Raw genomic sequence first — 72089 nt, 5'->3', positions numbered from 1 at the left:
TGCACATAACTATGAGCCTTGCAAGCAATGTGACTAATGAGTTAGTCACGGGATGCTGCATTACGGAACGAGTAAAGAGACTTGCCGGGGACGATGATACCGACGATCGATTCTTGAGCAAGTAACATATTGATGACAAAGGGAACAACATATGTTGTTATGCGGTTTGACCGACAAAGATCTTCGTAGAATATGTAGGATTATGAGGATCTAGGTTCCGCTATTGGTTATTGACCGGAGATGTGTCTCGGTCATGTCTACATAGTTCTCCAACCCGTAGGGTCCGCACGCTTAACATTCGATGACGATTTGTATTATGTTATGTGATTTGATGTACCGAAGTTTGTTCGGAGTCCCGGATGAGATCACGGACATGACGAGGAGTCTCAAAATGGTCGTGACATAAAGATTGATATATTGGACCATGTTATTCGGACACTGAAAGTGTTCGGGATAGTTTCGGGTAAAAACAGAGTGCTGGGGGGGTTACCAGAACCCCCCGGGGGAACTAATGGGCCACCATGGGCCTTGTTGGAGAGAGAGGAGGGCAGCCAGGGCAGGCCGCCCCCCCTTTCCTACTCCCTCTCCTTCTCCTTCCTTCCTCCTCTCTTCCTTTTGGTGGAATCCTACTAGGACTAGGAGTCCTAGTAGGACTCCCCTCTTGGGCGCGCCCTAGGGGCTGGCCGACCCTCCCCTCCTCCCTCCTTTATATACCTGGGGAGGGGGCACCCTAGAACATATAAGTTGATCTTTTAGCCGTGTGCGATGCCCCCCTCCACAGTAACACACCTCGATCATATCGTCGTAGTGCTTAGCCGAAGCCCTGCGTCGGTAACTTCATCATCACCGTCACCACGCCGTCATGCTGACGAAACTCTCCCTCGGACTCAAGTGGATCAAGAGTTCGGGGGACGTCATCGAGATGAACGTGTGCTGATCGCGGAGGTGCCGTGCATTCGGTACTTGGATCGGTTGGATCATGAATACATTCGACTACATCAACCGCATTACTGAACGCTTTCGCTTTCGGTCTACGAGGGTACGCAGACACATTCTCCCCTCTCGTTGCTATGCATATCCTAGATAGATCTTGCGTGATCATAGGATTTTTTTAAATACTACGTTCCCCAACAACCGGTTCCACCGACAAACATGCAACGAGTTTTGCATAAAGGTGGCTGGCGGGTGTATGTTTGTCCAACTTTAGTTGAATCAAATTTGACTGCGGCCGGTCCTTGTTGACAGCAAACTTGATAAATCACCGTTGTGGTTTTGATGCGTAGGTAAGAACGGTTCTTGCTAGAAGCCCGTAGCAGCCACGTAAAACTTGCAACAACAAAGTAGAGGACGTCTAACTTGTTTTTGCAAGGCTTGTTGTGATGTGATATGGTCAAGACATGATACGTTATTGTATGAGATGATCATGTTTTGTAAAAGTTACTGGCAACAGGCAGGAGCCTTATGGTTGTCTCTTTATTGTATGAAATGCAAACGCCATGTAATTGCTTTACTTTATCACTATGCGTTAGCGATAGTTGTAGAAGCAATAGTTGGCGAGATGATCACGATGCCATGATGGAGATCAAGGTGTCAAGCCAGTGACGATGGAGATTATGACGATGCTTTGGAGATGGAGATCAAAAGCACAAGATGATGATGGCCATATCATGTCACATATTTTGATTGCATGTGATGTTTCTCTTTTATGCATCTTATTGTGCTTAGTACGGCGGTAGCATTATAAGATGACCCCTTACTAAAATTTCAAGGTATAAGTGTTCTCCCCGAGTATGCACCACTGCGAAAGTTCTTCGTTTCGAGACGCCACGTGATGATCGGGTGTGATAGACTCTACATTCACATACAATGGGTGCAAGATAGTTTTGCACATGCGAAATACTCAGGTTAAACTTGACGAGCCTAGCATGTACAGACATGGCTTCGGAACACTGGAGACCAAAAGGTCGAACGTGAATCATATAGTAGATATGATCAACATAGAGATGTGCACCATTGAAGACTGCTCCATCTCACGTGATGATCAGACATGGTTTAGTTGATTTGGATCATGTATCATTTAGATGACTTGAGGGATGCCTATCTAAGTGGGAGTTCTTAAGTAATTTGATTAATTGAACTTAATTTATCATGAACTTAGTCCTGATAGTGTTTGCATATCTATGTTGTAGATCAATATCTCGCGTATAGCTCCCCTGTTTTATTTTTGATACGTTCCTAGAAAAAACTAAGTTGAAAGATGATAGTAGCAATGATGTAGACTGGGTCCGTGATATGAGGATTATCCTCATTGATGCACAGAAGAATTATGTCCTTGATGCACCGCTAGGTGACAGACCTATTGCAGGAGCATATACAAACGTTATGAACATTTGACAAGCTAGGTATGATGACTACTTTATAGTTTAGTGCACCATGCTTTACGGCTTAGAACCGGGACTTCAAAAATGTTTTGAATGTCATGGAGCATGTGAGATGTTCCAAGAGCTGAAAATGATATTTCAGACTCATGCCCGTGTTAAGAGGTATGAGACCTCTAACATGTACTTTGCCTACAAGATGGAGGAGAATAGCTCAGCTAGTGAGCATGTGCTCAGAATGTCTGGGTACTACTATCGCTTGAATCAAGTGGGAGTTAATCTTCCAAATAAGATAGTGATTGACAAAGTTCTCTAGTCACTATCGCCAAGTTACTAGAACTTCGTGATAAACTATAATATGCAAGGGATAACGAAAAACGATTCCAAGCTCTTCGCGATGCTGAAATCGATGAAGGTAGAAATCAAGAAATAGCATCAAGTGTTGATGGTTAACAAGACCACTAATTTCAAGAAAAGGGGCAAGGGAAAGAAAGGGAACTTCAAGAAGAATGGCAAGCAAGTTGCCACTCCCATGAAGAAGCCCAAAGCTAGACCCAAACCTTAAACTGAGTGCTTCTACTACAAAGGAAATGGTCACTAGAAGTGGAACTACCCCAAACATTTGGCGGATAAGAAGGATGGCAAAGTGAACAAAGGTATATTTGGTGTACATGTTATTGATGTGTACGTTACTAGTGTTCATAGCAACCCCTGTCTTGGGGATATTACCACTGGAGGTAAACTGGCCTTATGTAGCCGGGTTGACTCTTTGAAGATTAGAAGCCCATGAAGATGTAAAGATGATGGCGCTTTACGGAGCGCCCAAAGGCGGGTTACAATCTGTAAATGTAAACCGGCCTAGTCATGTAACTTGTATAGTAAGATAGAAAGAGAGAGGCCGAACCGGATACGTTTATAAACCGGCTTCGGGACTCTGTAGTCCGGCAGGTGTCATCCTATGTATATAAAGGGACGACCCGGCCGCAGTTTAGGGACAGACAATAACAACTCGAGAGCCAGACAAAGCGGATTCGCTCCCTGGCCTTCGAAACCCTAGCAATACCAATCACAACTAGACGTAGGCTTTTACCTTCATCGAAGGGGCCGAACTAGTATAAACTCCCATGTCCCCTTGTCCGGTTTAACCCCTTTAAGCTAACCCATTGCGATGGCTCCACGACTAAGTCCTTTCATGAGGACATATGCCGTGACAAACCCACGACAGTTGGCGCCCACTGTGGGGCTATCGCACGATGGTTTCGAGTTCTTGAAGGGCAGCATCGATGGACTCAAGGGATACGCTGTGGGCCGGATGATGGAGAGTCGCTGCGGCAAGCTCTACATGGACAACACGGGATGGGGTCCCGAGGCCGATTCAATCGAATACGGGTACCGGGTCCCCTTCGGTGGGATTCAGGTCTTCATCGGCAAGATCGGCGAACCGGCCCCTGAGCCGGACATCTGCACCGACATCATCGAAATGGCTCGGCGTGCAAGTTCTTCGCCGGTTCAGCCCGAGGCAAGGCATGTTTTCATAGGTGTCGTCCATGGATCAGGGTACAAGGATGGACCGGTGTCCGATGGGGAAACCGTAGTCTGCTCTGATGACGAGTCTTCTGGAGAAACCAAATCGCTTTACCAGTTGCAGGATGGCCGGATTGAGGGAGGATCCAAGGGCAACAGTATTCCAGATTCCCCCAGTCTGCCAAACCGGGCCGCCATCTTCATGGCCGGCACACAATCGGCGCCTCATTCATCTACCGCCGCAGCAATGCTCTCCGGTTCAGCGACGGCCACACCAGCAGGGGCAGGAAGTTCGGCGCCACCTCCGGCCCAAGTCTTGTCTGATTTGTTCGACGCTCTGGCAACATTGATGTCCGCGGAGGTAGAGGCAGCAGCCAGGGATTAGCACAATGCAGAGATTGCAAAAGTGAAAGATCAGATAACCCAGGCTAAAGCGGACCTGGCAGCAGAGAACGCCAGGATGGCTATGGAGCGGGCCGAGTTGGAAGCACAGGCTTACCGGATTAGACTGGATCAGAATGCTTCAGAGGAAGTCATGAGAAGAAGGTACCGATCACGTCTCCCGTTGGTTTATGAGCCGCAGAATCTTTTCAACACGCCAAGTGCAGGAGCTGGTAACCAACCCATGCTAAACTGGGCGGGGGCGCCGGGAGCAAGAGCGCCGGTTCAGCCGCGCACGACGGGCCCGCCTCGCCAGAACAACGTTGTACCATCAATGCCGCCCGGGCATTATTCCAACCCGTTGGACAACATTGTGGCCGCCGCTTCACGCCTGGCGGCCCTGCCAACCGATGGTGAGTCATCAGTTGCAGTGGAAGCACGTCGGGCCAGGGATCTCCTTCAGACAGCACTAAATCAACAGCAAGCATATTCACACAGCCGTGAGAGGATTCATTCCACTCCCCGTCCAAGTCGGAGTTATAGCAGACACGTGGAAGACGAACCGGCCGTGTCCACTAGTGCACGCCACCGAAAATTGCCACGAGGGAAGAACCCGGCTGGGGGAGGTGCTAATGCGCAAGATGTTGTGGACCATGGCCGCGCACGTCGAGAGGCCGAGTTGACAGCTCAACACGAAGCACGACAGCATACTCCGGTTCACCCCACCGCCTTCGTGGAGCCAGGGCGATGTTCAGTTCCTTAGGGGTACCGTGTTTAACTGCTGCTTTGCGTAATGTGCGACTACCCAAGGATTTCAAGGGACCTCGTAAGGTACCAAATTATACCGCCGATTTGCAGCCGGAGGCGTGGGTGGAGAGCTATGAGATGGTAATGGAGATCTTAGATGTGGATGAGGCGGTGTGTGCTAAATATTTCACCATGATGTTGGAAGGAACAACTCGCACTTGGTTGAAGAGCTTGCCGACCAGCTCTATTGGATCATGGGCCAAACTGAAGCACCTGTTTATCCAGAACTTCAAGGATACGTGTAAGCAGCCAATGTCAATTATAGATCTGGCCGCTTGTGTCCAAGAGGAAGGGGAGTCCACGACCCATTGGGTCAAACGGGTCTCGGCAATTTTGCATTCATCAGATCGTATCAATGCAGACACCGCAGTGTTAACATTAGAGGGCAATTGCCGTTTCAAACCGTTGAAACAGAAGTTGGGAAGGCTCAAACGTCACTGCAATGACATGTCAACACTCATGGCCGCTTTGGTTAAATATGCCGATTCAGATAATACCAAGGATCCCGATTCATAGGAGGACAAACCGGAGAAGGGTAAGAAGACCGGCAATGCCAAAGGCCAACAACACAATCCGGCAGGCCATGGAAATGCCGGTAAGCGCAAGGCCGACAGTGGTTTGGACTTTGTCGCAAATACTAGCACGCAGGAGAATGGCCAGCGCCGTAAAGGCAAGCATCCCCAGAGGGGTGGAGGTCCAGGCAACAATTTGGAGCATTTGTTAAATCAGCCCTGTCCAAAGCATGGATAGAAGGAGAAACCGGCATCACATCTCTAGAAAGATTGTTATATCATGCGGGATTTCAAGAATTCCAATATGTTCCAATATGAAAACGGCCCGCCAGGCGGTTCGGGAGGAGGTTTCCACGGGCCGGGTTACAGAGGCGGTGGTTCCGGTTCAGGGTTTCCAGGCAATCAAACCGGACACGTCAATCAAGGACACCAAGGCAACCAGGGAGGTTACAACCATCAGGGGAGTCAGCAGCAGCAGCAGCAGTCGGGTTATCAGAGCAATCCCAAACAGCTGAACAGCGGGCAATATCATGTCTTCACTACTAGTTTGTGCAAACGTGATCAGAAGCTTCACAAAAGGGCAGTCAACTCTGTTGAGCTGGCAGTACCTCAGTATTTACGCTGGTCGGAGCAACCTATTTTTTGGAGCAGAGAGGATCACCCGCCCCGGGTTGATAATCCAGGTCATTTGGCCTTGGTGGTAGCCCCTCAAGTTGGGGGATACAAGTTCACTAAAGTGCTCATGGATGGGGGAAGTAGTATCAATATTTTGTATTATGATACATTCCATCGTATGGGGTTGACAGATAAGGATCTAAAACCGTCGAATACGGTATTTCATGGTGTGGTGGCTGGTAAGTCTGCATATCCCGTTGGTAAGATAGCTTTGGAGGTAGCTTTTGGAGATGACTACGATTCAAGGTCAGAAACATTGACATTTGAGGTGGTGAAGATCAAAAGTCCGTACCACGCCTTGTTTGGGTGGCCGGTTTATGCTAAGTTTATGGCAACGCCATGTTATGTTTACCTACAGCTTAAAATGCCAGGTCATAAGGGGACTATCACAGTACATGGAAGTAGAAAGATTGCTTTGGAGTGTGAAGAAGGCGATGCGGCTTATGCTGAGTCGGTTTGTGCCACGCAGGAGTTAAAATTCTATAAGGAGCAAGTTGATCCGGCAGACATGACCTCCTTAAAAAAGCCAACTACGGAACATGATCCAGCATTGAAGTTCAAATCAGCTACAGACACTAAGATGGTTGACTTTGTCCCTAGCGATTCATCCAAATAGTTCAGCATCAGCGCTAACCTGGATCCCAAATAGGAAAGCGCGCTCATCGAGTTCATCCGTGAGAACCGGGACATCTTTGCATGGAAACCTTCTGACATGCCAGGTGTACCGAGAGAACTCGCTGAGCACACACTCAACATTGATCCTAAATTCAAACCGGTCTGACAGTTCCTTCGCCGTTTCAACGAGGAAAGGCGCAAGGCTATAGGTGTAGAGGTCGCCCTTTTGTTGGTTGCTGGGTTTATTGTTGAAGTTTTTCATCCAGAGTGGTTAGCCAATCCGGTGCTGGTTCTTAAGAAAAACGGCACTTGGCGCATGTGTGTGGACTACACAGATTTAAACAAGGCTTGCCCTGCAGACCCCTTTGCTCTCCCTTGCATTGATCAAATAATTGATGCTACGAGAGGTTGTGACTGTTTGTGTTTTTTGGATGCTTACTCTGGTTATCATTAGATCAAAATGGCAGTTAAGGACCAGGAGAAGACAGCCTTTTGGACTCAAGAGTGCCCAGGAAACTTACCAGCGATGTGTTCAGAATTGCCTTCATAAGCAAATTGGGCGCAATGTTCATGCTTATGTGGATGATATTGTGGTCAAATCCAGAAAGGAGGAGACTTTGATAGATGATCTACGGGAAACCTTTGACAATCTCCGGGTTTACAAGATGATGCTCAATCCGGAGAAGTGTGTTTTCGGTGTCCCGGCAGGCAAGCTCTTAGGCTTTCTGGTTTCAAACAGAGGCATTGAGGCTAATCCGGAAAAGATTGCAGCAATTACGTCCTTGGCTAAACCGGCGTGTATTAATGATGCGCAACGTCTGGCCGGCCGGATTACAGCCTTGAGCCAGTTTATCAGCCGCCTTGGAGAGAAGGCCATTCCCTTATATCAGATGCTCAAGAAAATGGATAACTTTGTCTGGAGTGAGGCGGCGGATAAGGTGTTTGAAGATCTGAAGAGGCAGCTCGTGGAACCGCCCGTGCTGGCAGCACCGATCGACAAAGAGCCGTTATTATTATATGTGGCTGCTAATGCCCGGGCTGTCAGTGTAGCCATTGTGGTAGAGCGCAAGGAGCCTGGCAAAGAGTATCCGGTTGAACGGCCGGTTTATTATATCAGTGAGGTGCTCATTGAGTCAAAGCAGAGGTATCCGCATTGGCAGAAACTGGTGTATGGGGTGTTTATGGCAAGCCGGAAGCTCAAACACTATTTTCAGGGCCATCCTATCACAGTGGTCAGTTCAGCTCCTCTGGGCGACATCATTTAGAACAGAGAGGCAACTGGCCGGATTGCCAAGTGGGCCATTGAGCTTGGACCCCACGGGCTCAAATATATACCCCGCACGGCGATCAAGTCCCAGGCACTCGTAGATTTCATCAACGATTGGACGGAGTTACAGGCACCTGAGGAGAAACCAGATAATACATATTGGACTATTCATTTTGATGGGTCCAGACAGTTAGAGGGTTCGGGGGCTGGAGTCGTATTAACTTCCCCATGAGGTGATAAATTTTGTTATGTCCTCCATTTAATGTTCCCTTGTACTAACAATGCAGCTGAATATGAGGCTTTACTCCACGGTCTTCGGATGGCTAAAGAGATGAATTTGAGCCGGGTTAAGTGCTTCAGCGATTCAGATCTAGTGGCTCAGCAAGTGTCTGGCACTTGGGATTCTAAGGACCCACTCATGGCTGCATATCGGCGAGAGGTGGACGTAGTGGCTGGTCACTTTAAAGGTTATCAGGTGGACCATATAGACCGGCGGAAGAATGAAGCGGCGGACGCTTTAAGTCGTCTTGGTTCCCAACGTAAACCGGTTCCGCCCAATGTCTTTCTTGATGTATTGCACAATCCGTCAGTCAAAATACCAACCGAAGAATATTTGGCTATTCCTGATCCGGAGGCTCAGTTGGTGGTAGCTCTGCATGCCATACCGGATTGGACGATCCCATATCTGGATTACATGAACCGGGGCGAGTTACCAGCTGAGGAAACGTTGGCTCGACAGATAATCCGGCGTTCCAAGTCCATGACCATACTCAACGGGGAGTTACATCGTTACATTGTTTCAGGAGCAATTCAGCGATGCGTTTCTCCTCAAGAAGGTTATGAGTTTTTGCGAGAAATTCATGAAGGGGATTGCGGTCACCACGCCGGTTCAAAGTCGTTGGTTGCTAAAGCTTTTCGCCATGGTTTTTACTGGTTGACGGCGCATGCTGATGCGGAGGATTTAGTCAAAAGATGTGATGGATGTCAAAAGTTTTCCCGCCGTGCGCACGTTCCAGCTCAAGAGTTGCGGATGATTCGAATTACATGGCCGTTTGCAACTTGGGGGCTGAATATGGTTGGACCCTTCAAGCACTCCAAAGACAAGAAGACCCATCTGTTAGTAGCAGTTGATAAATTCACTAAATGGGTAGAGGCAGAGCCAGTCAGCAAGTGTGATGCAGCCAAGGCGGTTCAATTCATCAAAAAGGTGATATTCCGGTTTGGCTTTCCACATAGCATTATAACAGATAATGGCACTAACTTGTCAAAAGGAGGGATGGAAGAATTCTGTCAACGTGAGCACATCCGGCTTGATCTAGCATCAGTGGCTCACCCCCAATCTAATGGTCAAGCAGAAAGGGCAAATCAAGAAATTCTACGGGGTATCAAACCAAGGCTTATGGTTCCCTTAAAGCAGACGCCGGATTGTTGGGTCGAGGAGCTACCTTCTGTGTTATGGAGCATCAACACCACACCGAATAGGTCTACGGGTTACACGCCTTTCTTCATGGTTTATGGAGCGGAGGCGGTTCTTCCTAGTGACATCCATCACGATTCGCCCCGTGTGGCAGCTTATGTTGAAGCTGATAATGAGAAGGCACGTCAGGATTCTCTGGACCTATTGGATGAAGAGCGGGATCTTGCAGCAGCACGTTCGGCGATTTATCAACAAGATCTTCGATGTTATCACAGTCGCCGGGTTAAAACTAGAACCTTTCAGAATGTGATTTGGTGCTCCGGCTCATCCAAGATCAGACTGATATGCACAAGTTATCCCCCCCTTGGGAAGGACCCTTTGTGGTCAGCAAAAATCTGCACAATGGATCCTACTACCTCATTGATGTTTGAGAGCATGAAGACTCACGTAAATCGGAGGAGGAGACAAAGCGGCCATGGAACATAGCTCTCCTCCGGCCTTACTATACTTGAAGCCATAGGCTCTTCACCTGTACATATTTATGACAATGTATATACCATATAATAAACCGGAGCCTCCATTATAAGCGGGGTATCTGTTCTTTCTTATATCATGTGTGTGCTTTTCCAAGTTAACGGTCAAAGCAGAGTCTTTGTTAAACCGGCTTTAGCAGCTGCATAAAGATAAGGAAAATCACTAGGGGGCTTGGTCATGTTTGAACCACAGCTACACCTCTTGATAGGCATTTCAGCCACACAAGGAAAAATTTGTGGAGCCAAAGAGAGTATTGTACACAGTACAAACTCAAACATAGGCACACGCTGAGCGTTGCTCACAAAGTTACTTGGGGGCTCTTTTTTGCAAAGCAACAAAGAGTTTGAAAGGACCCTCGTAATTGGCTATCAAGCCACGGCTTGGAAGCCTGGTGTATTCACCTAAAACCCCGGGTTAACCTGCCTTCATCAAGTAAGCCACTCCTATCCAGGTAATCCTGGCATGACCCATCAAACGTTTGACAAGTCAATATTTTACAGACCCTGAACTTGTCACAGTTAAAACGATGATTGGTTAATTGGAGGCCCATCTTAATAGGCTTTGTTAAATGGTTTAACTCAGAGGCCTGGCAGCCCATGAAAAGCCTCGATTTGGAGCCTGGCAGCTCGTAAAAAGCCTTGCATATTTTCCTATTTGAATTTTGTTTGTTGACAATCATAAGTATTTTTTGATAAACCGGTGTCCTTGACCTGGCTTTCTTTCCAACCACCAGTTGTTGGCACATGATCAATTATAACCCGGTGGTCATTGACCCGGTCTGGTTTGACTAAATCACCAGTGTTATGAAGAAAATCCGGTAGTTATACCGGTCCAGTTTAATAGATAGACCAGCATTATGAAGATGAAATTATCAAACGTATCGGGTTGGTGGTAAACACCTTTGCTGTATACACGTTTGGTCAATCAATGAGGTATGTTATGTACATTATTTTTCGTACAAACACTTGATTACTCAGCTCAAGTACTATATACTTCTTGGATATTATGACATGTTTAGCGGTAAACCGCTAGACACTTTTTAAGTTTTTTGGACCCGGGAAGGCAAGTCATCATAGGCTATGCATACAATATATCCTGAAGGGCGGCACAGATTGTCACAAAGTGTTATGAAACATGCTCGATGGCATGGCAGATAAACAAAGTTTCAGCTATCCTATTACATGAAGCTTCAAAGTGGCTCAAACAATGCCATTGTTTTTCACAATAGCCATGTAAACCGGCGACCAGATCAGGACTCTTCATCACGACGGTTTGACGGTTGCGGATAGGCACTTCTTCATTCCTCCCCAGCCGCTAGAAATCAGTCGTTGACCAATCGATTCCGGTTAAAGCTTGGAACACTGCTTCCTCATGGATAAGATCAGAAGGGTTAATATCAGGGGCATAAGTGTGCTTACGAATCAGAGGCACAAGTTCTTCGACTTCATGGATCTCGGTCGGCTGTCTTCTCCCTTTTGCATCATAAAACGGTTGAAAATGGGACAAATCGGTGTCCTCAGCCAATTTGCTGGCCGCTGGCCGCATCTGCTTGGTCAGCCGTCGAAGATCATCATTGTCAAAGTTTGAACCGTCTTCTTTAACGCCTAGATATCCTTTAATGATATCCTTCGCTTCAAGGTCTGGAATCCAGGCCTTGGCTCGAATAAGGGCGGTTAATGCTCCTGCTCTCACAGCGGCTCTTTTCAACTTGACAATACGCGCCGGTAACATGCTCAGCTTCTCAAGGGTCTCTTTAATCAACGTTGGCGCCGGTTTGTTATAAGCCGCTGTACTAATGGCTTGCTGAGATCCAGAGTATAGCTGCTCAACCAATGTATATGCCGCTTTGAGCTTCATCCGCATATCTGCACCAATATGGGTGATCTGAGTTCCTGCCAAAGATTTTAACAACATTTTGGTCAGTTTTAAGATTCATTGACTGGTGCAACATACATAAGCAGATACTTACCAAAGATAGCAGAGGTCATAGCGTTGATTTGGCGCTTCAAACCGGCTAGTTCTTCAACCAACGGTTTCAGGGCTTCCTCGGCATCTACAGCTCTTTTGGTCAAACCGGCTTTTTCGGTTTCCCATTCAGCACGATCTTGATTAAAGGATTCTTTCAATTTTTCCATTCTGGCCAAGGCCTACGTCAGCTCCTCTTTGGCTTTTGCAGCTTCGGCTTGTTGAGACTTAACATTTTCTTGCAAGTCAGAGTTTTGGGCATCTTTGCTTCTTAGTTCAGCCTGCAACATTGAAGGTATATTCAACAAAACAACATATTTATGCACTAAGTATAAAGCATATAACAAGTTATCCACTTCATACTTGGGGGCTAATGCCTATTTGCTCTCAAATACTACCCTCTATGCAAGTCTCTAAAACAATGCAAGCATTATCCTTGACACTTGGGGGCTAATGTACGTTTGTTCTAAACCGGCGGTGTGGATTAAAAACCGGATTAACTTGCCAAGTTAAACCGGCCTTTGGGGGCTATGCTGCAGAACGTTATCTAATTTTTCAAACATGAGTCTTATCTATGATTGAGGACACGCCTTGGCAAGGATCAATGATGGGATGCTTAAAGTGTTACAAAGACCCGGTTTATGATTGACAATCATAAAACGGCTCTTGGAGGCTACTTGGAATAGTATTTCAGCTATAAATCAATGTGCAAGGGAGAAGCATTTACCTCATATCATTCTTTCATCAAATTCACCAAACCGGCTTCATAATCCCGGTTTGAGTGCAGGCGGTTCAAGAAGCCGGAATGAAGCTCATCAGCGTTAAGATGAGCATAGTTTGATAAGTCACTGCTCCATTTACCTTTATCCCTGGCAATTTGCTCTTCTTTGGCACTATGACGAGCCAAAATGACGGGATGACCAGGAGAGTTGTGGCCTGCTCCAGTAATAATAACGTCATCACCTTGGCCTTCAGGATTTTTGGTGGATGATAATGGAATTTCAATGTCTTTCATTGGATTAGCCCGGTTTGGTTCTGCCGGTTTAGTATCAGGGGCGGCAGGCTCAGCGTCTGTTGGTTCGTCGGTATGTTGGCCGTCAAGGGGCAGATCATCAAAAGTTGTTTCAGGATGGAGGCCTTCCGGTTCACCAGTCTGCTCCGGTTCACCTCTAGGTTCTTCTTCTTCGGCAACAGGGTCTTCTGGCGGATTGGCGACCCGAGCTTTCTTGCTGGGTCTGGCTTTGGCCCTGCAAACAAAATAAAAAAGGATTAATATCATGTTCAAAAGATGTAGGGTGCATTGAAAGGAAAGGTTTTTCATAACTCACCCGGCCGCAGTTTTCAAGGGGGGGGGGGGTTGAGTTGCTGTTGATTCACCAGAAGAGGAAGGAGGTGTCACCTGATAATTTGAATCGGATGGATTAAGAGGCTGTCTGAAATAACCTGCCTTGGGGTAAGAATGGTCAGAAGTAGGAGAGACCTCAGACCGGCGCTTCTGAACCGGAGTATCAGGTAAACCGGTAGAGGTGACCTGTTGGCCACTGTGTCGGGTTGTCCGGCGAGCTTCATGCTGTTGAGTCTTCAAAATAAATGTTGGATCCAAGTGAGCAAGAGGATGAGAAAAGCTTACTTTCCGGATTGTTTGGCGAGTTTTTGTGTTAGCATAGAGTCTGAACCGAAGGAAAGGGTAATTACCTCTACGTCCTCAGCCTGACTAGCTTCTTCCTCCTCCCGAGGAAGATCATTGTTAACAAGATGCATAAAAAGAGAGCCAAGTGAGTCAAGTTCTACCTCAACTTTTGGGTCATCAGTATCATCATCAAGTTCCATAGTAATCCGGTCAGCCGTTTTCCGCTTTGACGTCCGTTTTACGGCTTTGGTCTTCGGGCGGGTTGGTTTGACCACTTTATCTCTAGTTGGCTTTGCCGCTTTCTCTATGGATTTCCGTTTCCAGAAAGGGTCATCACCCTATACATATAAAGAAGAAGGGTTACAACTTGTATAAGTCAAAGATATTAGAGATGAAGAGGAAGTGTAATGCTTACATCAGGCGGTTTGTTCTTAGTGTAGAAGGGATTCAGACCGGTTTGACTACAGACCAGTTCCGATTCATTCAGAATTTTCTTTACCCGTTCAGTAACTTCTTCCTCAGATAATTGGATGTTGCAGTGGCGTTGAGGATCGTCAACTTCACCGGTATATTCGCACATTAAACCGGACACCGGCTTAGCGGCAAGATACTCCAGGATATCCAACAGCGCACAAAATCCACACCTGTTAAACCATTTGCCATAAAGGCCCGGAGCTTGGTGATTTGAGGAGCGTATTTTGCCCTTTCTGAAGAGCTCAAGCGTTGTGGCATTGGGTGAGTATTGGATAATCTATGATCACGGAAGCCAGGGAGGGGATTTTCATCCTCAGGTGAGGTGTCTCTGCAATAGAACCATGTTTGATTCCATTCCTTTGGGTGGCTATGATGTTTGGCATGAGGAAATTCCACTTCTTTCCTCTTTTGAATCGAGACACCACCAAGCTCTGTGTTCGGGCCATTCACAAACTCTGTGTGCCGGTTTAAGTGAAAGAAATCCCGGAACAGTTCTGCAGTTGGTTCTTCTTGTAAATAGACTTCACAAAAGACTTGGAAATTGCATAAGTTGGAGACTGAGTTGGGACCAATATCTTGTGGATGCAGTTGGAAGCTGGCAAGCACATCTCGATAAAATTTTGACCCTGGCAGTTTGAAACCACGGCCTATATGGTCAACAAAGATTACCACTTCGCCTTGTCTTGGGGTTGGAGGATTCTCAGTTCCTGGAACTCGCCATTTGATCTCAGTTTTCTTAGGCAGAGAGCCGATGCTAACCATCTCATTCAGTTGAGCCTCAGTAACCCGGGAACGAGCCTAGTTGCAGGCAGTGAATTGTTTGGCCATTGCAAAGCGAACAAACTGAAAATGAAAGGCCGGTTTACAAATTATGCATGATTATACACAAGAGACAAGGGAGTAAGAAACATACTGATATGATAAATGGTACAACCCGGAGACTAGTATAATGAGAAAGAAAGGTAATGCTAGCAGCAGGATTGATCAGACACTGTTAAACCGGAGCATAATTATGAAGGTAACATGCTCTTCCGGTTTATCAGAGGGCTAATGGCATAGACTATTTATACAATGATAAACCGCTTATATTGGTGCGAGGAGAAACGGATCTCACAGGAACATAGAAACAGATCTCACAGTGATGTATAAAACTTTCGGATCTAAAGATAAGACAGAAAAACAAAAATAATTGGATCTTGAAGGGGTGCAGAACTGAAGCAAATTTTGACAGATTAGATCAGTTCTTTGCGCATAAGGATTTGTGATGACCATGGTAGGTAAGCTACGGCAAGAGATGCATCAAGCATGAAGTGTCCATCTATTAAAAGAAGAACATGGAAGAATAGCACTGATGAACTTCAGAAGAACTGCGAAGAATGTCGAAACCCTAGAACAGATCTATGGTGAAAAAAGCAGAGAACTTACCGGAGCTGGTGAGGAAGCGGAAGGGTGCCGCAGTTTTCTGGTGTGTTCAGGGCGATGCAGCGGCCAAGGTCAGAGCAGAGACAACGGTCGACGGTGGCGGCGGAGTTCCAGAGGCTGAGCGGCGCGAGGAATACGACGCGAAGAGGCACGGGGGGAAACGGTGAAAATGACCCCTCGGTACTATTTATAACACGAAGTGAAAAAATGGCAAGTACGGGAATCGAGGAGCCCAAAAAATGGATAAGTTAATAAAGGTGTCGCCTCGATGACTGGATATATATTAAATGAAGGAAATCTCCGACATCAACGGATGGATGACATCAGGACGGTTTATCGTAATTTTGAAGTATGACGTCACGGCGGTTTACAAGATCAAAAATGAAGATAAGAGAGAAGATTTTTTCTAAAGTGTGGAAGATTGACATGAACAAGTTCGAACCAATCTGGGGCCTAATGTTGGGGATATTACTACTGGAGGTAAACCGGCCTTATGTAGCCGGGTTGACTCTTTGAAGATTAGAAGCCCATGAAGATGTAAAGATGATGGCACTTTACGGAGGGCCCAAAGGCGGGTTACAGTCTGTAAATGTAAACCGGCCTAGTCATGTAACTTGTATAGTAAGATAGAAAGAGAGAGGCCGAACCGGATACGTTTATAAACCGGCTTCGGGACTCTGTAGTCCGGCGGGCGTCGACCTATGTATATAAAGGGATGACCCGGCCACGGTTTACGGACAGACAATAACAACTCGAGAGCCAGACAAAGCGGATTCGCCCCCTGGCCTTCGAAACCCTAGCAATACCAATCACAACTAGACGTAGGCTTTTACCTTCATCGAAGGGGCCGAACTAGTATAAACTCCCGTGTCCCCTTGTCCGGTTTAACCCCTTTAAGCTAAACCGTTGCGATGGCTCCACGACTAAGTCCTTTCACGAGGACATCTGCCGTGACAAACCCACGACACCCTGGGTATTCGATACCAGTTCAGTTGCTAGGATTAGTAACTCGAAACGGGAGTTGCACAATGAACATAGACTAGTTAAGGACGAGGTAACGAGGTGTGTTGGAAGTGATTCCAAGGTTGATACGATCACCATCGCACACTGCCTTTACCTCCGGGATTAGTGTTGGACCTAAATAAATGTTATTTGGTGTTTTGCATTGAGCATGAATATGATTGGATCATGTTTATTGCGATACAGTTATTCATTTAAGTCAGAGAATAATTGTTGTTCTGTTTACATGAATAAAACCTTCTATGGTCATACACCCAATGTAAATGGTTTATTGAATCTGGATCGTAGTAATACACATATTCATAATATTGATAATGATAGTGCAACATATTTGTGGCACTGCCGTTTAGGTCATATTGGTGTAAATCACATGAAGAAACTCCATGCAGATGGGATTTTGGAATCACTTAATTATGAGTCATTTGATACTTGTGAACCATGCCTCATGGGCAAGATAACTAAAACCCCGTTCTCCGGAACAATGGAGCGAGCCAATGACTTACTGGAAATAATACATACTAATGTATGCGGTCCGATGAGTGTTGAGGCTCGCGGCGGGTATCGTTATTTTCTGACCTTCACAGATGATTTGAGCAGATATGGGTATATCTACTTAATGAAACACAAGTCTGAAACATTTGAAAAGTTCAAAGAATTTCAGAGTGAAGTGAAGAATCATTGTCACAAGAAAATAAAGTTTCTATGATCTGATCGCGGGGGCGAATATTTGAGTTACGAGTTTGGCCTTCATTTAAAACAGTGTGGAATAGTTTCACAACTCATGCCACCTGGAACACCATAGCGTAATGGTGTGTCCGAACGTCGTAACCGTACTTTATTAGATATGGTGCGATCTATGATGTCTCTTACCGATTTACCACTATCGTTTTGGGCTTATGCATTAGAGATAGCTACATTCACGTTAAATAGGGCACTGTCTAAATCTGTTGAGATGACACCGTATGAAATGTGGTTTGGCAAGACACCTAAGGTGTCGTTTCTTAAAGTTTGTGGTTGAGACACTTATGTCAAAAGGCTTCAGCCTGATAATCTCAAACCAAAATCAGAGAAGTGCGTCTTCATAGGATACCCAAAACAAACTATTGGGTGCACCTTCTACCACAGATCCGAAGGCAAGATCTTTGTTACTAAGAATGGGTCCTTTCTAGAGAAGGAGTTTCTCTCGAAAGAAATGAGTGGGAGGAAAGTAGAACTTGGTGAGGTAATTGTACCTTCTCTCGAATTGGAAAGTAGCTCATCAGAGAAATCCATTCCCGTGATGCCTACACCAACTAGAGAGGATGCTAATGATGATGATCATGAAACTTTAGATCAAGTTACTACAGGACCTCGTAGGTCAACCAGAGCACATTCCGCACCAAAGTGGTACGGTAATCCTATTCTGGAAGTCATGTTACTAGACCATGACAAACCTATGAACTATGAAGAAGCGATGATGAGCCCAGATTCTGATAAATGGCTTGAGGCCATGAAATCTGAGATAGGATCCATGTATGAGAACAAAGTGTGGACTTTGGTGGACTTGCCCAATGATCAGCAAGCCATTGAGAATAAATGGATCTTCAAGAGGAAGACTGACGCTGATGGTAATGTCACCATCTACAAAGCTCAACTTGTCGCGACAGGTTTTCGACAAGTTCAAGGGTTGGCTACGATGATACCTTCTTCACCTGTACCGATGCTTAAGTCAGTACGAATCATATTAGCAAATGCCGCATTTTATGATTATAAAATTTGGAAAATGGACATCAAAACTGCATTCCTTAATGGATTTCTTAAAGAAGAGTTGTATATGATGCAAGCAGAAGGTTTTGTCGATCCTAAAGGTGCTAACAAAGTGTGCAAACTCCAGCGATCCATCTATGGACTGGTGTAAGCATCTCGGAGTTGGAATATATGCTTTGATGAGGTGATCAAAGCATATGGTTTTATACAGACTTTTAGTGAATCCTGTATTTACAAGAAAGTGAGTGGGAGCTCTGTAGCATTTCTAATATTATATGTAGATGGCATATTGTTGATCTGAAATGATATAGAATTTCTGGATAGCATAAAGGGATACTTGAATAAGAGTTTTTGAATGAAAGACCTCGATGAAGCTATTTATATATTGGGCATCAAGATCTATAGAGATAGATCAAGACGCTTAATAGGATTTTCACAAAGCACATACTGATGTCTGCTAGAACTACGTCGGTATTTCCCTAAAGAGGAAGGGATGATGCAGCAAAGTGATACGTCTCCAACGTATCTATAATTTTTGATTGCTCCATGCTATTATATTATTTGTTTTGGATGTTAATGGGCTTTATTTTACACTTTTATATCATTTTTGGGACTAACCTATTAACCGGAGGCCTAGCCCAAATTGTTGTTTTTTTGCCTATTTCAGTGTTTCACAGAAAAGGAATATCAAACGAAGTCCAAACGGAATGAAACCTTCGGGAACGTGATTTTCTCAACAAACATGATCCAAGAGACTTGGAGTGGGCATCAAGAAACAATCAAGGAGGCCACGAGGCAGGGGGGCGCCTACCCCCCTGGGCGCGCCCTCCACCCTCGTGGGCCCCTTGTTGCTCCACCGACCTACTTCTTCCTCCTATATAAGTCCACATACCCCCCCCAAACATCCAGGAGCACCACGAAAACCTAATTCCACCGCCGCAACCTTATGTACCTGAGAGATCCCATCTTGGGGCCTTTCCGGAGCTCCGTCGGAGGGGGCATTGATCACGGAGGGCCTCTACATCAACTCCATGGCCTCTCTGGTGATATGTGAATAATTTACTTCAGACCTTCGGGTCCATAGTTATTAGCTAGATGGCTTCTTCTCTCTCTTTGGATCTCAATACAAAGTTCTCCTCGATCTTCTTGGAGATCTATTCGATGTAATCTTCTTTTGTGGTGTGTTTGTCGAGATCCGATGAATTGTGGGTTTATGATCCAGTTTATCTATGAACAATATTTGATTCTTCTCTGAATTATTTTATGTATGATTGGTTTATCTTTGCAAGTCTCTTCGAATTATCAGTTTGGTTTGGCCTACTAGATTGATCTTTCTTGCAATGGGAGAAGTGCTTAGCTTTGGGTTCAATCTTGCGGTGTCCTTTCCCAGTGACAGTAGGGGCAGAAAGGCACGTATTGTATTGTTGCCATCGAGGATAAAAAGATGAGGTTTATATCATATTGCATGAGTTTATCCTTCTACATCATGTCATCTTACTTAAAGCATTACTCTGTTCTTATGAACTTAATACTCTAGATGCATGCTGGATAGCGGTCGATGTGTGGAGTAATAGTAGTAGATGCAAAATCATTTTGGTCTACTTGTCACGGACGTGATGCCTATATACATGATCATGCCTAGATATTCTCATAACTATGCTCAATTCTATCAATTGCTCGACAGTAATTCGTTTACCCACCGTAATACTTATGCTATCTTGAGAGAAGCCACTAGTGAAACCTATTCCCCCGGGTCTATCTTCCATCATATTAATCTTCCAACACTTAGCTATTTCTATTTCCGTTTATTTCACTTTGCATCTTTATTTCTCTTTATCATAAAAATACCAAAAATATTACCTTATCATATCTATCAGATCTCACTCTCGTAAGTGACCGTGAAGGGATTGACAACCCCTTTATCGTGTTGGTTGCGAGGTTCTTATTTGTTTGTGTAGGTGCGTGGGACTCGAGCGTGATCTCCTACTAGATTGATACCTTGGTTCTCAAAAACTGAGGGAAATACTTACGCTACTTTACTGCATCACCCTTTCCTCTTCAAGGGAAAACCAACGCAGTGCTCAAGAGGTAGCAAGAAGGATTTCTGGCGCCGTTGCCGGGGAGATTTGCGCCAAGTCAAGTCAAGATTTGACTCCTGACAACGAGCCATTTCTGGCTCCGTTGCCGGGGAGTCTACGCACAAGTCAAGACATACCAAGTACCCGTCACAAACTCGTATCCCTCACATTACATTATTTACCATTTGCCTCTCGTTTTCCTCTCCCCCACTTCACCATTGTCGTTTTATTCGCCCTCTCTTTTCCGCCCACCTTTCTTTCGCCATGTCGGAATCAAAAAGGGTTGGGGGTTCTCTCCCGAGTTTTAGTAGTTTGGACAATCCTTCTATTCTCTCTAAACTCATAAATAATGATGCTATGGAAAGACCTACCAGAGTTATCAATGAGAATCTTAATAATTTTAATGAAGATGATTCCGGAATTTTTCGTTATTTACTCGATGAATCTTTGAAAGATGCTTGGTATAGACTATTAAGGATCTGGGCCAGCTATGTGCCCCAATACCAAATTGAAATTTACTTAAAGAGCTTTTATGTTGCCCTACCTTCTTCGTTTAAGCATGTCTTAGATTCTATATTTGAAGAAGGTTTTCTTGAAGGGGATGTCATAGATACTTATGAAAAGATGAAAACCATATTTGGGCACTGTTGGGGATATTACTACTGGGCGTAAACCGGCCAAGAAAGGCCGGGTTAACTTCATCCGTAGTTGATTATGCTTGAAGCCTATGTAGACAGAAGAGGAAAGGTCCAGGGCCCAGAACCGGTTTAAGGCCCGTAGCCGTGAACCGGCGTTTGTATGAAACTTGTATTGTAAGATAGAAAGAGTGGAGACCGAACCGGACACGTTTATGAGCCGGTCTCGGGACTCAGTAAACCGACGGGCGCCGCCCATGTATATAAGGGGACGACCCGGCTGCGGTTTAGGACAACATACAACAACTTGAGAGCCAAACAAAGCGGATTCGCTCCATGGCCTTCGAAACCCTAGCAATACCAATCACAACTAGATGTAGGCTTTTACCTTCCTCGAAGGGGCCGAACTAGTATAAAATTCCCCGTGTCCCTTTGTCCGGTTTAACCCCTTAAAGCTAACCCGTAGCGATGGCTCCACGACTAAGTCCTTTCACAAGGACATCTGCCGTGACAAACCCACGACAGTTGGCGCCCACCGTGGGGCTATCGCACTATGGTTTTGAGTTCTTGAAGGGCAGCTTTGATGGACTTAAGGGATACGCTGTGGGCCGGATGACAAAGAGTCGTCGCGGCACACTCTACATCGACAACGCAGGATGGGGTCCCGAGGCTGATTCAATCGAATACGGGTACCGGGTCCCCTTTGGTGGGATTCACGTCTTCATCGGCAAGATCGGCGAACCGACCCCTGAGCCGGACATCTACACCGACATCATCGAAACGGCTCAGCGTGCAAGTTCTTCGCCAGTTCAGCCTGAGGCAAGGCATGTTTTCGTGGGTGTCATCCATTGATCGAGGTACGAGGACGGACCGGTGTCCGATGGAGAGACCGTGGTCTGTTCTGATGACGAGTCTTCTGGAGAGACCGAATCACTTTACCAGTTGCAGGACGGCTGGATTGAGGGAGGATCCGAGGGCAACAGTATTCCGGATTCCCCCGATCTACCAAACCGGGCCACCATCTTCATGGACGACACACAATCGGTGCCTCATTCATCTACCGCCGCAGCAATGCTCTCCGATTCAACAACGGCCACACCAGCAGGGGCAGGAAGCTCGGCGCCACCTCCGGCCCAGGTCCTGTCTGATTTGTTCAATGCTTTGGCAACGTTGAGGGCCGTGGAGGTGGATGAAGCAGCCAGGGATCAGCACAATGCGGAGATTGCAAAGGTGAAAGATCAGATAGCCCAGGCTAAAGCGGACCTGGCAACAGAGAATGCTAGGATGGCTACAGAGCGGGCTAAATTGGAAGCACATGCCTACCGGATTAGACTGGATCAGAATGCTTCAGAGGAAGTCATGAGAAGAAGGTATCGATCACATCTCCCGTCGGTTTATGAGCCACAGAATCTCTTCAACACACCAGGAGCAGGAGCTGGTAGCCAACCTGCACTAAACCGGGCGGGGGCGCCGGAAACAGGAGCGCCGGTTCAACCGCGCACGACGGACCCGCCTCGCCAGAACAACGTTGTGCCACAGTATGTACCAACGCCGCCCGGGCATTATTCCAACCCATTGGACAACATTGTGGCCGCCGCTTCACGCCTGGCAGCCCTCCCAACCGACAGCGAGTCACCAGTTGAAGTGGAAGCACCTCGGGCTAGGGATCTCCTTCAAACAGCACTAAATCAACAGCAGGCGTATTCACACAGTCGTGAGAGGATTCATTCCACTCCCCGTCCAAGCCGGAGTTATAGCAGACACGTGGAGGACGAACCGGCGGTGTGCAGTAGTGCATGTCGCCGAAATTCACCACCAGGGAACAACCCGGCCGGGGGAGGCGCTAATGTGCAAGATGTTGTGGACCATGGCCGCGCACGTCGGGAGGCCGAGTTGGTAGTTCGACACGGAGCACGACAGCATACTCCGGTTCACCCCACGGCCTCTATGGAGCCAGGAGTAATGTTCAGTTCCTTAGGGGTGCCGTGTTTAAACCCCGCTTTGCGTAATGTGAGACTGCCCAAGGATTTCAAGGGGCCTTGTAAGGTACCAAATTACACCGCCGATTTGCAACCAGTGGCGTGGGTGGAGAGCTATGAGATGGCAATGGAGATGTTAGATGTGGATGAGGCAGTGTGTGCTAAATATTTCACCATGATGTTGGAAGGAACAGCTCGCACTTGGTTGAAGAGCTTGCCGACAAACTCTGTTGGATCATGGGCCGAATTGAAGCACTGATTTATCCAGAACTTCAAGGATATGTGTAAGCAGCCGATGTCAATCGTAGATCTGGCCGCTTGTGTCCAAGAGGAAGGGGAGCCCACGACCCATTGGGTCAAACGGGTCTCAGCGATTTTGCATTCATCAGATCGTATCAATGCAGACACTGCAGTGTTAACATTAGAGGGCAATTGTCGTTTCAAACCGTTAAAACAGAAGTTGGGAAGGCTCAAACGTCACTGCAATGACATGTCAACACTCATGGCCGCTTTGGTTAAATACGCCGATTCAAATAATACCAAGGATCCGGATTCTGAGGAGGACAAACCGGAGAAAGGTAAGAAGAACGGCAATGCCAAAGGTCAACAACATAATCTGGCAGGCCATGGAAACGGTGGTAAGCGCAAGGCCGGCAGTAGCTTGGACTTTGTTGCAAATACCAACGTGCGGGAGAATGGCCAGCGCCGTAAGGGCAAGCAGCCCCAGAAGGGTGGAGGTTTAGGCAACAATTTGGAGCGCTTGTTAAATCAGCCCTGTCCAAGGCATGGATCGAAGGAGAAGCCGGCATCACATCTTTGGAAGGACTGTTATATCATGCGGGATTTCAAGAATTCCAATATGTTCCAATATGACAACGGCCCGCCCGGCGGTTCAGGAGGAGGTTTCCACGGGCCGGGTTACGGAGGTGGTGGTTCCGGTTCAGGGTTTCCAGGCAACCAAACCGGACACGTCAATCAAGGGCACCAAGGCAACCAGGGAGGATACAACCATCAGGGGAGTCAGCAGCAGCAGCAGTCAGGTTATCAGAGCAATCCCAAACAGCTGAACAGCGGGCAATATCATGTCTTCACTACTAGTTTGTGCAAACGTGATCAGAAGCTTCACAAAAGGGCAGTAAACTCGGTTGAGCCGGCAGTGCCTCAGTATTTACGCTGGTCTGAGCAACCTATTTTGTGGAGTAGAGATGATCACCCACCCCGGGTTGATAATCCGGGTCACTTGGCCCTGGTGGTAGCCCCTCAAGTTGGGGGATACAAGTTTACTAAAGTGCTCATGGATGGGGGAAGTAGTATCAATATTTTGTATTATGATACATTCTGCCGTATGGGGTTGACAGATAAGGATCTTAAACCGTCAAATACGGTCTTTCATGGGGTGGTACCTGGTAAGTCTGCATATCCTGTTGGCAAGATAGCTTTGGAGGTAGCTTTTGGAGATGACTATGATTCAAGGTCAGAAACATTGACATTTGAGGTGGTAAAGATCAAAAGTCCATACCACGCCTTATTTGGGCGGCCGCCTTATGCTAAGTTTATGGCAAGGCCATGTTATGTTTATCTACAGCTTAAAATGCCAGGTCATAAAGGGACTATCACAGTACATGGAAGTAGAAAGATTGCTTTGGAGTGTGAAGAAGGTGATGCGGCTTATGCTGAGATGGTTTGTGCCACGGAGGAGTTGAAATTCTATATGGAGCAAGTTGATCCGGCAAACATGACCTCTTTGAAAAAGCCAACTACAGAGCATGATCCGGCATTGAAGTTCAAATCGGCTACAGACACTAAGATGGTTGACTTTGTTCCGGGCGATTCATCCAAACAGTTCAGCATCAGCGCTAACCTGGATCCCAAATAGGAAAGCGCGCTCATCGAGTTCATCCGTGAGAATCGGGACATCTTTGCATGGAAACCTTCTGACATGCCAGGTGTACCGAGGGAACTCGCTGAGCACACACTCAACATTGATCCTAAGTTTAAACCGGTCCGGCAGTTCCTCCGCCGTTTCAATGAAGAGAGACGTAAGGCTATAGGTGAAGAGGTAGCCCGTCTGTTGGCTGCAGGGTTTATTGTCGAAGTTTTTCATCCAGAGTGGTTAGCCAATCCGGTGCTGGTTCTTAAGAAAAACGGCACTTGGCGCATGTGTGTGGACTACACAGATTTAAACAAGGCTTGCCCTGCAGACCCCTTTGCTCTCCCTCGCATTGATCAGATAATTGATGCTACGGCGGGTTGTGACCGTTTGTGTTTTCTGGATGCTTACTCTGGTTATCATCAGATCAAAATGGCGGTTAAGGACCAGGAGAAGACAGCCTTCATAACTCCCTTTGGAGCCTTCTGCTATGTTTCCATGCCCTTTGGACTCAAGAGTGCCCAGGCGACTTACCAGCGATGTGTTCAGAATTGCCTTCATAAACAAATTGGGCGCAATGTTCATGCATATGTGGATGATATTGTGGTCAAGTCCAGAAAGGAGGAGACATTGATAGATGATCTACGAGAAACCTTTGACAATCTCCGGGTTTACAAGATGATGCTCAATCCGGAGAAGTGTGTCTTCGGTGTCCCGGCAGGCAAGCTCTTAGGCTTTCTGGTATCAAACAGAGGCATTGAGGCTAATCCGGAAAAGATTGCAGCAATTACATCCTTGGCTAAACCGGCGTGTATTAACGATGTTCAACGTCTGGCCGGCCGGATTACAGCCTTGAGCCGGTTTATCAGTCGCCTTGGAGAGAAGGCCATCCCTTTATATCAGATGCTCAAGAAAACAGATAACTTTGTCTGGAGCGAGACAGCTGATAAGGCGTTCGAGGATCTGAAGAGGCAGCTAGCTGAACCGCCCGTGCTTGCAGCACCGATCGATAAAGAGCCGTTATTATTATATGTGGCTGCTAATGCCCGGGCTGTTAGCGTAGCCATTGTGGTAGAGCGCAAGGAGCTTGGCAAGGAATATCCGGTTCAACGGCCGGTTTATTATATCAGCGAGGTGCTCATTGAGTCAAAGCAGAGGTATCCGCATTGGCAGAAGCTGGTGTATGGGGTGTTTATGGCGAGCCGGAAGCTTAAACATTATTTTCAGGGCCATCCTATCACAGTGGTCAGTTCAGCTCCTCTGGGCGACATCATTCAAAACAGAGAAGCAACTGGCCGGATTGCCAAGTGGGCTATTGAGCTTGGACCTCATGGGCTCAAATATATACCCCGCACAGCGATCAAATCCCAGGCACTCGTGGATTTCATCAATGATTGGACGGAGTTACAGGCACCTGAAGAGAAACCAGATAATACATATTGGACTATTCATTTTGATGGATCCAGACAGTTGGAGGGCTCGGGGGCTGGAGTCATACTAACTTCCCCACGAGGTGACAAGTTTTGTTATGTCCTCCGTTTAATGTTCCCTTGCACTAACAATGCAGCTGAATATGAGGCTTTGCTCCACGGTCTTCGGATGGCTAAGGAGATGAATTTGAGCCGGGTTAAGTGCTTCGGCGATTCAGATCTAGTGGCTCAGCAAGTGTCTGGCACTTGGGATTCTAAGGACCCACTCATGGCAGCATATCGGCGAGAGGTGGACGCAATGACTGGTCACTTTAAAGGTTATCAGGTGGACCATATAGACCGGTGGAAGAATGAAGCGGCATATGCTTTAAGTCGTCTTGGTTCCCAACGTAAACCGGTCCCGCCCAATGTCTTTCTTGATGTGTTGCATAATCCGTCAGTCAAAGTACCAACCGAAGAAGATTTGGCTATTCCTGATTCAGAGGCTCAGTTGGTGGCAGCTCTGCATGCCACACCGGATTGGACGATCCCATATCTGGCTTACATGAACCAGGGCGAGTTACGAGATGATGAAACTTTGGCTCGACAGATAATCCGGCGTTCCAAGTCCATGAGCATACTCAATGGGGAGTTACATCATTACAGTGTTTCAGGAGCAATTCAGCGCTGTGTTTCTCCTCAAGAAGGTTGTGAGATTTTGCGAGAAATCCATGAAGGGGATTACGGTCACCACGCCGGTTCAAAGTCGTTGGTTGCCAAAGCTTTTTGCCACGGTTTTTACTGGTTGACGGCACATGCTGATGTGGAGGATTTAGTCAAGAGATGTGATGGATGTCAAAATTTTGCCCGCCGTGCGCACGTTCCGGCTCAAGAGTTGCGGATGATTCCAATTACGTGGCCGTTTGCAACTTGGGGGCTTGATATGGTTGGACCCTTCAAGCGTTCTAAGGACAAAAAGACCCACCTGTTAGTAGCAGTTGATAAATTCACTAAATGGGTGGAGGCAGAGCCAGTCAGCAAGTGTGATGCAGCCACGGCGGTTCAATTCATCAAGAAGGTGATATTCCGGTTTGGTTTTCCACACAGCATTATAACAGATATGGTACTAATCTGTCAAAAGGGGAGATGGAAGAATTCTGTCAACGTGAGCACATCCGGCTTGATCTAGCGTCGGTGGCTCACCCCCAATCTAATGGTCAAGCAGAAAGGGCAAATCAAGAAATTCTACGGGGTATCAAACCAAGGCTTATGGTTCCCTTAAAGCGGACGCCGGGTTGTTGGGTTGAGGAGCTACCTTCTGTGTTATGGAGCATCAACACCACACCCAATAGGTCTACGGGTTACACACCTTTCTTCATGGTTTATGGAGCGGAGGCGGTTCTTCCTAGTGACATCCGTCACGATTCGCCCCGTGTGGCAGCTTATGTTGAAGCTGATAATGAGAAAGCACGTCAGGATTCACTGGACCTGTTGGATGAAGAGCGTGATCTTGCAGCAGCACGATCGGCGATTTATCAACAAGATCTCCGACGTTATCACAGCCGCCGGGTTAAAACCAGAACCTTTCAAGAAGGTGATTTGGTGCTCCGGCTCATCCAGGATCAGACTGATATGCACAAGTTATCCCCACCTTGGGAAGGACCCTTTGTGGTCAGCAAAAATCTGCACAACGGATCTTACTACCTCATTGATGTTCGAGAGCATGAAGACTCACGTCAATCGGAGGAGGAGACCAAGCGGCCATGGAACATAGCTCTCCTTCGGCCTTACTATACTTGAAGCCATAGGCTCTTCATCTGTACATATTTATGACAGTGTATATATCATATAATAAACCGGAGCCTCCGTTATAAGCGGGGTATCTGTTCTTTTTATATCCTGTGTGTGCTTTTACAAGTTAACTGACAAAGCGGAGTTTTTTAATCCGGCTTTAGCAGCTGCATAGATATAAAAAAATCACTAGGGGGCTTGGTCATATTTGAACTACAGCTACACCTCTTGATCGGTTTTTAAACCACGAAGGGATATCACTAGGGGGCTTGGTTGTCCTCACACCATAGCTACACCTCTTGATAGGCATTTAAGCCACAAAGGGAAAATTTGTGGAGCCAAAGAGAGTGTTGTACACAGTACAGACTCAAACATGGGCACACACTGAGCATCGCTCACAAAGTTACTTGGGGGCTCTTTTTGCAAAGCAACAAAGAGTTTGAAAGGACCCTCGTAATTGGCTATCAAGCCACGGCTTGGAAGCCTGGTGTATTCACCTAAAAACCCGGGTTAACCTGCCTTCATCAAGTAAGCCACTCCTGTCCAGGTAATCCTGGTATGACCCATCGAACGTTTGACAAGTCAATCTTTTACAGACCCTGAACTTGTCACAGTTAAAACGATGATTGGTTAATTGGAGGCCCATCTTAAAAGGCTTTGTTAAATGGTTTAACTCAGAGGCCTGGCAGCCCATGAAAAGCCTCGATTTGGAGCCTGGCAGCTCGTAAAAAGCCTTGCATATTTTCCTGTTTGAATTTTGTTTGTTGAAAATCATAAGTATTTTTTGATAAACCGGCGTCCTTGACCCGGCTTGCTTCTCAACTACAAGTTGTGGGCACATGATCAATTATAAACCGGTGTTCATTGACCCGGTCTGGTTTGACTAAATCGCCAGTGTTATAAAGAAAATCTGGTGGTTATCCCGGTCCGGTTTAATATATAGACCGGTATTATGAAGATGGAGTTATCAACGTTCCGGATTGGTATTAACACCTTTGCCGTATACACGTTTGGTCAACCAATGAGGTATGTTCTGTACATTACTTTTTGTACAAACACTTGATTATTCATCTAGGTACTATATACTTCTTGGACATCATGACACGTCTAGCGGTAAACCGCTAGATACTTTTAAGTTGTTGTACCCAGGAATGCAATTCATCATGGGTTATGCATAAATATATCCCAAAGGGCGGCACAGATTGTCACAAAGTATTACGAAACATGCTCGATGGCATGGCAGATAAAGGAGTTTCAGCTATCCTATTACATGAAGCTTCAAAGCGGCTCAAACAGTATCATTGTTTTTCATAGTAGCCATATAAACCGGCGACCGGATCAGGACTCTTCATCGCGACGGTTTGACGGTTGAGGGTCAGTTGGTGTAGGCACTTCTTCATCCCTCCCCAGACGCTGGAAATCAGCCGTTGACCAATCGATTCCAGTTAACGCTTGGAACACTGCTTCCTCATGGATAAGATTGGAAGGGTTAATATCAGGGGCGTAAGTGTGCTTACGAATCGGAGGCACAAGTTCTTCGACTTCATGGATGTCGGCCGGCTGTCTTCTCCCTTCTGCATCATAAAACGGTTGAAAATGGGACAAATCGGTATCATCAGCCAACTTGCTGGCTGCTGGCCGCATCTGTTTGGTCAGCCGCCGAAGATCATCATTGTCGAAGTTTGAACCGTCTTCTTTAACGCCTGGGTATCCTTTGATGATATCCTCCGCTTCAAGGTCTGGAATCCAGGCTTTGGCTCGAATAAGGGTGGTTAAAGCTCCTGCTCTGGCAGCTGCTCTCTTCAACTCGGCAATACGGGCTGGCAACATGCCCAGCTTCTCAAGGGTTTCCTTAATCAAAGTTGGAGCCGGTTTGTTATAAGCTGCCGTGCTAATAACCCGTTGAGACCCAGAGTATAGCTGTTCAACCAATGTATATGCCGCTTTGAGCTTCATCCGCATATCTGTACCAAGATGAGCGATCCGAGTGTGTGCCAACGATTTTATCAACATTTTGGTCAGTTATAAGATTCATCGAATGGCGCAACATACGTAAGCAGACACTTACCAAAGATAGCAGAGGTCATAGCATTGATTTGGCGTTTCAAACCGGCTAGTTCTTCAACCACTGGCTTCAGGGCTGCCTCGGCATCTACAGCTCTTTTGGTTAAACCGGATTTCTCGGTTTCCCATTCAGCACGTTCTTGGTTGAAGGATTCTTTCAGTTTTTCCATTCCGGCCAGGGCCTGGGTCAGCTCCTCTTTGGCTTTTGCAGCCTCGGCTTGTTGTGACTTCACATTTTCTTGCAAGTCAGAATTTCGGGCATCTTTGTTTCTCAGTTCAGCCTGGAACGTTGAAGGTATGTTAAACAAACAACATATATCTGTGCTAAAGTACAAAGCGTATAACAAAGTTATGCACTTCATACTTGGGGGCTAATGCCTATTTGCTCTCAAGTACTACACTTTATACAAGTCTCCAGAACAATGCAAGCATTATCCTTGACACTTGGGGGCTAATGTGCGTCTGTTCTAAAACGGATGTGTGGATTAAAAACCGGATTAACTTGCCAAGTTAAACCGGCCTTTGGGGGCTATGCTGCAGAAAGTTATCTAATTTTTTCAAGATGAGTCTTATCTATTATTAGCGACCTGCCATTGCAAGGATCAATGATGAGATGCTTAAAGTGTTACAAAGACCCGGTTTGTGATTAACAATCATAAAACGGCCCTTGGGGGCTACTTGGGATAGTGTTTCAGCTATAAATCAATATACAAAGGGAGAGGAATTTACCTCATATCGCTCTTTCATCAAGTTCACCAAACCGGCTTCATAATCCCGGTTTGAGTGCAGACGGTTCAAGAAGCCAGAATGAAGCTCATCAGCGTTAAGATGAGCATAGTTTGATAAGTCGCTGCTCCATTTACCTTTATCCCGGGCAGCTTGCTCTTCTTTGGCACTATGCTGAGCTAAAATGACGGGATGGCCAGGAGAGCTGTGGCCTATTCCAGTAATAATAACATCGTCACCTTGGCCTTCAGGATTTTTGGTGGATGATGCTGGAATTTCAGTGTCTTTCACCGGACTAGCCCGGATTGGCTCTGCCGGTTCAGTATCGGGTGCGGCAGGCTCAGCATCTGTTGGTTCATCGGTATGTTGGCCTTCAAGGGGTGGATCATCAAAAGTAGCTTCAGGATGGGGGCCTTCCGGTTCACCAGTCTGTTCCGGTTCACCTCTTGGTTCTTCTTCTTCGGCGACAGGGTCTTCTGGCGGATTGGTGACCCGAGCTTTCTTGCTGGGTCTGGCTTTGGCCCTGCAAACAGAATAAAAAAGGATTAACATCCTATTCAAAGGATTTATGGCGCATTGAAAGGAAAGGTTTTTACAACTCACCCGGCCACAGTTTTCAAAGGGGGGAGTTGAGTTGCTGTCGATTCACCAGAAGATGAAGGAGGTGTCACCTGATAATTTGAATCGGACGGATTAAGAGGCTGTCTGAAATAACCTGCCTTGGGGTAAGAATGGTCAGAAGTAGGAGAGACCTCAGACCGGCGCTTCCGAACCGGAGTGTCAGGTAAACCGGCTGAAGTGACCTGTTGGCCACTGTGCCGGGTTGTCCGGCGAGCTTCATGCTGTTGAGTCTTCAAAATAAATGTTGGATCCAAGTGAGCAAGAGGATGAGAAAAGCTTACTTTCCGGACTGCTTGGCGAGTTTTTTGTGTTGGCATAGAGTCTGAACCGGAGGAAAGGGTAATTACCTCTACGTCATCAGCTTGACTAGCTTCTGCGTCCTCCTGAGGAAGATCATTGTTAATGAGATGCATGAAAAGAGAGCCAAGTGAGTCAAGTTCTACCTCAACTTCTGGATCATCAGTATCATCATCAAGCTCCATATTAATCCGGTCAGCCGTTTTCCGTTTTGACGTCCGTTTTACGGCTTTGGTCTTTGGGCGGGATGGCTTGACCGCTTTATCTCCAGTCGGTTTTGCCGCTTTCTCTATGGTTTCCTTTTCCAGAAGGGGTCATCACCCTACATATAAAGAAGAAGGGTTACAGGTTGCATAAGTTAAAGATATTAGAGATGAAGAGGAAGTATAATGCTTACAGCAGGCGGTTTGTTCTTGGCATAGAAGGGACTCAGACCGGTTTGACTACAGATCAGTTCCGACTCATTCAGAATCTTCTTTACACCTTCAGTGACTTCTTCCTCAGATAATTGGATGTTGCAATGGCGTTGAGGGTCGTCAACCTCACCGGTATATTCACACATTAAACCGGGACGCCGGCTTAGCGGCAAGATACTCCAGGATATCCAACAGCGCACAAAGTCCACGCCTGTTAAACCGTTTGCCATAAAGGCCCGGAGTTTGGCGAGTTGAGGAGCGTATTTCGCCCTTTCTGAAGAGCTCAGGCGTTGAGGCATGGGGTGAGTATTGGATAGTCTGTGGTCACGAAAACCGGGGAGGGGATTTTCGTCTTCAGGGGAAGTGTCTCTGCAATAAAACCATGTTTGGTTCCATTCCTTTGGGTGGCTATGATGTTTGGCATGAGGAAATTCAACTTCTTTCCGCTTTTGAATCGAGACACCACCAAGTTCTGTGTTCGGGCCATTTACAAACTCTGTGCGCCGGTTTAAGTGAAAGAAATCCCGGAACAGTTCTGCAGTTGGTTCTTCTTGTAAATATACTTCACAGAAGACCTGGAAGTTGCATAAGTTGGAAACCGAGTTGGGACCAATATCTTGTGGATGAAGTTGGAAGCTGGCAAGCACATCTCGATAAAACTTTGACCCTGGCGGTTTGAAGCCACGGCCTATATGGTCAACAAAGACCACCACCTCGCCCTGCCTTGGGGTTGGAGGATTTTCTGTTCCTGGAACTCGCCATTTGATCTCAGTTTTCTTAGGCAGGGAGCCGATGCTAACCATCTCATTCAACTGAGTCTCAGTAACCCGGGAACGAGCCCAGTTGCAGGCAGTGAATTGTTTGGCCATTGCGAAGCAAACAAGCTGAAAATGAAAGGCCGGTTTATAAATTACGCATGATTATATGCAAGAGACAAGGGAGTAAGAAACATACTGATATGTGAAATGGTATAAACCGGAGACTAATGCAATAAGAGAAAAAGGTAATACTAGCACAGGATTACTCAGACACTGTTAAACCGGAGCATAATTATGAAGGTAAAATGCTCCTCCGGTTTATCAGAGGGCTAATGGCATAGACTGCTTATACAAGGTTAAAACTGCCTATGTTGGTGCAAGGAGAAACAGATCTCACAGGGACATAGAAACAGATCTCATAGTGACATATAAAATTTTCGGATCTAAGATAAGACAGAAAAGCAAAAATAATTGGATCTAGAAGGGGTGCAGAACTGAAGCAATTTATGAAGGACTAGATCAGTTCTTTGCGCATAAGGGTTTGTGATGACAATGGAAGGATAGCTACGGCAAGGGATACGTCAAGCACGAAGTGTCCATCTACAGAATAAAGGCAGAACAGGGAAGAACAACACTGAAGCACTGATGAACTTCAGAAGAACTGCGAAGAATGTCGAAACCCTAGAACAGATCTATGGCAAAAAAAGCAGAGAACTTACCGGAGCTGGTGAGGAAGCGGAAAGGCGCCGCAGTATTCTGGTGCGTTCAGGGTGATGCAGCGGTCGGGGTCGGAGCAGAGGCGACGGTCGACGGTGGCGGCGGAGCTCCAGAGGCTAAGCAGCACAAGGAAGACGATGCGAAGAGGCATGAGGGGGAAAAGGTGAAAATGACCCCTCGGTCCTATTTATAAAGGCAAGGGATAAGTGTCTGGCGCAAAAATCGAGGGGCCAGAAATTTGGAAGTGAGGCGGAGCTGTCGCCTCGATTGTCGGACACCTATTAATGAAGATGTGTCATACACAGTTTTTAAACAGATGACGTCATGACGGTTTATCACGATCCGAGAAGATGATGTCACGTCGGTTTACTAAATTATGAGAAGATGTTGAAGACGAAGTTTTTACTAAGGATTGACATGAACCTGTTCAAATCAACCTGGGGCCTAATGTTGGGGATATTACTACTGGGCGTAAACCGGCCAGGAAAGGCCAGGTTAACTTCATCCGTAGTTGATTATGCTTGAAGCCCATGTAGACAAAAGAGGAAAGGTCCAGGGCCCAGAACCAGTTTAAGGCCCGTAGCCATGAGCCGGCGTTTGTATGAAACTTGTATTGTAAGATAGAAAGAGTGGACACTGAACCGGACACATTTATGAGCCGGTCTTGGGACTCAGTAAACTGACGGGCGCCGCCCATGTATATAAGGGGACGACCTGGCAGCAGTTTAGGACAACAGACAACAACTCGAGAGCCAGACAAAGCGGATTCGCTCCCTGGCCTTCGAAACCCTAGCAATACCAATCACAACTAGACGTAGGCTTTTACCTTCCTCGAAGGGGCCGAACTAGTATAAAATTCCCCGTGTCCCTTTGTCCGATTTAACCCCTTAAAGCTAACCCGTAGCGATGGCTCCACGACTAAGTCCTTTCACAAGGACATCTGCCGTGACAAACCCATGAATGAGAAGGTTGAATCCACATCTCTTTTGCTCTCCTACCAAAACGAATCTATCAAAGAGATGAAAGCTAGCTTAGATGCAAATTTCCGTAAAATGCTTAATCTTTCTTCTACCATTAACGGCCATGTGCTTTATCAAAACAGAAAGATTAATGCCATAGATAATAAGTTTGCTCTTTTCTTCCCTAAAACCAAAGATGGCAATACCTAGATCTATCATTGCTTTTATGCCTAGCTAGGGGCGTTAAACGATAGCGCTTGTTGGGAGGCAACCCAATTTTATTTTTATTCCTTGCTTTTTGTTCCTGTTTAGTAATAAATAATTTATCTAGCCTGTGTTTTGGTTGTGTTTTTTGTGTTTAATTAGTGTTTGTGTCAAGTAGAATCGTTGGGAAGACTTGGGGAAAGTCTTTTTGATCTTGCTGTAAAAAACAGAAACTCTAGCGCTCACGAGAATTTCTGCCATTTTTATTTGGAGAGTGTTATTTAGTTAATTATTTTTTCATATGATTAATAGATAAATTCCTCACGTCCAGCAATTTATTTTAGAATTTTTGGGGTTCCAGAAGTGCTCGAAACCTATAGATTACTACATACTGTTCTGCTTTGACAGATTCTGTTTTTCGTGTGTTGTTCGCTTATTTTGATGAATCTATGGCTAGTAAAAGAGTTTATAAACCATAGAGAAGTTGGAATACAGTATGTTTAACACCAATATAAATAAATAATGAGTTCATTACAGTACCTTTAAGTGGTGGTTTGTTTTCTTTTACTAACGGAGCCCGTGGAGATTTTCTTTTAAGTTTTGTGTTGTGAAGTTTTCAAGTTTTGGGTAAAGATTTGATGGATTATGGAACAAGGAGTGGCAATAGTCTAAGCTTGGGTATGCCCATGGCACCCAAGGTAAAATACAAGGACACCAAAAAGTCTAAGATTGGGGATGCCCCGGACGGCATCCCCTCTTTCGTCTTCGTTCATCGGTAACTTTACTTGGAGCTATATTTTTATTCGTTACATGATGTGTGTTTTGCTTGGAGCGTCTTGTATGATTTGAGTCTCTGCCTTTTAGTTCACCACAATCATCCTTGTTGTACACACCTTTTGAGAGAGACACACATGAATTGGAATTTATTATAATACTCTATGTGCTTCACTTATATCTTTTGAGCTATATAGTTTTTACTCTATGTGCTTCACTTATATCTTTTGAGCTTTATAGTTTTTGCTCTAGTGCTTCACTTATATCTTTTAGAGCAGGGCGGTGGTTTTATTTTATAGAAATAATTGATCTATCATGATTCACTTATATTATATTGAGAGTCCTTTAGAACAACATGGCAATTTGCTTTTAGGCATAATAAAAACTTTCATATAAGTGCATTGAATACTAAGAGAAGTTTGATACTTGATGATTGTTTTGAGATATGGAGATAGTGATATAAAAGTTGTGCTAGTTGAGTACTTGTGAATTTGAGAAATGCTTGTGTTGAAGTTTGCAATTCCCGTTGCATGCACGTATGGTAAACGTTGTGTAACAAATTTGAAACATGAGGTGTTATTTGATTGTCTTCCTTATGAGTGCCGGTCGGGGACGAGCGATGGTCTTTTCCTACCAATCTATCCCCCTAGGAGCATGCGTGTAATACTTAGTTTTTGATGACTTGTAGATTTTTGCAATAAGTATGTGAGTTCTTTATGACTAATGTTGAGTCCATGGATTATACGCACTCTCACCCTTCCATCATTGTGTCACGCCCTCGATGCGGCTATATCTCCCACGTGTCGAAGCACGACTTAGAGACATAACCGCATTGAAAGCAATGTCGCAAGTGAGGTAATCTTCACACAACCCATGTAATACATAAGGGACAGAGATACATAGTTGGCTTACAATCGCCACTTCACACAATACATGAATAAAACATTACAACATCCAAATACAATCAAGGTCCGACTACGAAACCAAAATAAAAGAAGAACCCCAAATGCGACAGGTCCCTGATCGACCCCAACTGGGCTCCACTACTGATCACCTAGAACGAAACAACACAAATGACAAGATCTTCATCGAGCTCCTCCTGAGCTTGGTTGCGTCATCTGCACGGACTCATCGGCACCTGCAAGCTGGGTTTGGAAGTATCTGTGAGTCACGGGGACTCAGCAATCTCACACCCTCGCGATCAAGACTATTTAAGCTTATAGGTAAGGTAAAGGTATGAGGTGGAGCTGCAGCAAGCGACTAGCATATATGGTGGCTAACCTATTCGCAAAAGAGAGCGAGAAGAGAAGGCAAAAGCACGGTAGAACAACTATGATCAAGAAGTCATCCTAAAACAACCTATGTCAAGCATAACTCCAACACCGTGTTCACTTCCCGGACTCCGCCGGAAAGAGACCATCACGGTTACACACGCGGTTGATGTATTTTAATTAAGGTCAACTTCAGGTTTTCTACAACCGGACATTAACAAATTCCCATCTGCCCATAACCGCGGGCACGGCTTTCGAAAGTTCAAATCCCTGCAGGGGTGTCCCAACTTAGCCCATCACAAGCTCTCACGGTCAACGAAGGATATTCCTTCTAGCGGGAAGACCCGATCAGACTCGGAATCCCGGTTACAAGACATTTCGACAATGGTAAAACAAGACCAGCAAAGCCGCCCGATGCGCCGACAAATCCCGATAGGAGCTGCACATATCTCGTTCTCAGGGCACACCGGATAGGTCAAGCTACGAGTAAAACCAACCCTCGAGTTGCCCCGAGGTGGCCCCGCAGGCTGCCCATTTCGGACCAACACTGAGAGGAGCACTGGCCCGGGGGGTTTAAAATAAAGATGACCCTCGGGCTCGCGAAAACCCAATGGAAGGTTATAGGTTGTTAGTGCAAATGGTAAAACCAAGGTTGGGCCTTGGTGGAGGAGTTTTATTCAAGGTGAACTGTCAAGGGGTTCCCATTATAGCCCAACCGCTTAAGGAACGCAAAATCCGGGAACATAACACCGATATGACGGAAACTAGGGCGGCAAGAGTGGAACAAAACACCAGGCATAAGGCCGAGCCTTCCACCCTTTACCAAGTATATAGATGCATTAATTAAATAAGAGATATTGTGATATCCCAACAAAATAACCATGTTCCAAACATGGAACAAGCTCCAATCTTCACCTGCAACTAACAACGCTATAAGAGGGGCTGAGCAAAGCGGTAACATAGCCAAACAACGGTTTGCTAGGACAAGGTGGGTTAGAGGCATGGTTCAACAATATGGGAGGCATGATAAGCAAGTGGTAGGTATCATAGCATAGGCATAGCAAAAGAGCGAGCAACTAGCAAGCAAAGATAGAAGTGATTTCGAGGGTATGATCATCTTGCCTGAAATCCCGCAAGGAAGAAGAACGAGTCCATGAAGAAGACAAACGGACGAAGTCGAACGGATCCTCACAAACGTGACGTTATCGGAACTAACCCGAAGAAGCAACACCGGAAATAAGCAAACAACATGGTAAACAACCATCACATAAACATGGCATGATGCACAACCAAGAATGATGCATGTCCAGTTTAAATATGCATGGCATGGCAAGGGGCACAAACAAAACTACAAGTTAAGTGGAGCTCAATATGCAACGAGTCGCATATTGATGGAACACCACATGAATTATTTAGTTCTCTCTCGGTTAGGTACTCAACAATATTAAATGTTGGTTAACATGGCAAGAGGTGTAGCATAACAAAACTATACCATCGAAACAATTTAAATGGGGCCGGATATAACAAACAACAAATCCGGTAAATCCCCATATGCATTAGTAATTTGGTGCAACAACAATTTTTAAACATTTTAATTGTTGTTATCATGATGCGGATGACATGAACAAGTTTATGCAATATTTATGGAAATGTTGATAAGAGCATATTAATAAGCATTTGTCATCGTGGCGGAAAATAAAAGGAGTGCCATGGCAACGATAACGAAACGGTGCAATGGCAACATCCCGGTTTCCGGTAACTCGATTGAGATGCCGGTGCAAAAGGAAAAGTGACGGTGCATGTCATGCAAGGATGGTGGGGTGCTCCCGGATACCGGGTCCCCATGGGATAGCGACAAAAGAGGAGGACCAAACAAGTGACAACTCGGACACGGTGCAGACAACGGGTGCATCTCATACAACACATGCAAACGTTCTCGGACGGTCGTCTTGGGGTTATACCTTCGAAGCGTGCATTATCGGAGGGGTTCGAGTTCGAAGCGGTGTAGGGGAAGTAGACGTTCTCGGACGTCGAGGGAAGTAGTGGTTCACGTGATGGTAGTCGAAGTAGTCATCCTATCGTTCATCGGCGATCATCGGAGCGGTAGTGGAAGTAGAGGCTCACGACGTCTTGTCGAAAATCACGGTGGCGGTAATCGTACACATGTCGTAGAGGAACTTGGTCTTGTGAAGAGGTACTTGACGGTACTGGTACTTGACGCGTTTGAGGGTCGTCATGTCATGCTACTTGGCAAAATCCTTGGAGAAGGTGCTTGACGGTCCGGGTACGGTTCTTCGGAGACGGTAGTTGTTCATGTTGTAATCGGACTTGAGGAGTGCACCGGTAGTTGTACGTTGGTCGAAGAGGAACTTGATGCAGCTAGGGTCTTCGCGGAACATCGTTGTACTTGGTATCCAAGTAAGCTCCGGGGAACTTGATGGATTGGGGACGGAGGCGTTCGGTCCAACAAGGGCCACATGCTCATAGAAGTAGCAAAAATGGTGTTGTGCGACCGCGGGCACAGGACGGCTGAAGGGGTGGCGAGGCAAGCCTCGGCTTGTGGCTATGGCAGCGACGAGGAGGACGAAGGGAGCAGAGGAAGGGGCGAGGCGCGGCAGAGTTGGCCGGAGAGGACGGCTCGGGCAGCGACTGCAGCAGGAGTTTGGGGTCGTCCTGGACGGCAGCGACCGGAGGTGCCGCAGAGTTGGCCTCCACTGGCGGCGCGGGAGTGCTTCATGCGACGTGAGGAGAAACAGAGGCGCGAGGCGAGGGGCCGACAACGAGGCAAGGCAACGAAGGAAGCCTGCGAGGAAGGAAAGGGAGACGAGCACAGGGAGATGGGCGGCTCTGGCCGGTCGTCCGAGTCACGGAGGACGGTGGGGAGGCATCGCAGGCCTGCTGATCGGGAGCTCAAGGTGACCGGGTTGGAGAAAGGAGGGCAGGTAGGGAGGACGAGGGGGGAGGGAAAGAGGTATCAGCGCTATGGACCAGGGAGGACGACGACTGCGGGCGCGGGGCCTCGCTCCTCCCCCTGGCGATGCAAGGAAGAAGGAGGGGATCGAGGGCGATGGCTTCTGGTGGCGGCGATGGGAACGAGGAAAAGAGGGAGCGAGGCTGCGAGGGAGATGGGGGAGTCGGGCTAGGTTAGGATTAGGTGGGGCGCGACTGGGCCTAGGAGAGGTGGGTTAGATGGGCCACTAGAACAGGAGACAGTTGGGCCGGCCTGGTGGGAGATTCTAAGAGGCCAGCAGCTGGGCTCTGCTCTCTCTCTCAACTCCCTTTAACAGAAAGCAAAGAGAGGAGAGAGAAAAAAGGAAAAGGAGGGGTTAGAGAAAACAATTTGGGCATGCGGTTAAATCTCTCGGACTCATAAAAATGAGTTCGTTCCGAGAAAAAGCATTTGGCACCGCTTGAAAGGATTGCATTCAAACACATTTGAATGTGATTCGAATAAGTTTGAGTTAGAAAAACATTTGTTGGAGAGTCCAAAAATGTTCGGAATTTTTGTGGAGATCGGGAAAGCGATGAAAGAAGATATGGGCAAAGTTTGAGGACCAAACTTGAAGCAGGAAAAAGGCATGTGATTATCTGCAAGTGTGTCATGGTCAATTCCAAAAATGGAATATTTAATATAGCTCCCTAATATCGGGAGGATATGTTATAAAGCGAATCATCATGTGAACTCCCTCGATTTAAATGGATCAAAGATCCATGCCATTTATTTAGTTGAGTTAAGAAAAATTAAATGACATGATGGCATGATGACATGATCCAATGCACATGATGCAAAGATGAAATGCAACAGACCAAACAAATCACACTATGAAACCCGAAAACCTGGAAGGCATCTGAAAGCTCCGGTCTTGGGGCGTTACACATTGCTAGCCTCTTCGGTACCATGCATTGCCCTTTCTCACCTTAAGAGTTGGTGAAAACTTCGCGGTGCATCCAAATCCCGTGATACGACACGCTCTATCACACATAAACCTCCTTATATCTTCCTCAAAACAGCCACCATACCTACCTATTATGGCATTTCCATAGCCATTCCAAGATATATTGCCATGCAACTTTCCACCATTCCATTTATTATGACACGCATCATCATTATCATATTGCCTTGCATGATCATGTAGTTGACATCGTATTTTTGGCAAAGCCACCGTTCATAATTTTTTCATACATGTCACTCATGAGTCATTGCACATCCCGGTACACCGCCGGAGGCATTCATATAGAGTTATATCTTGTTCTAGTATCGAGTTGTAATCATTGAGTTGTAAATAAATAGAAGTGTGATGACCATCATTCATAGAGCATTGTCCCAAAAAAAGGGGAGAAAGGCCAAAAAAAGAAGGCCCAAAAAAGGAGAATAAAAAGGGGCAATGCTACTATCCTTTTTCCACACTTGTGCTTCAAAGTAGCACCATGATGTTTATGATAGAGAGTCTCTTGTTTTGTCATTTTCATATACTAGTGGGAACTTTTCATTATAGAACTTGGCTTGTATATTCCAACAATGGGCCTCCTCGAGTGCCCTAGGTCTTCGTGAGCAAGCAAGTTGGATGCACACCCACTTAGTTTCTTTTGTTGAGCTTTCATACATTTATAGCTCTAGTGCATCCGTTGCATGGCAATCCTTACTCCTTGCATTGACATCAATCGATGGGCATCTCCCTAGCCCATTGATTAGCCGCGTTGTTGTGAGACTTTCTTCCTTTTTGTCTTCTCCACATAACCCCCTTCATTATATTCTATTCCACCCATAGTGCTATATCCATGGCTCACGCTCATGTATTGCGTGAAAGTTGAAAAAAGTTTGAGATTACTAAAGTGTGAAACAATTGCTTGGCTTGCCATCGGGGTTGTGCATGATGAGAGCATTCTTGTGTGACGAAAATGGAGCATGACCAAACTATATGATTTTGTAGGGATGAACTTTCTTTGGCCATGTTATTTTGAGAAGACATGACTACTTAGTTAGTATGCTTGAAGTATTATTATTTTTATGTCAATAATAAACTTTTATCTTGAATCTTTCAGATATGAACATTCATGCCACAATAAAGAAAAATTACATTGAGAAATATGTTAGGAAGCATTCCACATCAAAAATTCCTTTTTATCATTTACCTACTTGAGGACGAGTAGGAATTAAGCTTGGGGATGCTTGATACGTCTCCAACGTATCTATAATTTTTGATTGCTCCATGCTATTATATTATCTATTTTGGATGTTAATGGGCTTTATTTTACACTTTTATATCATTTTTGGGACTAACCTATTAACCGGAGGCCCAGCCCAAATTGCTGTTTTTTTGCCAATTTCAGTGTTTCACAGAAAAGGAATATCAAACGAAGTCCAAACGGAATGAAACCTTCAGGAACATGATTTTCTCAACAAACATGGTCCAGGAGACTTGGAGTGGGCGTCAAGAAACAAACAGGGAGGCCTCGAGGCAGAGGGGGCGCGCCTACCCCCCTGGGCGCGCCCTCCACCCTCGTGGGTCCCTCGTTGCTCCACCGACCTACTTCTTCCTCCTATATAAGTCCATGTACCCCCCAAACATGTAGGAGCACCACGAAAACCTAATTCCACCGCCGCAACCTTCTGTACCCGAGAGATCCCATCTTGGGGCCTTTTTTGGAGCTCCGCCGGAGGGGGCATTGATCACGGAGGGCCTCTACATCAACTCCATGGCCTCTCCGGTGATATGTGAGTAGTTTACTTCAGACCTTCGGGTCCATAGTTATTAGCTAGATGACTTCTTCTCTCTCTTTGAATCTCAATATAAAGTTCTCCTTGATCTTCTTGGAGATCTATTCGATGTAATCTTCTTTTGCGGTGTGTTTGTCGAGATCCAATGAATTGTGGGTTTATGATACAGTTTATCTATGAACAATATTTGAGTCTTCTTTGAATTATTTTATGTATGATTGGTTTATCTTTGCAAGTCTCTTCGAATTATCAGTTTGGTTTGGCCTACTAGATTGATCTTTCTTGCAATGGGAGAAGTGCTTAGCTTTGGGTTCAATCTTGCGGTGTCCTTTCCCAGTGACAGTAGGGGCAGCAAGGCACGTATTGTATTGTTGCCATCGAGGATAAAAAGATGGGGTTTATATCATATTGCATGAGTTTATCCTTCTACATCATGTCATCTTACTTAAAGCATTACTCTGTTCTTATGAACTTAATACTCTAGATGCATGCTGGATAGCGGTCGATGTGTGGAGTAATAGTAGTAGATGCAAAATCATTTCGGTCTACTTGTCACGGACGTGATGCCTATATACATGATCATGCCTAGATATTCTTATAACTATGCTCAATTCTATCAATTGCTCGATAGTAATTCGTTTACCCACCATAATACTTATGCTATCTTGAGAGAAGCCACTAGTGAAACCTATGGCCCCCGGGTCTATCTTCCATCATATTAATCTTCCAACACTTAGCTATTTCTATTGTCGTTTATTTCACTTTGCATCTTTATTTCTCTTTATCATAGAAATACCAAAAATATTATCTTATCATATCTATCAGATCTCACTCTCGTAAGTGACCGTGAAGGGATTGACAACCCCTTTATCGCGTTGGTTGCGAGGTTCTTATTTGTTTGTGTAGGTGCATGGGACTCGAGCGTGATCTCCTACTGGATTGATACCTTGGTTCTCAGAAGCTGAGGGAAATACTTACGCTACTTTACTGCATCACCCTTACCTCTTCAAGAGAAAACCAGCGCAGTGCTCAAGAGGTAGCACACAGCAACGGTAGGTATTTCCTCGGTGATGAGACCAAGGTTATCGAACCAGTAGGAGAACCAAGCAACACTACATAAACAACACCTGCACACAAATAACAAATACTCGCAACCCGACAGGTTAAAGGGGTTGTCAATCCCTTTCGAGTAACGGCGCCAGAAATTGGCAAACGGACGTGATAAAAATATGATAGATAGGATAAATAGATCTTGGATAAAATAAATTGCAGCAAGGTATTTTTGTATTTTTAGTTTAATAGATCTGAAAATAAAAGCAAAGGCAAATATATCACAAAGGCAAATATATTAAAAAAGAGACCCGAGGCCGTAGTTTTCACTAGTGGCTTCTCTCGAGAAAAATAGCAAACGGCGGGTAAACAAATTCCTGTTGGGCAATTTTTAAAACTTCAAATAATCATGAGGATATCCAGGCAATGATCATTATATAGGCATCACGTCCAAGATTAGTAGACCGACTCCTGCCTGCATCTACTACTATTACTCCACACATTGACCGCTATCCAGCATGCATCTAGTGTATTAAGTTCATGGAGAAACAGAGTAATGCAATAAGAACGATGACATGATGTATACACGATCTATTTATGTAGAAATAGACCCCACCTTGTTATCCTTAATAGTAGCGATACATACGTGCCAGTTCCCCTTCTGTCACTGGGATCAAGCACCGTAAGATCAAACCCATCACAAAGCACCTCTTCCCATTGCAAGATAAATAGATTAAGTTGGACAAACAAAACCCAAATATCAGAGAAGAAATATGAGGCTATAAGCAATCATGCATATAAGACATCAAAGAAGACTCAAATAACTTTCATGGATAAAAACATAGATCTGATCCTAAACTCAAAGTTCATCGGATCCCAACAAACACACCGCAAAAGAGTTACATCATATGGATCTCCAAGAGACCATTGTATTGAGAATCAAAAGAGAGAGAGAGAGAGAGAGAGAGAGAGAGAGAGAGAGAGAGAGGAAGCCATCTAGCTACTAACTATGGACCCGAAGGTCTACAAAGAACTACTCACGCATCATCAGAGAGACACCAATGGGCATGATGAACCCTCCGTGATGGTGTCTAGATTGGATCTGGTGTTTCTGGACTCTGCGGCGGCAAGAATTGATTTTTGTCGACTCCCCTAGGGTTTCTGGAATATTGGGGTACTTATAGAGCAAAAAGTCGGTTCGGGAGGCACCCTAGGTGGGCACAACCCACCAGGGCGCGCCTGGCCCAGGCGCCCTCTGGTGGGTTGTGCTCCCCTCGGAGCACCCCCGAGGCGCTTCTCCGGCCCATTGGATGTCTTCTGGTCCAAAAAAAATCCACAAAAAGTTTCGCCGCGTTTGGACTCCATTTTATATTGCTTTCCTGCTATGTAAAAAAATGCAGAAAACAGCAACTGGCACTTGGCACTATGTCAATAGGTTAGTACCAAAAAATGATATAAAATGACTATAAAATGATTATAAAACATCCAAGAATGATAATATAATAGCATGGAACAATCAAAAATTATATATACGTTGGAGACGTATCACATACCTTGACAAAGTTTTGAAGAAGTTCAAAATGGATCAGTCAAAGAAAGGGTTCTTGCCTGTGATACAAGGTGTGAAGTTGAGTAAGACTCAAAACCCGACCACGGTAGAATATATAGAGAGAATGAAAGTCATTCCCTATGACTCAGTCATATGTTCTATAAAGTATGCCATGCTGTGTACCAAACCTATTGTGTGCCCTGCCATGAGTTTGGTAAGGGGGTACAATAGTGATCCAGGAGTAGATCACTGTACAACGGTCAAAATTATCCTTAGATACCTAAAGATGACTAAGGAAATGTTTCTCGGTTATGGAGGTGATAAAGAGTTCGTCGTAAAGAGTTACGTCAATGCAACATTTGACACCGATCCAGATGATTCTGAGTCTCGATCTAGATACATATTGAAAGTGAGAAATTAGCTAGAGTATTGATAACCCACAAGTATAGGGGATTGCAACAATTTTCGAGGGTAGAGTTTTCAACCCAAATTTATTGATTTGACACAAGGGGAGCCAAAGAATATGCTCAAGTATTAGCAGCCAAGTTGTCAATTCAACCACACCTGGAATACTTAATATCTGCAGCAAAGTATTTAGTAGCAAAGTAATATGATAGTAGTGGTAACGGTGGCAAAGGTAACCGTAGCAGTTTTGTAATAGTTGTAACAGTGGCAACGGAAAAGTAACTAAGCAAAGATCAATATGTGAAAAGCTCGTAGGCAATGGATCAGTGATGGATAATTATGTCGGATGCGATTCCTCATGCAATAGTTATAACATAGGGTGACACAGAACTAGCTCCAGTTCATCAATGTAATGTAGGCATGTATTCCGAATATAGTCATACGTGCTTATGGAAAAGAACTTGCATGACATATTTTGTCCTACCCTCCCGTGGAAGCGGGGTCCTATTGGAAACTAAGGGATATTAAGGCCTCCTTTTAATAGAGTACCGGGCCAAAGCATTAACACTTAGTGAATACATGAACTCCTCAAACTACGGTCATCACCTGTAAGTATCCTGATTATTGTCACTTTGGGGTTAACGGATCATAACACATAATAGGTGACTATAGACTTGCAAGATAGGATCAAGAACTCACATATATTCATGAAAACATAATAGGTTCAGATCTGAAATCATGGCACTCGGGCCCTAGTGACAAGCATTAAGCATAGCAAAGTCATAGCAACATCAATCTCAGAACATAATGGATACTAGAGATCAAACCCTAACAAAACTAACTCGATTACATGATAAATCTCATCCAATCCATCACCGTCGAGCAAGCCTATGATGGAATTACTCATGCACGGTGATGAGCATCATGAAATTGGTGATGGAGGAAGGTTGAGATGATGATGGCAACGGATTCCCCTCTCCGGAGCCCCGAACGGACTCCAGATCAGCCCTCCCGAGAGAGATTAGGGCTTGGCGGCGGCTCCGTATCGTAAAATGCGATGAATCCTTCTCTTTGATTTTTTTCCTCCCCGAACGTGAATATATAGAGTTGGAGTTGAGGTCGGTGGAGCACTAGGGGGCCCACGAGGCAGGGGCGTGCCCAGGGGGTAGGCGCGCCCCCACCCTCGTGGACAGGGTGTGGGCCCCTGGCCTTGATTCTTTCGCCAGTATTTTTAATATATTCCAAAAATATTCTTCGTTGATTTTCAGGTCATTCCGAGAACTTTTATTTCTGCACAAAAATAACACCATGGCAATTCTGCTGAAAACAGCGTCAGTCTGGGTTAGTTCCGTTCAAATCATGCAAGTTAGAGTCCAAAATAAGGGCAAAAGTGTTTGGAAAAGTAGATACGATGGAGACGCAACAAGTATCTCCGTGTAGAGCATTGTAGACATAGAAATTTGCAAAATACATGCGGATCTGAATGTGACAGACCCGTTGACTAAACCTCTCTCACAAGCAAAACATGATCACACATTAGTACTCTTTGGGTGTTAATCACATGGTGATGGGAACTAGATTATTGACTCTAGTAAAGTCTTTGGATGTTGGTCACATGGTGATGTGAACTATGGGTGTTAAATCACATGGTGATGTGAACTAGATTATTGACTCTAGTGCAAGTGGGAGACTGAAGGAAATATGCCTTAGAGGCAATAATAAAGTTGTTATTATATATTTCCTTATTCATGATAAAGGTTTATTATTCATGCTAGAATTGTATTGATCAGAAACCTAAATACATGTGTGAATACATAAACAAGCACTGTGTCCCTAGTGAGCCTCTACTTGACTAGCTCGTTGATCAAAGATGGTTAAGGTTTCCTAACCATGGACATGAGTTGTCATTTGATAATGGGATCACATCATTAGGAGAATGATGTGATGGAAAAGACACATCCGTTAGCTTAGCATTATGATCGTTCAGTTTTATTGCTATTGCTTTCTTCATGTCAAATACATATTCCTTCTACTATGAGATTATGCAACTCCCGGATACCGGAGGAATGCCTTGTGTGTTATCAAATGTCACAACGTAACTGGGTGATTATAAATATGCTCTACAGGTATCTCCAAAGGTGTTTGTTGAGTTGGCATAGATCAAGATTAGGATTTGTCACTCCAAGTTTCAGGGAGGTATCTCTGGGCCCTCTCGGTAATACACATCATAAGCTTGCAAGCAAATGACTAAGGAGTTAGTCACGAGGTGATGTATTATGGAACGAGTAAAGAGACTTGTTGGTAATGAGATTGAACTAGGTATGAAGATACCAACGATCGAATCTCGGGCAAGTAACATACCGATGGAGAAAGGGAATCACGTTTGTTGTCATAACGGTTCGACCGATAAAGATCTTCGTAGAATATGTAGGAGCCAATATGAGCATCCAGGTTCCGCTGTTGGTTATTGACCGGAGAGATGTCTTGGTCATGTCTACATAGTTCTCGAACCTATAGGGTCCGCACGCTTAACGTTCAATGGCGATTTGTATTATATGAGTTATGTGATTTGGTGACCGAATGTTGTTCGGAGTCCCGGTGAGATCACGAACATGACGAGGAGTCTCGAAATGGTCGAGAGGTAAATATTGACATATAGGACGATAGTATTCAGACATCGAAAGTGTTCCGGAGGGTATCAGGTACATATCGGGTCACCGGAAGGGGTTCCGGGCACCCCGACAAAGATATGGGCCTTATGGGACAAGAGAGGGACAGACCAGCCCACAAGGGGCTGGTGTGCCCCCATATAGGCCAAAATAGGAGGAGAAGGAGGTAGGGGAAGAGAGAAGGAAAGGGGAGGATTCGGCCTCCCCCTTCCTCCCCCCTCTCTCTTTCATTTCCCCCTTCGGTAAAAAGGAAAGGGGGGAGGCCGAATTGGGATGACCCCAAGTAGGATTCCTCCTACTTGGGGCGCCCCCTTGGCTGTCTCTCCTCCCCTCCAACCTATATATATGAGGGGGCACCCTTAGAACACACAACAACAATTTTTAGCCGTGTGCGGCGCCCCCCTCCATAGTTTACACCTTCGATCATATTGTCGTAGTGCTTAGGCGAAGCCCTGTGCGGATCACTTCACCATCGCCGTCACCACGTCGTCGTGCTGACAAAACTCTTCCTTGATACTTTGCTGGATCAAGAGTCCGAGGGACGTCATCGAGCTGAACGTGTGCAGAACTCGGAGGTGTCGTATGTTCGGTGCTTGATCGGTCGGAACGAGAAGAAGTTCGACTACATCAACCGTGTTGTCAAACGCTTCCTCTTTCGGTCTACGAGGGTACATGGACACACTCTCCCCCTCTCGTTGCTCTGCATCTCGTAGATAGATCTTGCATGAGCGTAGGAATTTTTTGAAATTACATGCTACGTTTCCCAACAAGGAAAGCCAATACTATTGAAAGGGGATGAGGTGTTGCTTAATGATCTTGTTGCTCAAGTGCTTAGTGATATTGCTCCAAAACCCTCAGGCACTTTCTCTATCCAAATATGTTCCAAACCTAAACTACAACTCGGCCTCACTGATATTTCCTACCCGGAGCCACCGAGTTCATCTGGACTTAGCCACTGCCAAAATCCTAACAATTCGGATCCACCGATATGGATCTTGGTCCCACCGAGATGGCTTTGCCAGCTCTCTATTGCTTGTTGCGATTATTTCGGTCTCACCGAGAATTTCAATCGTTCTCACTGAGATGGCTTGACTAGTTCTCTATTGCCTTATTGCTTCACTTCGGTCCCACCGAGATGATGCAATTAGTGCCACCGAGTTGAGGTTCACCCTAAGCCCTTGCACATCGGTCCCTCCAAGTTGTTCCAGTCGGTCCCACCGAGATTCCTAATGTTCATATCTTTACATAGATCGGTGCCACTGAGTTTTCTGATCGTGCCACTGAGATGGGTCAAAGTGTGTAACAGTTGGATATTGTCTGGAGGCTATATATACCCCTCCACCCCCTTCTTCTCCTAAGAGAGAGCCATCAGAATGTGCCTGCACTTCTACCATTCATTTTCTGAGAGAGAACCACCTACTCATGTGTTGAGATCAAGAGATTCCATTCCTACCATTTAAACCTTGATTTCTAGCCTTCCCCAAGTTGCTTTCCACTCAAATCTTCCTTCCACCATAGCCAAATCTGTGAGAGAGAGTTGAGTGTTGGGGAGACTATCATTCGAAGCACAAGAACAAGGAGTTCATCATCAACACACCGTCTATTACATTTCTGAGAGTGGTGTCTCCTAGATTGGTTAGGTGTCGCTTGGGAGCCTCCGACGTGATATGGAGTTGAACCAAGAAGTTTGTAAGGGCAAGGAGATCACCTACTTCGTGAAGATCTGCCCGAGTGAGGCAAGTCCTTCGTGGACAATGGCCATGGTGGGATAGAGAAGGTTGCTTCTTCGTGGACCCTTCGTGGGTGGAGCCCTCCATGGACTCGCGGAACCGTTACCCTTTGTGGGTTGAAGTCTCCATCAACGTGGACGTACGATACTGAAAGTGCAACTATCCCTAGGTGGTTTTGGTAATTCCTAACAACATATAGCTCATTGAGCTAATGATATTCCAAGATCAATATTTCAAGAAAAGCTCAATGAATGGCATGGCATGGATGAGGAAAGTGGACCCCTCAAAATACTAAGGACAAAAAGATTGGCTCAAGCTCAAAGCTCAAGACTCTACATTTTATATTTTAGTGATCCAAGATCACATTGAGTCTATAGGAAAAGCCAATACTATCAAGGAGGGATGAGGTGTTGCTTGATGAGGTTCTTGCTTCATAGTGCTTAGTGATATGCTCCAAAACCCTCAACTACCTTCCCACATCCACATATGACCTAAACTAAATGTCAAACTTGGCCCCACCGATTCTTTCTATCCGGCGCCACCGAGTTCAGATGTCATAGCCACTGCTACAAACCCTAGGAAAATCGGTCTCACCGATAGAGATCTCGGTCACACCGAGATGGGGTTGTAATCTCTCGGTTTCCCTTCGTAACGTTTCAGTCCTACCGAGATGAGCAATCGGTCCCACCGAGATTGCAATGTGAACTCTCTGTTTCTCTTTTGTAACATTTTGGTCCCACCGAAATGAGCGATCGGTCCCACCGAGTTTACCTGACCAACTCTCTGGTTAGCTTATTACCAAAATCGGTCTCACCGAGTTTGTGTAATCGGTCACACCGAGATTACGTTATGCCCTAACCCTAACCATATCGGTCCTACCGAGTTGCATCTCAGTCCCACCGAAAATCCTAACGGTCACTAGGTTTGCTAAATCGGTCCGACCGAGTTTCTCAATTCGGTCTCACCGAGATTGGTAAATTGTGTGTAACGGTTAGATTTTGTGTGGAGGCTATATATACCCCTCCACCCACTCTTCATTCATGGAGAGAGCCATCAGAACATACCTACACTTCCAATACACATTTTCTAAAAGAGAACCACCTACTCATGTGTTGAGGCCAAGATATTCCATTCCTACCATATGAATCTTGATCTCTAGCCTTCCCAAGTTGCTTTCCACTCAAATCTTCTCTCCACCAAATTCATATCCTGTGAGAGAGAGTTGAGTGTTGGGGAGACTATCATTTGAAGCACAAGAGCAAGGAGTTCATCATCAACACACCATTTGTTACTTCTTAGAGAGTGGTGTCTCCTAGATTGGCTAGGTGTCACTTGGGAGCCTCCGACAAAGATTGTGGAGTTGAACCAAGGAGTTTGTAAGGGCAAGGAGATAGCCTACTTCGTGAAGATCTACCGCTAGTGAGGCAAGTCCTTCATGGGCGATGGCCATGATGGGATAGAAAAGGTTGCTTCTTCGTGGAGACTTTGTGGGTGGAGCCCTCCGTGGACTCGCGCAACCGTTACCCTCCGTGGGTTGAAGTCTCCATCAACGTGGATGTACGATAGCACCACCTATCGGAACCACGACAAAAACATCCGTGTCTCCAATTGCGTTTGAATTCTCCAAACCCTTCCCTTTACATTCTTGCAAGCTGCATGCTTTACTTTCCGCTGCTCATAGACTCTTGGCATGCTTGCTTGAATTGTGTTAAGATTGCTTGACTTGTGCTAAGATAGCTAAAATCTGCCAAAGACTAAAATTGGGAAAAGGATAGATTTTTAATTGGTCAAGTAGTCTAATCACCCCCCCCCCTGTAGACATACTTTCGATCCTACAAGTGGTATCAGAGCTTTGGTCTCCATTTGCTTTGATTTCCATAGCTTTTGGTGGTCATAGCCTTGGTTTCACAACCTAGGAGAGTATGGCATCTAGAGAGGGAAATTATCACCATAGAGGTCCTTACTTTGATGGCACTAATTTTGCTAGTTGGAAGGATAAGATGAAAATGCACATTCTTGGACATAACCCCGCCGTTTGGGCTATTGTGTGTGTTGGCTTGCAAGGTGAGTTCTTTGATGGGATAGAACCAAATCGTGATGCTACCGCGGATGGGTTGAAGATGCTACAATACAGTGCTCAAGCTTGTGATATCCTCTTCAACGGATTGTGCCCCAAAGAATTCAACAAAATCAGCCGCCTTGAGAATGCAAATGAAATTTGGGATACTTTGATTGACATGCATGAAGGTACTGACTCCGTCAAGGAATCCAAGTTGGATGTGCTTCAAAGTTAACTTGACAAGTTCAAAATGAAGGATGGTGAAGGTGTCGTTGAAATGTACTCTAGGCTTGCTCTTATCACAAATGAGATTGCCGACTTAGGAAGTGAAGAGATGATCGACAAATTCATCATCAAGAAGATCCTAAGAGCCTTGGATGCAAAATACAATACCGTATGCACATTGATCCAAATGATGCCAAATTACAAAGATCTCAAGCCTACAGAAGTCATTGGAAGAATTGTTGCTCATGAGATGTCACTCGGGGATAAGGAGGAGTTCCATAACAAGTCAAGTGGTGCTTACAAAGCCTCATGTTAAGCTCCCACATCATCAAGTGAGAAACAAACCTTCAATGAAGAATTGAGCCTAATGGTGAAGAACTTCAACAAGTTCTACAAGAGTAGAAGCAAGGAGAGAAGTTCCAAGTCAAGGTCCTACAATGACAAAAGATCTTCTAGTCGAGAGCGAAACTGCTACAATTGTGGAAGACCCGGACACTACTCCAATGAGTGTACGGCTCCCCACAAGAGAAGAGAAGATTCTCCCAAAATAAGAAGTACAAGAGAAGAATCACCATAAAGGGAGAGAAGGAGTAGGGATGATCGATATGAACGAAGACCCTCACGGAGAAGCAAGGATTCGGAAAGGAAGGACAAGTCATCAAGGAGCTACACAAAACGAAGACATCAAGCTCATGTTGGTGAATGGGTATCCGGCTCCTACTCCGATAATGACTCCGAGAGAAGCTATCACTCCGACTCCGAATATACTCAAGATGAAGGTGTTGCCGGACTAGCACTTGTGTCAACCAACTCCTACGACATATTTGATTCACCAAATGAAGGAATTGGAAGATGCTTCATGGCCAAAGGTCCAAAGGTATCACACCCCAAGTATGTTGACAACTATAGTGATGAATACTATGATGAAACGAATGACAATGATAAGGAGAAGATTGAGTCTCTAACTAAAGAACTAAACACTCTTAAGTTAGCTCATGAAACTATCTTAGGAGATCATCGAGAACTTTTAAGGACTCATGAGAAATTACGTTTTGAGAAGCTCAATCTTGAGCAAGAGCATGAGTTCTTAAAGGCAATCAATGATGATCTTCACAAGAAAAGTTCTTCTTACATTGCCAAGCATTTACTCTTATCCATTTACATGCCTCAACTCAAGTCTAGTAACAAGAACAAGAAGGATTCTTCCTCTAGTAGTAACAATAATCATGCTAAATCCAATGTTGTTGCTTCTAGTAGTTCTCTTGATTCCACTAATGATTCTCTTAGCCAAGTTACACTTGAGCAAGAAAATAGCTTATTGAAGGGAATTATAGAGAAAGGTGTTTACAAGAGCCTTGCCGGGAGTAAGCAATTCGAGGAAATTGTGCGCAAGCAAGGAAGGCACCGGAAGAATCAAGGTGTTGGTTTTGAATGAAAGTTCAATGCCAATGGAGTTGAGTGGGAAGAAGATCAATACCCCAAGACGAAGTTTGTTCCTCAACAAGAGAAGTATGACCCTACTTCTTCCAAAGCGACACAAGCTCAAGATGATCTTCCACCACAAGACCACAAGCAAAAAGGCAAGGACAAGCTTCAAGAGGAAATTGATGCATTTGAAGAAGCTCCTAAGGCCTAGGTCAAGTGGGTTCCCAAGACTACATCAAGTTCCACTTCATCAAGTACAACTACAACTCCGAGGATTCCCATCAAGATGGTGTGGATCCCGAAGAAGAAGAACTAGAGAGTTCTTGAGGGTGACTCCGCCAACATACTTCACTCTTATCATTTTGGCAAGAACAAGTGCAATCAACTTCCACATCTTGCACTAGTTCAAGGAGTCACAAACCCTCTTGTTGGTAAGACAAGGGACAAGGTAACCTAAAGCTTTCATAGACATCATCTTGTGTGTGCATCACTCTATGTCTATGGATATCCTTGTTTGTTCCTTGTGGGACTAACCCGTGTAGGTATTGACAGTGCAACTCACTCCAAAGGATAGCTCCAAATAATCTACATCAACATAGAGCATCCACATCTTCAACACCTACATGAAGTCATCATCGACAAAACCCAAGGTTAGTTCATCCCTCTTAGGGGGGATCTCACATCTAGGGGGGCTTTACTCTAACAATTGAGTTAAAGCAACTCTAATGGTGTGAACACAACAACGCTTTATGTAAAAGTGGTAACCCCACTTGTGCTTAAACGATGAGTATGACCTATGATCAAATGTTCTCATTTGACTCCTAAGTCAATATACTCATATATAGATGACCTAGTCATCGCCAATTGCTTGATAGATGCTAGAATTGTTTGTGCATGCTTTGCCACATATTTCATTTGTCATTTTATTGTGTGAGCATGTTGATTGCATAATTTACTCATTCGAGGACATCCACTTGTTGTTTTGATTGTTTGGTTTCCTTTTCTTTTGGCCAAGTGGATGGACAAGAATGCCTAAGAACCTTCTCTAGCTATCTATGCTTTTCTCGTCTCAAACTCTATTCATGTTGCATCACAAAATTTGATCAAGTCAGATTCGAACCACTCTGTGTGAGGAGCACTCGGAGTCCCCGATTCGTCATAGACTTAAACTTCCAAAAACTTCTTTGTGTGTTTCGGTCTGACCGATTCATCCATTTCGGTCATACCGAGATCACTAAGTCGATCTAGGTTTTCAATCTCAGTGCAACCGATTTGATCTTTTCGGTCACACCGAGTTGCAGTAATTGCTTGCAGTTATGCATCTCGGTGCCACCTAGTTGTTCCACTCGGTCACACCGACACGGTCGGGCTATATATATCCACGGGTCAAATTTTGGAAACTTTCTGAACCTCCTCGACCCGCCCTTAGCCCGCTCTGCCTCCAGGGTCTCCGGATCGTCCTCCTCGTCGCCAGCCGCCTCCTGACGCTGGTCTCCATCACCGTCAACGGGAATCAACCCCGCTGTTGCTGCCGTAGCGAGTTCATCGCCGAACTAGGGTATGAACTCGATCACTGTGCTATCCTTATCTGATTCCTAGCACATTGTGTTCTCCATGTATCTTGCCACGATTGAGATCATTCTATCCAGTCAAAACACTCTGTAGATTAGAGATGATTTGAGAATTTAGGGTTAGGTTTCCGCCGAAACCATCTCGGACCCACCGAGTTGTGGAACTCGGTACCACCGATTCGGCTAAGTCCATTGCACATGTGATTCTCGGTCTGACCGAGAATTGCAAATCGATGTGACCGAGTTCAGGACTTTGTGAAACCCTAGCAGTCTCGGTGCCACCGAACTGTGACTCGGTCTGACCGAGTTCACTAGTTTAGGTTCCAACAGCTGCTTCGGTATCACCGAGTTTACAAATCGGTTGATCCGAAATGCTTTCTGTGGAAAACGAAAACTAATTTTTTGACTCATTCTTTTGCAAAAACCTCTGCATTTTGTGATGCTCATCCACTCTATCTCATCTATATCTATTCACAGGGTCTGCTGTCAGTGTTTGCAATATGTCTGATCAGAGTGACAGCCAAAACAAGTCAGAGGAGCAGGTTCACTTGAGTGAGGGCACTAGTCCCTCTAGCAGCTTAGATGATGGCAGTAGGAGCACACCAAGCAATCTGCCAAAGGCTGCCACCAGGGCCAACAAGAACAGAACTTCAGAGTCAGAGGATGAGGACTATGTGGCTGAGGAAGAAGAAACCACCTCAAAGAGAAAAGTCCTGAAGAAGGAATATGGCATAGCTGCTGCCACCAATCCAGGCATGAAGCAAAAGGTTCCTGCCAAGAGATTTCCAATGTCTAAGGCCAGAGCATCTACTCAAGAGACTTTGGGATCTGCACCCAAAGAGCATGTTGTGGCAGAGAAGAAGAGGAAAGAGAGGGTCAAGAAGACCACTGCTAGAGTGCTTGGGAGATCCTCAATCATGAGAGATTCTGAAGAGGAAGAGGAAGAAGATGTTGCACCAGCACCCAAAGCTCAGAAGCTTATGGGTGATGCCATCAGGGCAGGGGCTGTTCCATCTAAGCCTAAGACTGCTCCAAAGGCTGCTGCTCCAGCTCCAAAGCCAAAACCAAATAGGAGCACCAGGAACATCCCTGCCGAGGAGAAGAACAAGGCCCCAGTGCCTGAAGCTGAAATGGAAGAAGAAGATGATGAGTCACATGTCTTGAGGAAGTTGAAGCCAAAAATTCCAGATCACAATGATGCTCATCCAGTAGCTGAGAACATGAAGATCAGGAAGGACTCAGGATCGAGGCTATGGAGAGAGTCAGATCCATATGCCACCGGGAAAAGGACTGCTATGGACTACAGGTTCCATACAAAGGAACAACAGGACTTCTATGAGACAGTCTTGCTTGACAAGAAGCCCATAGTGTGTGACATGAGATGGGTCTACTGGGACTACATCAAGGAAAACGGGGATCACTATCCAGTGTATATGACAGCTTCAAGGCTTGTGGAGTTGATGAGTTTGTGGCTCAGAAGCTCACAAAATGGAATGATGAGCTTATCATGCAGTTCTACTCCACAGCTCACTTCTACCTAGATGGAAGGATTGTCTGGATGTCTGAAGGTACTAGGTACCAGTCCACGGTTGCTGAATGGGCGAAGTTGATCAATTCTCCAAAAGAGAGTGAAGATGACTTGGATGTCTATGCCAACAAGAAGAAGGATCACAACTCCATGGCACACATGTACAAGGAGATCCCAGATGTTGCTCTTGAGACACACAAGTTTGGATCTATACATTACCTTCTGTCAGGCTTGCCAACCATCAACTGGATCCTCAGACACACTCTCTTGCCAAAGTCGGGTGATCACAAGATGATCAGAGGCCATGCAATAAACTTGCTTCACATCTTTGATGTCCCACATAAGTTCAAAGTCATGAGCCTTATAGTTGAAACTATCAAGAGGACAGCTGCTGACCATAAGAGGAGTTGCGGGTATGCCCCACAGATTCAGGAGCTGATTAACTCCAAGATGGGCACAGGCACATATCTTCTGGACAAGGAGCACCTGCCCATCTACCCAGAATTTGAGGACAACACTGTGGTGATGGATGAAAATGAACCATCTTCTATGCACGCACAAGCCAAGAAGGAGAAGGCAAAGGCTGAAAAGGCTGCAAGGATGCCAACTACTGAAGAAGCATCTCAGTATCTTCTGAAGAGCAAGCAAGATCAGCTTGGCTACTTGATTGCATCCACTCTAAGGATTGAGAAAGGGCTGGCCACCCTAACTCAAAACCAGGAGAGCTTGGAAAGGATCATAGATGTAAGTGCATCTAGTGCCACCCCTAGTTGGTTTTGGAGTATTGACGACAAACCTGGTTGAGGGACTAATATGTTTGTGAGAATTGCAGGATAACACAGGTAGTAGTCCCTCATTGATTCAGTTTTCCTACCAGAGATGACCCCTAAAAATGTATGAAGACATTGAAGTCAAAGGTGGTATGTGAAGACATTCACATTGAAGACTATGACAAGAGAAGACAACGTGTGAAGACTATGGAGCGCGAAGACTTAGTTGTTTCGTCGTTCTTTTTCTTCTATGTTGAGTCATAGGAACCACCGTACTATTAAGTGGGGTCCAAGAGAACCAGTTAGAATGACTGAAGTGATGCTTAACCAAATCCTATGTCTTCGAGTGAAGACTATGAGAGGAAATCTTATTCAGAGTTGGATAAGTCAGCTTTGCTTGTAGCCCAAGTAAAGTTGCCATGTGTGTTTGAAATCTGACCGTTGGAACACGTGTTAGTTCCTTAGTGACCCAGGGTCATTTCGGACAAATCAGGTCGGGTTGCCTAGTGGCTATAAATAGCCCACCCCCTACAACCATAAACGGTTGGCTGCTCAGAGTTAGTGCACTGCTTTTGTCGTTTGAGAGCAACCCACCTCGAAGCCTTTGAGAGAGAATTCCTTGCAAGGATAAAGCCCTGAACACCCAGAGCCAAAGAGTGTTAGACATCACTTAAGTCTTCCTGTCTGTGTGATCTGAAGACTTATTACACTTGAGGACTGTGAATCCTCCAGCCGGTTAGGCGTCGCGTTCCGAGCATCCAAGAGTCATTGTGGATCGCTGGTGAACAAAGTCTGTGAAGGTTTGGAAGTCCACCTTGAAGACTTACCAGAGTGATTGGGCAAGGACTGGGTGTCCTTAGCTCAAGGGGAATAAGGTGAAGACGCGGTCTTCTGAGTTGAATCTCAGCCTCCCTAACCAGACGTACAGTTGTCACAGCAACTGGAACTGGTCCAACAAATTATTATCTTCAACGAGTCACTGGTTTCATCCTTCCCTTTCCTTTACTTACTGTTGGCCCTCGTGAAGTCATTGTATGATTGCATTATCTTTTGTCTTCACCGAGTGACTGCTTGTTCTGATTGGCTTCACACTATCTTCCTACCTGATCTATACTGCCTAGCTGCTATTAGTCATTGTGCTTTCACTTCATTGAATACTTGACTATGGCTTGCTTAGTGTAGTCTACCTTCCGCTGCAGGGTAATAGGTTTATTTCTATCGTTTGTCTTCGAAACTTCCATGTTTTGAAGACTTTCCTAAAAATCGCCTATTCACCCCCCCCTCTAGTCGATCACTAGCACTTTCAATTGGTATTAGAGCAAGGTACTCCCTTGTTCTGTGTGATTCGGTTTAACCACCTGGAGTTTTAGCTATGTCGATTGCTGGGATAATCAAAGTCTCCGCTGTGTGCCCGGTCTTTGATGGAACTGAATATCCCTACTGGAAGAATAAGATGTGCATGCATCTTGAAGCCATTGATGTTGACCTATGGTATGTCGTCAAGAATGGCGTTCCCAAGGCTAGTGAAGGTGTCACCGCTGCTGATGTCAAGAAGTTCGTTCAACTGGACTCCACTGCCAAGAACATCATCTGTGGTCATTTGACCAAAGGACAGTATGGCTGTGTGAGTGCTTTGGAAACATCTAAGCTAGTCTGGGACTGGCTCTCCAAGGTCAACGAAGGCGTCTCAACCTAGAGAGATCAGAGAATCAATGACATTCGCAACCTCTTCAACCGCTTCAAGAGAAATGACAATGAGAATGTCCAGCTCATGTTTGATCGACTCACTGACATCACAAATGAGCTTCAAGCCCTCGGCGCTACTGAGATCACCAAGCATGAAGTCATCAAGACACTCCTGAGATCACTTGACAGCTCGTTTGACACCCTAGCCCTAATGATTCAAGAACGTCCTGACTTCAAGACACTCGATCCGTCTGACATACTTGAGAGGCTCAACACACACGAGTTTCAGCTTTCTGAGAAAAGAGACATCTACGGTCCCAACTATGGGCGAACTCATGCCTTGAAGGCAAAAGCTGTCTCCTCATCTGAAGAAGAATCTGACAGCAGTTCTGATGATCCTGAAGACATTGGAAAGGAGCTTGCTATGCTTGTGAAGAAGTTCCAAAAATTCACCAAGAAGAAAGGCTTCAGAAAGTCTTCACGATCAAGCGCAAGGAATGATGAAGCTTCTGCTCATGACTACAATAAGAGAACATGCCACAAGTGCAAGAAACCTGGCCACTACATCTCTGAGTGTCCGCAGTAGGACAATGAGAACAAGAAGAAGAAGAAGAAGAAGAATAAGAAGAAGAGCAAGGAGTATGACTCTGACGACAAGAAGAAGAAGAAATACTCAAAGTCTTCTTCCAAGTCTTCCTCAAAGTCTTCATCACACAAGAAGAGCTCATCCGGCAAGGCTCGTGTGTTTGTTGGCAAGGAAATGGATTCAGAGGAGGAGTCCACTTTTGAGGAGGCGGAGGTGGAGTCTGAGGACGAGTCTGATTCTGGCGTTGCGAGTCTGGCTACAGCATACGTTGCCAAGTCCATCTTCAACACTGAAGACAATGACTTCATCACCGACACCGATGCAAATGACATGGACTACTCCGCTCCTACCTACTGCTTCATGGCACGCGGTGCCAAGGTAAACACATGCACTACTCACTATCAAACATCCAGTGAAGATGACTCTGATTGTGGTTCCAAACCCAACTACAAAACACTTGCTAAAATTGCAACTGAATAACAGAAAGCTATGGAACATATTAAAAAATTGTTAGACAAAAGCGATGACCTGTTAGACGCTGAAATGACTTGATCTCAGTCCTTAATTGAAGACATAAAAAATCTTCACGTTAAGTATGAGGAACTTGAAAGTCGTCATGAAACGCTCTCAACAACTCATGAAAAGCTTTCCTATGATTATCTTCAAAGGAAGCAAGATCTTGAGAAATTGAGAGCGGCTCATGAAGATCTTCAAAAGGAAAATGAGTCACTTCGCGCCGAACAGATCAGTTCCGCTCAGGAAGGATTTGAACCACCATGTCTTAAATGCATTGAGCGTGACAACGCTACTTCTGTTGCTGGGTGTTCTACTGCTGCTACTATTGCAATATCTTCAACTGTTGATGTGGTAACTAACCCCTCTGCTGAGGATACCACTGCTATTGCTGATGAGAATGCTAGGTTGAAGACATTGCTTGAAACAGGGATGTACAAAAGTCTCAAAGGGCATCAGACACTATGCGATGTTCTTAAAAGGCGGATCCTGAACCGAAACCCTAGGAAAGAGGGTCTTGGGTTCGAAAGGAAAATGAATGTTGATGGCTCTTACTGGAAACCTGAGCAGTACCCCAAAACCACATGGGTTGCTGCAAAGGAACCCTCAATGGATCCATCCACCCTGTCAGGCTTCAATTGTGCTAATCCCATTGTTGTTGATGAATCCTTTGATGCAAACTATAAACTGTTTAAGAATCAGAATGGTGAAGTGTTTGCCAGGTATATTGGTACTAACTGCAGGAATGGGCCACCTATGAAGAAAGTCTGGGTGCCGAAAAGGTTGTTGGAGAATCTTCCTATGAATATTGTCATGACACCACAAGTGAAGAAGACAAACCCCAGACCACAGGCTTCATATGGTCCAAAGGCTTCATACAGACAAAGGACTCACCTGAGTCGCACTAATGCAAATGTTTTGCAGGGAAGCCATACTCAGGCCTATGAATATGAGCGTGTTTCATCAAACCGCCATGTTCATAAGACCAAGAACTATTTTGCTTATTCTTATGAGTACTATTGTCCACCTGCAAGACTTTTTGCTAGGGCTCCAAAGCCAAAGTTCTCAGATGCTGCACTTAGACTCATTGCTTCAAAGCCACCCTTGAAGATGTGGGTGGCTAAGAAAGCTTAACTCTCTTTTGCAGGGAAAGGTCTCCAGTCGAAAACCAAAGTCGTCTGAAGCTATTGCTGTGGACCTTAAACATCTTGTAGGGCGCAAGATCAAATGCCCAAATGGTCTTATTATGTATTTTGTTCCTGAGTCGCTTGCTACTTGCCCTATCAGTCCTAACCTCGATCTAAGCTTTCATAATCCACTTGCTCGTCAAATGTTTATGCTTCACAATTCTCTTCATGAAGCCTATCCCCCTAACTGCACTGTAGGGTACGATACCAGCTGCTTCAGAATGGATTATTGATAGTGGGTGTACTAATCACATGACTGGCAAGAGAAGTCTTCTCATGGACTCAACCTTACGTCCATCTGACAAAAGTCACATCACATTTGCTGACACTGGTAAAAGCAAGGTATTGGGTCTAGGTAGAGTTGCAATCTCAAGGGATCAACACATGGATAAAGTCATGCTTGTTGAATCCCTTGGTTTCAACTTAATGTATGTCTCAATGCTTTGCGATTTGAACATGATTGTGATGTTTGGAAAATATCGTTGCCTTGTTCTAATGGAATCTGACAAGTCTCTAGTCTTTGAAGGGTATCGGAAAGATAATTTGTACGTGGTAGATTTCTCAGCAGGACCACAACTTGCCGTATGTCTTCTAGCAAAAGCTTATGAATGTTGGCTCTGGCACCGGAGGCTAGGGCATGATGGCATGAGGAACCTGCACACCCTTGCAAATAAGAAGCATGTCATAGGCATCGAGGGCGTCAAGTTCAAGAAGGATCATTTATGTGGTGCCTGTGAAGCAGGAAAGATGACGAGGGCCAAGCATCCCTCGAAGACAATCATGACAACGACTCAACCCTTCAAACTGCTCCACATGGACCTGCTCGGTCCCACTCATTACTCAACTCTTACTACTACTGCTTGTCTCTATGGCTTTGTCATCGTTGATGATTATTCAAGATATACTTGGGTGCATATAATCCTTACAAGACTGAAGTGCAGGATGTCTTGAGACGCTTCGCCAATCGAGCCATGAACAACTATGGCGTCAAGATCAAGCACATCAGAAGTGACAATGGCACTGAATTCAAGAACACTGGCCTAGATACTTATCTTGATACTTTGGGCATCACACATGAATTCTCAGCTCCTTACACGCCGCATCAGAATGGCGTCGTGGAACGCAAGAACAGAACACTTATTGAGATGGCCCGGACGATGCTTGATGAATACAAGACTCCAAGAAAGTTCTGGCCTGAAGCCATTGATACTGCATGCCATATCATCAACCGTGTTTATCTTCACAAGCTTCTGAACAAGACATCCTATGATCTCCTTACTGGCAGAAGCCAAATGTCAGTTACTTCAGAGTATTTGGTGCCAGGTGCTGGATCAAGGATCCACATCACACTTCAAAATTTGCACCGAAAGCACATGAAGGTTTTATGCTTGGATATGGAAAGGATTCACACTCCTACAGAGTCTTCAACCTCTTTCACTATAAAGTGGTTGAAACTGTGGATGTGCGGTTCGATGAGACTAACGGCTCGCAAAGAGAGCACTTGCCAAATGTGCTAGATGAAGTTCCATCCAGTGAATCAATCAAACTTATGGGAACTGGAGAAATCATACCATCTGAAGCTCAGCCTGAAGAGAAACTTATCATCTCCGCACCTGATCAACCTGAAGACAATGCTCAGCCTGAAGACAATCCTTCTAACGATGACAATGATTAGCAAGAGCAAAATCTTCGTCCTGTTCATCCTCGTGTTGCAAATGAAGTACAGATTGAGAGAATAATTAATAGCATCAATGCACCAAGTCCATCACTCGTTCAAGGGCAACACAGCTAGCAAATTTCTATGGGCACTTCGCATGCGTCTCAATATCTGAACCCAAGAAAGTTGATGAAGCCTTCATGGAACCTGAATGGATTCAAGCTATGCAAGAAGAGCTCCAGCAGTTTGAGCTAAATAATGTATGGGAACTGGTTAAGCGTCCTAATCCTCGTAAGCACAATATAATAGGCACTAAATGGATATATCGCAACAAGCAAGATGAGCATGGTCAAGTTGTCAGAAACAAAGCTCATCTCGTTGCTCAAGGATACACTCAAGTTGAAGGGATTGACTTCAATGAAACATTTGCTCATGTGGTTAGGCTTGAAGCCATATGCATACTGCTGGCCTATGCAAATCATCATAACATTCTTCTATATCAAATGGATGTGAAGAGCGCTTTTCTCAATGGCAAGATTGAAGAAGTGTATGTTGCACAACCGCCTGGCTTTGAAGATCCAAAACATCCTGACATGGTGTACAAGCTCAACAAGGCACTGTATGGCCTCAAACAAGCCCCTCGGGCTTGGTATGACACACTCAAAGACTTCCTGAAGAGAAAAGGCTTCAAACCCGGTTCCCTTGATCCCACTCTCTTCACAAAGACATATGATGGTGAACTGTTTGTGTGCCAAATATATGTGGATGACATTATCTTCGGCTGCACCAATCAGAAATACAGTGAAGAGTTTGGATATATGATGCAAGGGCAATATCAAATGTCCATGATGGGTGAGCTGAAGTTCTTCCTTGGTCTTCAAATACGTCAACAATGCAACGACATCTTCATATCGCAAGAGAAATACCTCAAGGATTGCCTGAAGAAATTTGGAATGCAAGACTGCAAAGGTTACACGACGCCAATGCCATCCAAACATCATCTGGGTCCCGACGACAATGGTAAAGAGTTCGATCAAAAGGTATACCGCTCCATGATTGGTTCCTTGATTTATTTATGTGCATCTAGGCCGGATATCATGCTTAGTGTTTGCATGTGTGCCCGGTTCCAAGCGGCACCAAAGGAATCGCATCACTTAGCTGTGAAGCGAATTCTCAGATATTTGGCTCACACCCCAACACTAGGATTATGGTATCCAAAGGGCTCAGAATTTGATCTAGTTGGATTCTCAGATGCTGATTATGCTGGTGACAAGGTGGATCGCAAATCTACGTCAGGCACATGTCATTTTCTGGGACGATCACTTGTATGTTGGTCTTCAAAGAAGCAGAACTGTGTATCTCTCTCCACTGCTGGATCTTGCTGCGCTCAGCTTCTATGGATGAAGCAAACACTCAAGGACTACGGCATCCACTGAAGCAAGTGCCACTCTACTGCGACAACGAAAGCGCCATCAAGATTGCCAACAACCCAGTTCAGCACTTGAAGACAAAGCACATTGAAATTTGTCATCACTTTCTCAGAGATCATGTTATGAAGGAAGATATTGATATCATTCACGTCAACACTGAAGAGCAATTGGCAGATATCTTCACCAAGCCCTTGGATGAGAAGAGGTTTTGCAAGTTACGGTGTGAGCTAAATATCTTGGAATCCTCAAATGTCCTGTGATCAGGCACACATCCTAACACTTAAGCATGTTGATGACATAGATGTGTAACACACGAAGTAAAGTATATCTTCAATCAATGAAGACTTACATTCTGAGTGTGAATACATTAATGTGGAATTTGACTTCGGAGTGCCACGATAATTGTGCGCCGTGTCTGGGTCTAATATTTCCTATATGGTGGGTAACGCCACCACCAAATTTTTTCCCTTTGAAGTGTTTCTCTCATGGCGTTACATTTGCAAAGTCTTCGCATTGTGCTTGTCTTCAATGATTAAAAGTTCGCATGTTTATCTTCAATTGGTTTCTGTCCTCTACAGCATTCACTTATAGCTATATCTTCACGTTGAATCTTTTGACCTAAGTGAATGTGATCGGACTCTAACCCCTCTATGCTTCTATCTCAAGTCTATCTATCCAAATCATATGCATTCAATTGACACTGTCAAACTGTCTTATTTGTGTCCTTGTCAGCAGAAGACATAGAGACAAACATTAATCTGGTTTTCAATGCTAAATCCTTTCACCTGAATCCGGAGAAGTGGGAACGACCACCCGACAAACCAGGCGTGCGTGGGAACGTGGAACAACCATCAATGTGTTGCATGATAGCCACGTGTCCTTCAGATGTGAATCGCCAGGGGCACCTGTGTAATAAAACTGTGCCGTCCCTATCCCTATATATACACGCCTCACCACAATCATTATCCTTTCTTCCACTCTTGCACAGACCCTAGCGCCACCGCTAGCCCTCGACAACGCCGGCGACGAAGCGCTTCGCTGTCGCGACCTCACCGACATCGTCTTCACGCCGACCGCGGACATCGTCTTCTCCGCCGTCGCCGTAGGTGTCCTCCATCGCCAAGTTAGAGCACGGAAGATTCGAACTGCTCGGCCTCCTCTTCCACTCCGTCTAGCAGTTCTTCGTGTGGTAAATAAAACCTCCTTTTTACGGCCCCTTTGATCCTATAGATTCATCACTTTCTACCACAAGCAGTTTCTATTCACACAAGTTGAATCTATCTCATACTGAATCTCATAATATGCCTAGTATGTTCACTTATGCTTCACAAAGTAGTTAGATTCCTCACTTGTACTTATTCGTGGATTCGTACAAATCTGGAACCAACTCTCTATCTATGAGTGAATGTCTTCGCACTATGAGGTCGATGTCTTCTAAACTGATTTATCTTCAAAACCTTCTGAGAATGCATATGACCTCTTCCCCTTCCCTCGCACCTTAATGCTGTCACAGGTACATGTCCGTGGGAGAATCCCTTGGTTCTCATAGTCTGCATTCATTTGCAGAATTCTTACAGCATCATATAAATTCTCCTGAAGCCAGTTCTTGTCTGACCAGTAGACGGAAGCCTTTGACAACTTTGAAGCCTTTCAGTTTAAACTTCATGGCACCAGAGAAATCTGCAAGGAAGGGTGGCAGACAGCATCGTGGCAACACTTCAAGAGATTTGCCTCCTGGCCTCTATGAGCTGTACAAGACAGATCCAGAGGAGGACTACAATCAGCGAAAAACCCGAATCCAATGGATTCGAAGATATTGGGCAGAACAGTGGTTCAAGTACAGGTTTGTGACCCAGGAGTATGCTGAGAAGAATGCCATCAAACGACCATGGGGAGACATTCTATACAGAAATCTTCAACCCAGGTCCAAAGCTGAAGCCATTAAACAAGGCTTCTATCCTTGCATGGTTCGTGGACCGCAGCCTGCAGATGCAGACCATCTTCATTACTATGGTGCTGCGACGATAATCTGTTCAAGCGCAACCTTCAGTTTGCCAGGAATGGCGGCCAAGAAGAAGAAGAAGCCAGCTGTGGCAGAACCCGAAGCACCAAGGCATGAAGTACATCCAATTTTCTTCCCAGCCAGTATGACAGGCTCGAAGCCTAAGGTCCTCACAGTGGTTTCAGAACTGAAGAAAACAAGGGCTGCTGAAGCTGAAGCCGGAAAGCGCAAAACCAAGGGCACTACTGATGATGCTCCTCCAACCAAGAAACTCAAAACCAAGAAGAGAGATCGGGCTGCTCCCACAGAGCCCCTTAATGTCGAGCCAATCTCAGTGGCTCGTCCTGCGTCTGAAAATCAAGAATGCCAAGTGGTAATTCATGAGCCTGCTTCTCCAGAGGCTCTTGAAGATGAAGACAATCTAGCTGTTGACCCCACCGCAGCTGAAGACATTGGTCCTCACGACAATGTTGAAGATGATGAAGTCCTTCCTCGGATCGAGCACCAATTGGTATCATCGCCTATGCTCACGCACAGCAAACTCATCACATTGGTCGTCCTCTGACACCAACTGCTCAGGATGCATCATGGGTTGATCACCCACAGAGACAAGACACTCCAAGCTCTCCCCAACCGCAAGCTACCCCACCAGTGCAAGATGACGATGACTTCGAGGCCCAGCACACTCCATCTCCACAAGCGTCGCCCGCATTACACAGGCTTCGCAAAGGACCAAGGCCCCAAGTCACTCCCACAATGCACGTGTCTGAGTCCAAAGCCAAAATGGCTGAAGAAATTCCGGCTGCATCAGCCGATGAAGAAGAAGCCCCAAGAGTTGAAAGAGTTGCTACACCCCTGTCCCACCAAGATGTTGTTCTCGAGAAGAACGTGTCCGACCCTCCAGCTTCTGAAGTGGAGGTTAACAACCCTGAGGCAGCCACCAACATCACCGCTGACGCCAATGACATCGTCATGGCTGAAGCCAATGCGGCGCCTGAAGCCAATGAGGCACCTGTAGCTACTGCGGTGCTAGAAGTCAATGCAGCATCAGAAGTTAATGCTGACGCACCTGAGGTCCAAGCACCTGAAGCAACTGTGGCCCCTGAAGCCCATGAAGACAATGTCAATGCTCATGTTCCCCCTCCAAGACCTCATACAATTGAGCTTGCATTTAATCGTGGTCAGCCTATTATGGTCCGATGGCCCATTCTGACTCCTCCGCCTGCTGCGGGTCCACAATTTGAGTATCACATCGAGCACAGACCTCAAGTCCAAAAGCCCAAGCCAAGACTTCCACGATTCCCAGGCAATGCCACTTCACCTGAGGTATTCAATGTGAATGGCTTCGTGGCACATAATACCTTCTTCAACAGCTCCAAGAACCCTTATACAAGACCGCGCATTTCCTCAGATCGGTTCTGGAGCTATCAGCAGCGCAGCTACTATTCCTGTGTCCTATACAATCAAGGGCGCATATTTCCACATATGCACCTCGACTCTGAAGCTATAGCTGGACTGCCCTGCCTTGAAGAAGCATTGATTGTTTTAGAGATGCTGATCTGTTGCAATTTGTCATAGATAAGGAGCACTGGAATGAAGAGCTTCTGCTACAGTTCTATGCAACTCTCCACATTCGAGGCTACAACAGGGATCCAAAGACTTGGGTCCTTGAGTGGATGACAGGCAATGTCCATCATGAAGCTAAAGCTCTTGATATCATTGAGCTCACAGGCCTGCCCACTCCTGGTGAATACTATGAACCAGGTTGTCAACAACACCAAAATGCCCTGGAAAGCATCTTTCAGAAGACAGAACCCAACATGAGTCAAATGCTGAGCATGATGAAGCCTTTGCCTCACGATGCTGAATACCCATCTGAGTTCTTTGTCGAAGACCTAGAGTACCTGTCTCGCACCATTTACCACATCATCAGGAAGACTCTATGGCCTGTCAAAGGATGCTCATCTGCAGCGAAGCTTGAAGGAGCAATGAAGACTTTGGTCTTCTATATTTTCAATGGCATCAGCTTCAATGCTCAAGACTTCTTCATCAGGCAGTTGGCTGCGTCTGGCTCCGACATCTTTGGGTTGAAATTCTATGCTCCATGGGTCATGTGTCTAATCAAGCATCACTCAGCCTTCAACTATCAGCCATCTGCGTGCAATCATCTTATATTCTTGCCCGAGGTTGATCTGTCAGTTGAAGCCATTTACCCAGAGCATGCTAAGGATCCCATTTATCTTCACAATGTTGATCACCAAAGCTTCACCCAGCCCATTGAAGGAGTTCCGGCAGTCTCTCATGTTTATCCCCTTGCTGGAAACACACGTGCCCCTCATGCTCAGACTGACACCACTGGTAGCACCATTGCACAAAGGCCTCGAAGACGATCTCGTGTCCTAAATGACTGAGAGCTTCTCATCGCGCTGCATCAGAAACAGGACAAACATCACGACTGGCTTAAGCGTCAGATGCAAAGCCTCTTGGTGGATGTCAACCGTATTCGCAATCTTGCCACCAAGAATGCCTTTGTCACTCATGAAACCTATTGGAGGTCGTGGAAGAGTTTGACCCTACTTAGTGCTGAAGCTGATCTGCACGACGATGGCTTCACCGAACGCTTCAAGTTTGACTCAACTCCTCCCAGAAATGCTCACTTGCATCGGACTCCCTCACTTGAAGACTCTGAATACTCATCCTTAGCTGCGACCATAAATGCCAGAGTCATCGATGACCAAGATGATGCAACTTCACCTCCTCCAACTTCAGCGCGTGTCGACACTGCACCAAGTTCCTCTACACCACCGGATCTCAACGACGACCCTGCTGCCTCGCCTGCACCTCATGGGAACGAGTAAGCGATCTATGTCTTCAAACCTTTTTGGTCCTCACTGACAAAAGGGGGAGAAGCATATGAGTTGATAGTCTTCAAGCGGGTCCATATGGGTGGTTGCTTTACTTTTTTGCTACTTTTGCCAAGTGCTTACAACTCTCGTTTTTGATACATTTGGTTCTTTGAGTTGTAACACTTAAACTCGATGGTCGTCTACTACTTATTTGCTATTCTGTGATGCGATGATAAATTCCGCATGTGCGACGATAAATTCCGCATGTGCGACGATAAATTCCGCACTTAGATCATTTTGCAGACGTCCATTTTTCATTATGCATGACATTATCTTTGTTACATCATATCTTGCATAATGAATTGTCATCATAGGTTGAAGAGGATCTCCACAAGTACATCCTGCCATGTGCATTTGCATTCAAAAGCAAATTACTTATATGCACATCTTCAGGGGGAACCCTTGCAACTTATGAAGACAATACCCTATCCTTTACAATTTCACATATTTTATTCCCCGTTGAAAACTTCAACCAGTTTGTCATCAATCACCAAAAAGAGGGAGATTGTAAGTGCATCTAGTGCCACCCCTAGTTGGTTTTGGAGTATTGACGACAAACCTGGTTGAGGGACTAATGTGTTTGTGAGAATTGCAGGATAACACAGGTAGAAGTCCCTCATTGATTCGGTTTTCCTACAAGAGATGTGTAACACCCCGGATGTAACTTTCCCAATTTGTACTCCAACTCTTGTCGTTTCCGGCGTTAAGTTATATTTATTTCTCGGGTTCGGGTCTTTGTCTCCGTGTGTTGTTTTCGTTTTCATGCATCTCATATCATGTCATCATGTGCATTGCATTCGCATACATGTTCGTCTCATGCATTCAAGCATTTTCCCCGTTGTCCGTTTTGCATTCCGGCGCTTCGTTCTCCTCCGGTGGCCATTTCTAGCTTTCTTTCATGTGTGGGGATTAAACATTTCCGGATTGGACCGAGACTTGCCAAGCGGCCTTGGTTTACTACCGGTAGACCTCCTGTCAAGTTTCGTATCATTTGGACTTCGTTTGATACTCCAACGGTTAACCGAGGGACCGAAAAGGCCTCGTGTGTGTTGCAGCCCAACACCCCTCCAATTTGGCCCAAAACCCACCAAACTCTGCTCCATGTCCTAGAGCGTTAAATCACGATCGCGTGGCCGAAAACCGCACCTCATTTGGACTCTCCTAGCTCCACTTATGCCTATATATAGCCCCCTCCATTTTTCGGATCTCTCCTCCCCCTCGAAACCCTAGTTTAAAAAAAACACCTCCCCGCACCGAAGGACGTGTCCGCCCCCGGCCGGACAACGTCCGCCGCGCCCCTCGCCCACTCGCCGCTCGCCACGTGGACCGAACCACATCGCCGCTCCCGCCGGCCCGTAGGCCCGAGGCGGGCCCGAGGAGCCTCGCCCCGCGCCGCCCGTCTTCCTCGGCCCCGGGCGCCGGAGCTCGCCGCCTCCGCGGGCGACCTCGCCGGAGCCGCACCGGCCGACCCCGGCCGCCCTTCGCCCGCCTCGCCGGAGCCCGCACCGGCGACCCCGGCCGCCGCCGCCGCCGTCCTCACCGGGTCCGGCCGGCCCCGCCGTCCTCCTCCTCCTCCCCAAGTCTGGCTCCTTCCTCTCCGGCCAAGACGAACTCCGGCGAGCAGCTCCGTCGAACCTCGAACCGCGTGCAAATCCAGATCTGATTTCGAACGGTTGACTTTTTCCCTCCGAATCCTAATTTTTTATGCCTACTTTGACCGCCCGTAACTTTTCATCCGTAGCTCCGATTTGGACATATAGTATATCAAAATGTTCGCCTCGATGAGTACATCAGTTCATTCCATTGCATCATTTTCATTTGGGCTCATCTTGATGCCCAAAATGCTGTTATAAGGAGGCTTCGTGAGTTAATTGCCAGATCTGCTAGTTCATCTTAGACTTTTGTCATTTTTGCCATGATTACTGTGTGCATGCTATGCCTGTGAGTCCTTGATATGTTCTGTTAAGCATTTTGTCTTTTTTCCACAGGTGCAACCCATGCATTTTTAGGATGTGTGTGGTGACTTGTGCAAGCTTGCAAAGTGAGGCACCCGGTAATTCTGTTTTCAGGGACTTAGTTGTTTCACTAAGCCTGGGATATTTTAGTTCATGATGCCATATGTTCAGCTTGTTTCCTAGTGATTCGTGCCTCTTTTGAGGATGGTCAATAAAGGAGTTTTGTTAATCATGTTATGCTCTATCCATCCATGTCTTTGTTTGCAATTATGGAGCACCCTAGCTTGAGTCAATCGAGCTCTACTTTTGCTTCGTGGTGAATTTGGGCAGATCGTCAACTCGTTTGCGATTTTGCCGATGTTATTGTAGTTGATCCGTGCATGCTATGCCATTGTTCTTGCCATGTCTAGCTAGCATTTTGTGCCTTCTTAATGGATGTATGCTTGTCTTGCCATGACTTGCACCGTAGTGAGTGCATCGAGCTTGTTTACATGCCTTCGTGAGTTATATTTCAGCATGTCTCAGTTTTCA

This window comes from Triticum aestivum, chromosome 2A (assembly GCF_018294505.1).
Source record: "Triticum aestivum cultivar Chinese Spring chromosome 2A, IWGSC CS RefSeq v2.1, whole genome shotgun sequence".
In the NCBI taxonomy this organism is placed as follows: Eukaryota; Viridiplantae; Streptophyta; class Magnoliopsida; order Poales; family Poaceae; genus Triticum; species Triticum aestivum.
The sequence above is the reverse complement of the archived record's forward strand: the minus strand, read 5'-3'. Positions refer to the sequence as shown.